This window comes from Chiloscyllium punctatum, chromosome 37, assembly GCF_047496795.1.
Source record: "Chiloscyllium punctatum isolate Juve2018m chromosome 37, sChiPun1.3, whole genome shotgun sequence".
Lineage (NCBI taxonomy): Eukaryota > Metazoa > Chordata > Chondrichthyes > Orectolobiformes > Hemiscylliidae > Chiloscyllium > Chiloscyllium punctatum.
Window position 1 is genome coordinate 63,648,496 of NC_092775.1, and position 72,089 is coordinate 63,720,584.

A 72,089-nucleotide genomic window follows, 5' to 3' on the forward strand; every position below is an offset into this window, starting at 1 on the left:
GACAATACCAAGGTCTAGACTGGATGTCACTTATGGCTGTAGGAGCTGATTCAGATCAATAACATTGGTTTGAGACGGACTAACCCATTTCTCTTTCTCTCCGCTGTGCTCATTTCTGCCATTTGGTCATTTCTCTTACCCTCAGCATTTTTCACTCTTCCTCACTGCGAGGATCCAGGCACTCAGGCAGTAGGAAAGACTTCCCACGCAGCGACTCTGATCCCAATCAACTCCAGGCCTTGCAGATGTTCTTGTATCATGCCAAAAGCAAGCTCACCACTGAGCATGCAAACCATGCTTTGTGAGAACAGCAGCATTAGACCTCATGTAAAATAAAATTGAAGAGGGTTTGTGCAGATTACAGAAAATCTTCTGTGTTAACAGCTATCTAATAGAAACTGCATATATCCGAAACAGGCTGTACACCAGATATAATCTAAGCAATTTAGTCTTGACACGGCACATTAATTGTTTATATGAAAGTACAAAAAAAACACAACCACCACAGACATGATTCAATAAAAGATAATTTAATTCCAAAATTGAATTCTGTAACAGCGAGTTTTTTTTTAAACATAATGGAATGTAGAAATGGTATTACATGCATGCTGTCCAAATCCTCCAATTGCGACAGACTTTAATCCTTATCTTGACTTTATTTTTCTCAATTCTCTCATTGTTAAACCATGACTATCAATGCATTAATATAAAATAAATATGCTGTAACATCTGACAAAATGAAGTACCCTGTAACCTAACTGGTGAAGGCTTATTAATGCATAAACATTAAGTCATACTTACTGTGTGGTCCAAGATTCACTTTTTGGCCTGTGCAAAACTAGTCGATCTCAACATAAGACCCCAACTGACTTTGGCTAAGGTACCCGGTAACAACAAAAGACATGGAAAAAAAAACAGGATTCCTATCTCCCCATGATGCCAGCTGCAAAACATGCATGTGGTCATAAGAACAAACAGGTTCATTTTGGACATGACATAGCAAAACAGCTTGCAGAAACACCGTCCAAAATCACATAAAGAACAGTCATTTAATAGCTAAAGGAGGGCAACTGCTGACCATAATATTAAACTAACTTATATCTATCCTCTTGAAAGTGTAAGAAATTTGACAATTGAATTTGCATAACACCTGGATTTTTTTTTCTTACACTGGAATGTGCAAGTGTATGCCCAAATCATCTGGTTACTGGATACATTAATTCTGGGTTCACTGCACATGGGAATAAAAGTTGGAAATTCCATGTAGACATTGCCCTTAAAATGGCATGGGAGGCACAGATATAATAACTACCTTAAAGTCAGAAAATTTATGTCTTTGATCCCAGATCATGTGTTAAAATTGAGGAAGCTCTTCTGAATTGAGTAGTTTGGGGAAGGTTCCTTCATTTATACGGAACAGCAGGTACCTGTGCTACTATGGGCCGAAGTCAGTCTCACACAAGTGCAATACATCTGAGAAATGGCAATGACTCAGCGCTCAAAGTCTGCAGCTGCTCTAGCTGCATTGAAATACTGTAAAACTGATTGGCTCCTGGTGATAACAGTTTCCGTTTATTTGGCCTTTAATGTAATAAAACATCCCAAAGTACTTCACAGGGAACATAAAACAAAAGATGATATCAAGTTACACTTGAGGTGCCTGGGCAATGACCAAAAGCACTGTAAAAGAGGTAGGTAAAAACAAAAGCTACTGAACATCTATATATAAAAAAAGAGAAACAGCTGAAGACTTAACGGGTTTACCAGTATTGAAGGCGTAGGGATGTGGAGAGAGACAGACAAAGATTTACCACTGAGCCTTGTACAATTCTTGTTTGGAACTCCAAAGAACAACAGGCCTGCTGAGTCTCTCCAGTCTGCTGTTTCTATTTTATAAAACTATTATACATAGGATTTTTTTTCTTGTACGAATGAGGAGAATTACTGGAAAAGCTTCACAGAAAATAAACATTTACAATATTACAGCTATCATCCCTTGACAAATGAGACAATACATTAGTAAATACATGCTAAAAATGCTGAGGTAGGTTAATTGGCAATTAGCCATCTCAGTCACAACTTGCTTTTGCTAGTTGCTGGCTTCACATAAAATACTCCCTCTTGAGCACAAGAAACCGCTAAGACTCCATTCTGCTTCCATAGGCGACCTTGTACCAGACCTCTGCAGTCACCTACAGACAAAGTAAGATCATAAGCTATACCGAAGTAACCTGGTGCAACTGTTATTAGAATGTCAAGCACCAAAAGACAAATTCATCTATCTCTTCACCATCCTATACTTTCTCAGAGGAAGCCCAGGAGGTCGCAAAGTATGGAATTTGTACATCTATTTCAATTGACATTTTTTGTTGCTATGTACCACACTATTTTATACTCTATGCCATTTTCCTTTGCAATGTGTCACTCACTATCAGAGATTAGGACAGGCCTCCATGTGAATGTCTCCATATATTTGCCCTTGGGACAAAAGCTGAAAAGCACAGCCACATCCACACTGAACGGCAAATGGGATGGGTAAACACCTATTTCCAAGGATCAATTGCTAGTAGAAGCTTAGCTTTCAATCTGCGTGGCAAAGGAAGCATCTGGCCTCTGTCTAGCACTTGTCTCAGCTAGATAACCTCCTACCACTGCACTGCAACAAAAAGTTGCCATCACTAATGTCATTGCTGAGCATCCATTTTTGCAGCCTCACTCCTTCCCACCATTGCTACACTCACTGCCACCCCTTAATGCCTATCTTGACACTTCATTCAGGTCATAGGTCAGAGACTCAAGGACCGGATGCAAGACAGTGAGATGCAATGCAAATGGGGTGGCGAGCAAAACACCATGTGAGGCAGAATGTGGTAGCAATCAATCAGCATACAAAGCAAATTCAAAACCTCACATTGATGGCAACAATTCAAATAGTTTTTTTTTTAAAAATGGATGTTGATAGAACTGTAGGTGAGATTACAAACTAGTAATGTGGGTAATTGAAGCAGTTTTTGTCAAATAGACATTCCTGCCGCACATTCAGTGGGCATGCCCTCAAAGGTTGAAATGTCAGTAAATCCAGCCTTTCTTCATGGCATGGTTAAAGCTGACGAAATAGTAATCCTGTAAAGGAACTGAGTGTGCAAAGCTGGTTCCAACACAGTAAAGTTGGTAATTTCTTGCAAATGTAAAGTGCATTCCCTGATATTTTCCACCCACCCCCAGATTATTTTGATACACTTTAAATAGTTAACGAATTATTCCTGTTCAGTTCTGTGAAAATAAAATGATAAAATAAAATGTGTAAACTCACCAGACCAAGGACTCTCACATTCGTATAACATCCACTCATCAGACCGGAATGGGGTATGAAACCACATGGAATGGTCCAGGGATGCCATGAACTTTACCCTGTAGTTCATGTGAGGCAGTAATGCAGTTGCCAGGAAGGAATAGTCAGAAATGTAGGCAGCAACACAACAATGCAACTTCATGTTCCCATCACCTGTTAAACATTTAAAACAACTATGTACTTTTGTATCAGCAAGTTAGCTTCTTAGAAAGCATACAAAGTATGAACAGTTTGCAGAAAATCTTATACACCCCCACAGTACAGAACAACCAATTTTTTTTTCAAATGCTTGTTTTGTTGGCAAATATGGAAGTCAATTTGCATAGCCCAATTCAACAATCAAGAAAAATGATCATTAAGTTGTTATCCTGGTTTTAGTTGAGGGAAGAAAGTTGGCCAGAAGAAAACTCTTGTGCTGTTTTACAAATGGATCTTTAGCATTCACCTGAGCACCCTGATGATCAAGTGTAAACAGATGGGAGTGGTACATAGCCAGGTTGGATCGATCCTGCCTTTTGGGTACAAGGCATACAGGGACAATATTATTAAGTAGATGGCAGTGTTGTGGTTGTACTGGAACACCTTAGCTAAGGGGACAGCAAATTCTGGTACCGAAGATCTATTGTCAGCATGTTACCACAGTCCACTGCTTTTGCAGCGTCCAGTGCATCCAACCCTTTCTTGAAATCATATGGAGTAAATCAGAATTGATTGAAGACTGCCATTTACAATGCTGGGGACTACAGGAGAAAACAGAAGTGCACCACTCACTTGGCACTTTTGGCTGAAGATTGCTACAAATGTTTATCTTTCGCACTTATGTACTGGGCTCTCCATCACTGAGGACTGGGATATTTGTGAAGCCATGTCCTGTGGTTAGTTAATTGTCTATCACTATCCACGATTGGTTTGGTAGGACTGTTGGAACTGTCCGCTCTATCTGACTGCTCATGCTGTTTGGCAGGCTAATAGACTTGCACTGTAGCCTTACCAGGTTGAATCGATTATTTTTAATAAAATGATTCGTTTCTTCTACATGTGTTTGACTCTAATAGAGATTTTGCAGAAGTTTATTGGTTTCATTTTGAGTTCTGTTCATAGTGGATATTGGGCGATAGGCTCCCACAGTAGTTATGAGCAAGCACAAAAGCAACTTTGAGGGTTAATGGATTATAGACCTGACATTTATCATTAAAACATGACCCGTTGTCGCAGTCAACAGAGGGTGATGCTGCAGTCTGCTAGCATCCCACTTTGTCCATTTCTGTTGCTACTTCAGGGCTGTCTCTGAAGTGTATGGTCAGGATCTCTCCCTCACCCCTCTGCTCTCTTTAAAATACAAAACTATAGCCACAGGCATTTTTTTTTGGAAGGAGGTGAGCCTGTGGGATCCCAACCCAATCTCTCACAACATCATTATAAATGTCCAGCTCCAAGTCTCGAATCTCATTTAAAAAGGAAGTAGCTCCATCAATGTACCACCCCTTCACTATCTCAGTGACCAACCTGAATCTCTGGTTTGGGATTTGAGAAATGCTGTGTGCATGAGGTGAGACAATATGATTCCAACAAGGCAACAACAAATCTGATACAGTCACTGTAACTGTGCATCACGGAGGAATGCAAATTGATAGTTTCAACCTAATCATTAAAAGAAGAGATCATTTGATCCATGGCACCTATTCTAACTCTAAGGTGGAACTACTGCCACTCCTGTGGTATTTCCCCACAGCCCATTTTTTGTGCCGTTAAAGCTTTAATCCAATTCTCTTTTCAAAGCTATTGATACAGGGTCTGCATCCACATACCTTACGGGGAGTACAAGTGTTTGAAACCATCTCAAAGTAAACCTGCTGAGAGCACTTCACATGCAAGACAGTGTGCAAATCACCAGTGTGCTTTTCTGGCAATGAAAATAAAACCAGAAGCATTGATGCCTTGCCCATCTGATAGGATTTCTGGGAGCATCAATGTCTTCAATGTTTAACATATTCCAGACATCTGTCACAAAACTGCCTGGAGCTAACTGTTCCCAACATCACAACACAATGCATATTCTGGTTGGACAATTTTGTCTCAAAGGGAAAGAGGACCTTTATCCCTTCCCCTTTTCTACTTATATTTTGTTTTTTCATGCAACAGACTTGTTTATATTTAAAACCGCTTCAGTGTAATTTCAAACCCAAAAGAAAAAGGTTTCACAAATACTGTTTTGTTTTCTGTTCACTTATAAGACATGGCTATGCCAGCATGTGTGCTGAGATTTAAGAAACAGTGTTTTTCAACTTGTAGAGGTTTTTACAGATACAAATCTCCAGGTTTCTGCTGCTATCCGCCGCTATCTGCCCTTTAAAATTGTACAATTTAGTTTGTGTTGCCTCTCCAAATGCTTTCTATCAAAATCACTTTGCAATCTCTGCAAAAGTCTGTGTCATCCTGTCGTCTAGTATGGATTTTCAATGTTCTATTCCATTTTACAACGTTTGAAATTATCTCCAAGCTCATGTTATTAATAGAGATCAAAATGAACAATGATTCTTGTACCAACTCTGGGTGAGCATTACAATGTACTTCCTTTGAAGCTGAAAAATAACCTATTGCAATTGCAAAGATGTTGCTGGGATTGGATGGCTTGAGCTATAGGAACAGGCTGAATGGGCTGGGCCTATCTTCCCTGGAGCATTGGAGGCTGAAGGGTGACCTTCATACAGGTTTATAAAATTATCAGGGGCATGGATAGGGTGAATAGCCAAGATATTTTCCTCAGGATAGGAGAGTTCAAAACTAGAGGGAATAGGTTTAAGGTGAGAGAGAAAAGATTTAAAAGGGACCTAAGGGGCAACATTTTCACACAGAGGGTGCTGCATGTATGGAATGAGTGCCAGAGGAAATAGTGGAGGCTGATACAACTACAACATTTAAAATGCATCTGGATAGGTATATGAATGGGGAAGGTTTAGAGCGATCTCAATCAAAAGCTGGCGTTGGAGGCGGAGGGGTGTAAAATTATGAGGGGCAAGAATAGGGTGAATAGTAAGGTCTTTTTTCCAGGGTAAGGGTGTCCAAAACTAGATGACACAGGTTTAAAATTGGAAAGTGTCCCAAGGGGTCACTTTTTGCATGCAGAGGGTGTTGCACGTATGGAGCAAGCTACCACAGGAAGTGGTGGAGGCTGGTACAACATTCAAAAAGCATCTGGATGGGTACATGAAAAGGAAGGGTTTAGATAGAAAGGGACCAAATGCTGGTAAATGGGACTAGATCAATTTAGGACATCTGGTCAGCAGGGGGGAGTTGGACCAACAGGTCTAATTTCTTGCTGTACTACTCTATAACCTGCATTTTGTTTCCTAATCAATTCTGCATCCATTCCTTGAATATTTCTTTAATTGCATGAGTGTTCTTTTGTCAATACCATGCGATTATTTATTGCATTAATCAAAACAAAACTGGCTAAGTTCATAAACTTACATCAAGCTGTTCTATCCAGTGCACTAGAGTTACAGTACTTTCTTTGCACAAGCATTCACCAGTAAGACAATAGCACCCCCTCTTGGCAAAATCCTTCCTGAAATTATCTCTCAGCATTGTACAGTATAACTTCAGATTGTCACAAGATTTCATCGCACAAACAAGGAAGTCAAATATCTTTTGATAAAGTCCCCCACAAGGGACTGGTTAAAAAACAACTAAAGGCTCACGGGATAGGAGATAATACACCGGCATAGATTAACAATGGGCTAATAGATGGAGGGGTGGAAGAATAGTAGAAATAAATGGAGCACTCTCCCATTGGATGCCTGTGACAGGGGTTACTGCAAGGATGAGTACTTGGGCCCTGATAGTTCACAACATATTTCAATTGCTTGGAGTTGGGGACTAGACATATTGTGAACATGATACAAAACAATTCAGGAGAATTTGGGCAGGCTTAGAAACTTGGGAAGAACATGGCTAGTGGAATATAATGCACAAAAAAAATGAGATCATCCAGTTTAATGTGAGAGAAACAATGGTAAAAAGTTGTAAAATGTAGATATGTCAAGGAACCCAAGTTTCCTCATCAATAAAGTTAATGAAAGCGAACATGGAAGTGCAGCAGGCTATTAGGAAGGCAATGGAATATTAGCTCTTATTGAAAGAGGATATGAGTACTGTATTTAATCTTGCCTTAATTTTATAATAGCTTGGTTAACCCACATCTGGAGTACTATGTGCAGTTTTAGTTTCCTTATCTCAAATAAGTTATCATTGCCATTGAGGGAGTGCATGAAGGTTACCAAACTCATTCCTGGATGGTAAGAGAGAATTTGAGCAAACTGGGCCCGTATTCTGTAGCGTTTTTGAAAAAGAAAGATCCAGGCAATGTTTCCCCTGGTTCTAGAAACCACGGACACATTATAAAAAGGGAATGCCACTGAGGTTCAAGATGAGGAGAAACGTTTTACTCAGGTTTGCGAATCTTTGCAATACTCTGGCAGAGGGAGCTGTGGAAGATCAGTTTGATTAGGTTTACAATACAGATTGATAGATTTGTGATTACCAGTGACATATAGAGGTATGGGAATGGCGTGGGTAAGAAGCATCAAAGTGTTCAATCAGGCAAGATTATGCTGACTGGTGGGCTAGACCGAATCGCTTACCCTGGTTCTTAAATAAATGGTGGTATTGCACAGATCTGAGAGACAGGTAGAGCCCAATGATAAAAATGCCTCATGAAGAAGCAATATGAATTGCCAGAGGAGCAAAAGTCTCAGAAGTAATTTGGATATTGAACTGCATAACTGCACTTTGGTTCAACAAAAATGGTCTACAGAAACAGTGGAAATAGCGAGTCAAGACAGAGAGTCGAGTCAAGACAGAGAGTCGAGTCAAGACAGAGAGTCGAGTCAAGACAGAGAGTCGAGTCAAGACAGAGAGTCGAGTCAAGACAGAGAGATGTACTGCACGGAAACAGACTCTTTGGTCCAACTCGATCATGCCGACCAGATATCCCAATCTAATCCCATTTGCCAGCATTTGCCCCATATCCCTCAAAATCCTCCTATTCATGTACCCATCCAGATGCCTTTTAAATGCTGCAATTGTACCAACCTCCACCACTTCCTCTGGCAGCTCATTCCATACACTCACCACTGTGCGTGTGAAAAAGTCCCTTTTATATCTTTCCCCTCTCACCCTGAACCTATATCCTCTAGTTCTGGACTCCCACACCCCAGGGAAAAGAACTTGTCTATTTACCCAACCCATGCCCATCATGATTTTATAAACCTCAATAAGGTCACCCCTCAGCCTCCAATTCTCCAAGGAAAACAGCTTCAGCAACATCCTTGTAAATCTTTTCTTAACCCTTTCAAGTTTCACAACATCCATCTGATAGGAAATTGCACACAATTTTCCAAAAGTGGCCGAACAAATGTCCTGTACAGGTGCAACATGACCTTCCAACTCCTACACTCAATGTTCTGACCAATAAACCATACTAAATGCCTTCTTCACTATCCTATATACCTGTGACTCTACTTTGAAGGAACTATGAACCTGCACTCAAGATCTCTCTCTTATTATATACTCCCTCGGATCTTACCATTATGTGAATAGGGCTTGCTCGGATTTGCTTTTCCAAACTGAAGCACCTCGCATTTATCTAAATTAAACTCCATATGCCACTCCTCAGCCCACTGGCCCAACTGATCAAGATTCCATTGTAATCTGAGGTAACCTTCTTCGCTATCCAGTACACCTCCAATTTTGGTGTCACCTGCTAACTTACGAAGCATACCTCCTACATTCACATCCAAATATTTTATACAAATAATGAAAAATAGTGGAACCAGCACCAATCCTTGTGGCACTCCACTGGTCACAGGCCTCCAGTCTGAATAGCAACCTTCCATTATCACACTCTATCTTCTACCTTCAAGCCAGTTCTGTAACCAAATGACTATTTCTCCCTGTATTCCATGATACCTAACCTTGCTAACCAGTCTCCCATGGGAAACTTGTCAAACGCCTTACTGAAGTCCACATAGATCACGTTCACTGCTCTGCCCTCATCAATTTTTTGTTACTTCTTCAAAAAACTCAATCAAGTTTGTGAGACATGATTTCCCAAGCACAAAGCCATGCTGACTATCCCTAAACAGTCTTTACCTTTCCAAATACATGTAATCCAGGACTCCCTCCAACTTGCCCACTACTGACATCAGGCTCACTGGTCTACAGTTCCCTGGCTTGTCCTTACCAACTTTCATAAATAGTGGCACCACATTAACCAACGTCCAGTCTTCCAGCACCTCACCTGTGACTATCAATGATAAAAATATCAGCAAAGGGCCTGGCAATCACTTTCCTGGCTTCCTATAGTGTTCTAGAGTACACCTGATCAGATCCTGGGGATTTATCCACCTTTGTGTTTCAAGACATCCAGCACTTCCTCCTCTGTAATATAGACATTTTTCAAGATGTCACCGTCCATTTCCCTACATTCTACATCTTCCATGTCCTTCTCCACAGTAAATACTGCTGCAACATACTCATTTAGTATCGCCCCCATCTCCTGCGGCACCACACAAATGTTACCTTGCTGATCTTTGAGGGAATCTATTTTCTCCCGAGTTACCCTTTTGTCCTTAATGTATTTGTAAAAACTTTTTGTATTTTCTTTAACTCTATTTGCCAAAGCTATCCCATTTTCACTTTTTGTTCTTCTAATTTCCCTCTTAATTGTACTCCTACTGCCTTTATACTCTACTCAGGATTCACTCAATGTCTCCTGTCTATACCTGACATATGCTTCCTTCTCAGTCAAGAATCCATTCCTGATGAAGGCTTTTGCCAGAAACGTCAATTTTACTGCTCTTCGGATGCTGCCTGACCTGCTTTGTTTTTCCAGCACCATTCTAATCTTGATTCCAATCTCCAGAATCTGCAGTCCTCACTTTCGCCTATATGCTTCCTTCTATACCTTAACCAAACTATCAATTTCTCTCGTCAACCAACATTCCCTACACCTACCAGCTTTTCCTTTCACCCTAACAGGAATATACTGTTTCTAGGCTCTTGTCATCTCATTTCTAAAGGTTTCCTATTTTCCAGCTGTCCCTTTACCTGTGAAAATCTGCCCTTAATCAGCTTTTGATAATGTCAAAATTAACCTTACTCCAATTTACAACTTCAATTTATAGATCCGGTTTATCCTTTTCCATCACTATTTTAAAACTAATAGAATTATGGTTGCTGGCCCCAAAGTGCTCCTCCCACTGACACCTGTCACCTGCCCTGTCTTATTTCCCAAGAGTAGGTCAAGTTTTGTACCTTCTGCCATAGGTACATCCACATGCTGAATCAGAAAAAATTATTGTACACACTTAACAAATTACTCTCCATCTCAACCCTTAACACTATGGCAGTCTATGTTTGGAAAGTTAAAACCCCTTACAATAACTACTCTATTATTCTTACAGATAGTGAGATGTCCTTGCAAATTTGTTTCTCAATTTCCCTCTTATGGGGAGGGAGGGGAGGGCTACAATAAAATCCTAATAAGGTGATCATCCCTTTCTTATTTCTCAGTTTAATCCAAATAACTTCCCTGCATGAGGTTCTGGAAATATCCTCCCTAAGTACAGCTGTAATGCTATCCCTTATCAAAAATGCCACTCGTCCTCCTCTCTTGCCTCCCTTTCTCTTCTGCCTCTAGCATTTGTATCCTGGAACATTAAGCTGCTAATCCTATCCATCCCTGAACCATATTTCTGTAATTGCTATGATATCCCAATCCCATGTTCCGAACCATGCCCTGAGTTCATCTATCTTCCCTTTTAGGCCTCTTGTATTGAAGTAAATGCAGTTTAACTTATCAATCCTACCTTATTCTCTGCTTTGTCCATGCCTGCCCTGACTGTTTGATTCGCTTCTTTTCTCAACTGTACCAGTCTCAAATTGATCTCTTTCCTCAGTATCTCCCTGGGTCCCAGCTACCCCCACCACACCTTACCAGTTTAAATCCTCCAGAGCAGCTCCAACAAATCTCCCTGCAGTATATTAGTCCCCTTCCAATTCAGGTGCAATCCATCCTTCTTGTACAGGTCAGTTCTACCCCAGAAGAGATTCCAATGATGCAAAAAAAATGTGAACCCTTCCCCCATGCACCAGTTCCTCAGCCAAGCATTCATCTGCTCTATCCTCCTATTCCTACCCTCACTAGCTGGTAGCACCAGGAGTAATCCAGATATTACTATCTTTGAGGACCTCTTTTTTTAAATTCCTGCCTAGCTCTCTATATTCTCCCTTCAGAATCTCATCCTTTTTGCCTTTCTATTTCATTGGCTCCAATGTGTGCAATGACCTCCAGCTGGTCCTTCTCCCCTCTGAGAACATTCTGCATCCTCTCTGAGACAGGCAACACATCATTCTGGATTTTTCGTTGCTGGTCACCGAAATGTCTGTTTGTGCCTAGGACTAGAGAGTCCCTAACACACTTGATCTCTTGGAACCTGATGTACTCCTCATTGCATTAGAGCCTGTCTTGATAATAGAAACCTGGCTGTCTGTGCTACATTCCCAAGAGTCCATCACCCCCTACATTTTCCAAAATAGCATACTTGTTTGAATTGGGGATAGCTACAGAAGACTCCTGCACTACCTGCCTACCTCTCCTACCCATCTATCTGACTGTACCTGTGGCTTTTCTCCCTTCCTATAATTGAAATCCAACACACCCCTTTGCCCTTGTAAATTCCTCAGTATCTCTAATTGTCACTCCAACCAATCCATTCGATCTGATAGGATTCACAACCAAAGACATTTATTGCAGATACAAACCTCAGTAACATGTAAATTCTCTCTCAACTCCCACATCCGACAAGAAGAGCATGCCACTCTACTAAAGACCATCTTTGCTCCTTCACAATCTACTTTTCCAGGCTAACTTAATACTTATGACTTACATTTTTAAAATGTAATAATGAGACAGATCTCAATAAAACATAATCAATAAAGAACACATTCCACTCAATGCTGTGGATTTACAACAAGGCTACACTTGAAATTATGCACTTATTTGTTTCTTTCCCATGATCTCTCCCAAACAAATTCCTCCAAGATCAGTTGTGAATTTCGCTGATTGGAGTGCGTCTAGACAAATTTAACAATGTCCAGAGATACATGAATTCAAACAGCAAAGGCAGTAACTGCACAGAATCACTACTGTATCAGCCTTCTTTCTCTCTCTCTCGCCTTGACTGACCATGTGCTGCCTATTGTCTGCCCTTCTCCAAAATGGTTGGAGTGCCATTTTGACTTTTTTTTTCTCCAACAGTGCAAAACAATGCAACAACAATATAAAACACCAATTGCTGCTCCTGGAATTCAAGGAAATCACCTCCAACACTAAAATACCTCAAAAAAGGAACAGCTCTTTACAGCCACAAATTTTTACCATCCTCCATCTTGGATTAACAATTAACCAAAATATTGGTTTACAAAGAAAGAAACTTCTACGTAGATGTACAGAGGTAATTCTCAAACTTGAGCAAGACATTTTCCATATAATAGTTGAAGTAGATCAGTGATGTGAAGCAGAATCATTTACAATGAGACAATAGGTTTGTCAGAGTAATAATTAAGTCACAGATTGTGACTGTATTCCATTTTTCATTGCTGTATACTTTTTATGGGAATACATATACCAATTCATACTCTGCCTCATTGTTGATGATTTTTGTCAGCTGCACCTCATGATACAATGAAAAGCATCACACAAACTCAACACGTGATTTTTGCTCAAATTTGGTGCAGATTCTTTTTACAAACAGCCTGAATATAAGCATATTTTTTAAAAAAAAAGAAGTCCATTTTACCCTTCCAACTCACGCACGCAGAAAAAAGTAAGTTTTGAATCCTACCTATGTAGCCACGTGCTCGTACCCAAAACCGCTGTACAGGCTCTGTGGGTACATGTCTATAGTAATCTGGTGGATTTATGGGTTTGATTTCAATTGGAACCTCTTCAGCTAACATTTTCGTCAGACCCATTTTATAACTCTCTGTTAAATCTGGATCTCTACAAAATAAGGAAAACAAAACAAAGTAAAATAAAAATGTGGAACAATGCAATCACAAGATATTCCTAAAATAGATCAGGAACATAATGCAAAGCCAATCAATTTGCACTGCTTTTATCAAATAAAATCTACAAAATGCCCATCTATTGACAGTAGAGCAGCACAATATTTAGCTCACCACATCAAGATTCAATGGTGCTGGCCCTGATTCAATAGTAGCATCTTCAAGTCAGAAAATGACATGATTCAAGCCTAAATCTAGAAAGATAAGCATCTAACCTATGCTAATAGTTCAGTGCAGTACTGAGTGATGTGCTGCCAGATGGAGATTTTCCTGATCAATGTGAAATCGAAGTCTACTTATGTTCTTTCAGTATCTACCAATTTTTGAAATGCAAGCCATTTCTCCTAATGGCCTGCCAAGAACCCTCGTCCCATAGCAAGAATCGAAAATCCCATCATTTATTTTATTGCTGCTTTTTGCATTGAGAAAACAGCAACTTGTCATACATTTCCAGTGTCTCAAAACACTGAGGAGTGACAGACGGAGTTTAATTTAGATAAATGCAAAGTGCTGCATTTTGGAAAAGCAAATCTGAGCAGGAAGATATTTGGTATACTTTCCTATATTGGTCAGAGTACCGAGTACAGGAGTTGGGAGGTCATGTTGCAGCTGTACAGGACATTGGTTAGGCCACTGTTGGAATATTGCGTGCAATTCTGGTCTCCTTCCTGTTGGAAAGATGTTGTGAAACTTGAAAGGGTTCAGAAAAGATTTACAAGAATGTTGCCAGGGTTGGAGGATTTGAGCTATAGGTAGAGATTGATTAGGCTGAAGCTGTTTTCCCTGGAGCACCGGAGGCTGAGGGGTGACCTTATAGAGGTTTGTAAAATCATGAGGGGCATGGATAGGATGAGTACATGAAGTCTTTTCCCTGGGGTGTGGGAGCCCAGAACTAGAGGGAATAGGTTTAGGGTGAGAGGAGAAAAATATAAAAGGGAGCTAAGGGGCAACGTTTTCACATACAGGGTGATGCGTGTATGGAATGAGCTACCAGAGGAAATGGTGGAGGCTGGTACAATTGCAACATTTAAAAGGCATTTGGATTAGGCAATAGGTATTAGGCAAGAACTTTCGAAAGCTGATTGGAGGCAGATGTTTGCAGGTAAAGGGACGGCTGGAAAATGGGAAGTCTTCAGAAATGAGATAACGAGAATGCAGAGATTCTTGTTATATTCCTGTCAGGGTGAAAGGAAAGGCTGGTAGGTATAGGGAATGCTGGATGACTAAAGAAATTGAGGGTTTGGTTAAGAAAAAGAAGGAAGCATATGTCAGGTATAGACAGGACAGATCGAGTGAATCCTTAGAAGAGTATAAAGGAAGTAGGAGTATACTTAAGAGGGAAATCAGGAGGGCGAAAAGGGGACATGAAATAGCTTTGGCAAATACAATTAAGGAGAATTCAAAGGATTTTTACAAATACATTCAGGACAAAAGGGAAACTAGGGAGAGAATAGGGCCCCTCAAAGATCAGCAAGGCGATCTATGCCTGGAGCCACAGAAAATGGGGGAGATACTAAATGAATATTTTGCATCAGTATTTACTGTGGAAAAGGATATGGAAGATATAGACTGTAGGGAAATAGATGGTGACATCTTGCAAAATGTCCAGATTACAGAGGAGGAAGTGCTGGATATCTTGAAACGTTAAAGGTGGATAAATCCCCAGGACCTGATCAGGTGTATCAGAGAACTCTGTGGGAAGCTAGAGAAGTGATTACTGGGCCTCTTGCTGAGATATTTGTATCATCGATAGTCACAGGTGAGGTGCCAGAAGACTGGAGGTTGGCAAACATGGTGCCACTGTTTAAGAAGGGTGGTAAAGACAAGCTAGGGAACGATAGACCAGTGAGCCTGACCTCAGTGGTGGGCAAGTTGTTGGAGGGAATCCTGAGGGACAGGATGTACATGTATTTGGAAAGGCAAGGACTGATTAGGGATAGTCAACACGGCTGTGTGTGTGGGAAATCATGTCTCACAAACTTGATTGAGTTTTTTGAAGTAACAAAAAAGATTGATGAGGACAGAGCAGAAGATGTGATCTGTATGAACTTCAGTAAGGCGTTTGCCAAGGTTCCCTATGGGAGACTGATTAGCAAGGTTAGATCTCATGGAATACAGGGAGAACTAGCCATTTGGATACAGAACTGGCTCAAATTTAGAAGACAGAGGGTGGTGGTGGAGAGTCGTTTTTCAGACTGGAGGCCTGTGATCAGTGGAGTGACACAAGGATCGGTGCTGGGTCCTCTACTTTTTGTCATTTACATTTTGGATGCGAGCATAACAGATACAGTTAGTAAGTTTGCAGATGACACCAAAATTGGAGGTGTAGTTGACAACGAAGAGGGTTACCTCAGATTACCACAGGATCTTGACCAGATGGGCCAATGGGCTGAGAAGTGGCAGCTGGAGTTTAATTTAGACAAATGTGAGGTGCTGCATTTTGGGAAAGCAAATCTTAGTAGGACTTATACACTTAATGGCAAGGCCGTAGGGAGTGTTGCTGAACAAAAAGACCTTGGAGTGCAGGTTCACAGCTCCATGAAAGTGGAGTCGCAGGTAGATAGGATAGTGAAGGCGGTGTTTGGTATGCTTTCCTTTATTGGTCAGAGTATTGAGTACAGGAGTTGGGAGGTCATGTTGCAGCTGTACAGGACATTGGTTAGGCCACTGTTGGAATATTGCGTGCAATTTTGGTCTCCTTCCTCTCCGAAAGATATTGTGAAACTTGAAAGGGTTCAAAAAAGATGTACAAGGATGTTGCCAGGGTTGGAGGATTTGAGCTATAGGGAGAGGCTGAACAGGCTGGGGCTGTTTTCCCTGGAGCATCAGATGCTGAGGGGTGACCTTATTTACAAAAATTATGAGGGGCATGGATAGGATAAATAGATAAAGTCTTTTCCCTGGGGTCGGGGAGTCCAGAACTACAGGGCATAAGTTTAGGGTGAGAGGGGAAAGATATAAAAGAGACCCAAAGGGCAACTTTTTCATGCAGAGGGTGGTATGTGTATGGAATGTGCTGCCAGAGGATGTGGTGGGGGCCGGTACAACTGCAACATTTAGGAGGCATTTGGATGGATATATGATTCGGAAGGGTTTAGAGGGATATGGGACGGGTGCTGGCATGTGGGACTAGATTGGGTTGGGATATCTGGTCAGCATGGACAGGTTGGATCGAAGGGTCTGTTTCCGTGCTGTACATCTATACGATGCTACGACTCGACTTTAGAACAGTTTTACATACATATTAAGGTTTGAGAAGAGCTAGTAAAATGTTGTCTACCTAATATAAATTCTCTTTAAACCACTTTGCTTTGGAACATACAGTACAAAGCATATTATACATTTGACAGGATATTGTGGAGCAATAATGCACATGTCTTATCTCAATTCTAGTTAACTACTATACCTCAAGTATTTTTCAATGAGTTCCTCTTGGGTTAATATGTTTTCAGGGGCAGGAACCACCGGCATGGTAAACTGGTGCTGAATTGGGCTCTCCATTTTCTTCTGGAAAGAAGCCTGGCAAATTAGAATTGGGTGCCCATGCTGGATGGCTTTCACTGAACGGACAGAAAAGCTTTTACCGTCTCGAGTACGATCCACTCTGTACACAACTGGCACATCGGGATCACCTACAGTGAGATCAAAACACAACACTAGGAGGTACGGCCACCATCATTTGATGCATTAAAGTAAAATACAACTTGCTCAAAAATGTCAACCTTCTTGACATAACTGATTTTCACACTTGCAGATAGATTGTTCAGCAATCTATGACCCCATTAAAAATAGTAAATGAGTGACCGTTTCAGAGAACATGTCAACTGTGAAATATTCATCGCCATCTGAAACCCTAGCCTGTTTTCCCCTTTCAGTTACCAATAGACTTGCTGTGCACTTCCAAAATTTGTTTCTATTTTAAACATGATGTTCAATATCAAAATTTTCCTTGGCAAAATAGGGTATTATTTAATCATGAGATAACATTTCGACACCAGTTACCTATGGCTGCAAAGTGGTTAAAATGGTATTTTAGACTGGGCAAACAAGGATAGGACTTTCTATACCAGCACTGAAATGCTCAAGGCTCATTGCAGTCTTTCTATACATAGGATTTACAACGAATAACAGGTTCAATATAACCAATCTAAATGCTTTGATGAAAACTAGCACTTGTTGTGGATAGCACCTTTCAGATGACTAACAACTTCAATCACTAAATAGCATAGCTATCAAATGCCGAGCAAGTGTGGAGACATTTATATTTCCCCATCCAGTGTCTTATCTTGTAGTTTATTAGATTAGATTAGATTACTTAGTATGGAAACAGGCCTTTCGGCCCAACAAGTCCACACCGACCCGCCAAAGCACAACCCACCCATACCCCTACATTTACCCCTCTTACCTAACACTACGGGCAATTTAGCATGGCCAATTCACCTGACTCACATATCTTTGGACTGTGGGAGGAAACCGGAGCACCCAGAGCAAACCCACGCAGACACGGGGAGAACGTGCAAACTCCACACAGTCAGTCGCCTGAGGTGGGAATTGAACCTGGGTTTCTGGCGCTGTGAGGCAGCAGTGCTAACTACTGTGCCACCATGCCACCTAATGCTAAACATTATTAAAAGGAAACTCAAAGTTGACACATTTCATCTTGCACGTAAGAAACACATATGAAGAAAGAGATATCATTTTATACAATATGAGCATTTTGTCTGGAAGGGTGGAAAGGAAGAAAGGAAGAGCAATAGTGCTAGGGAATTTGTTAATTAGGGAAACAGATAGACATTTGTGGCCATTTACACGACTCTCGGATGGAATGTTGCCTCTCTGGTCAAGGAAGCCACAGATTGGCTGCAGGTTATTGGGGGGGGGGCGCGGCTGCAGGATATGGGGTGGGGGGGTGGGGGGGGGGGGGGGGGTAGGGTTTGTCAGCCGGGCAGAGGAGGTAGGGTTAATTTAGTCCTCCGATCAGAATTTAGGGAGCTTGGTTGAAAATTAGCAAGGCAGACCTCAAATGTAGTCATCTCTGAACCACCCCCAATATCATATGCAAGTGAATACAGAAATAGAACAATAAGTCAGATGAATGGGTGGTTAAAGAGATCATTCAAGAGGGTGGGCTTTACACTCCTGCAATACTGGGACTGGCTCTGGGGAAGATGGCACCTCTACAAGTCAAGTTGCTATCACCAGAACAGAACTGGGACGGAGTTCCTTGTGGTTCATTTCGCTAGCGCTTTGAGAAGGCTTTAACTTAACTTGACAGGAGTGTGGAAACCAAGAAAACATATTCAAGAATACTAAAGTTCAGAAAACATTCGGAAAGTCAGATTACACCAGTAGAGAATTAATTGAAGTCAGAATAAGAACAGCACTTACAATGAGTTATCAGGTAACTTCTATAAGGAAAAACCTTTGGAACAGTCTTTTCCCCATTTCAGTCCACAATCAAAAATTTATGAGATCAAAAATATTGGAATATGAATGTCACTGTAGAAGTGAACTGAAATGCAAATCTCCCTCTTCATGGCACCTACAGCACCAACATGCTCAACATTATTGTAGAAGATAACGTTTGTTGAAAAGATGTACACAGTGGAAATCTATATGTCTGTTCAAAAAGAATTTTCATATGAATGCAGCCAGTTAGATGGCTGAATTTCTGACACAACATAAACTGTGACAAAAAAAATTAAGCTTAAGAGGAAACAAAACTAATCAGCGCAAATATTTACATCTTACCTGCACGAACAAAGTAACAGTGCAATGAATGAGCAAAAACATTCTCAGGTACAGACATTGCAGCAGCTACCAGTGCTTGGCCAACAATCTGCCCACCAAATAACATGCGACTCCTCGGGATCCAATGGTGTGTTCCTCTTCAAAAAAAAGTATGCTAAGTATATGATTCAATCAGAATTTTAGGTATAAAATAACAAAAGAACTATTGGCTTTTGAAAAGATCACGGCATACTCACAGCTTACATTGTTCACCACAAACACATTTTGTGGTAACAAGGGTATTTCTACAAGTTACCTTTTTTGATTAAAATCGAGCCATTCAACCATAATTCAAATTGCATGATTTGATTCTCAGCCCAGTACAAAATTAAGCATAAAAAATCTATATCAACTTCATTTGTATTTCTCTTTACCAGATTCTTCACTTTCATTCACTACTGATTTTAATTTCGCTCAGCTTCTTTGTATTTTAAAGTTAGTCTTATTTTTAATATCCATGATCATTCAAGACCTGACGACTTGTGTTTTTACTCGTTTTATTTTAGTGTTTTAGATTCCTTACAGTATGGAAACAGGGCCTTCGATTCAACAAGTCCACACCGACCCATCCCCCTACCCTGTATTTATCCCTGACTAATGCACATAACATTATGGGCAATTTAGCATGGCCAGTTCACCTAACCTACACATCTTTGGACTATCGGAAGAAACGCACGCAGACACTGGGAGAATGTGCAAACTCCACACAGATAGTCACACGAGGCTGGAATCAAACCCGGGTCCTTGAGGCAGCTGTGCTAACCACTGAGCCACCATGCTGCCCACTGTTTTGCTTTGGTCTAGAATACTGTTGGACCAAGTGACTTTTATGAATAATGGCAATTTTTAGCTGGTGTTCAACAATAATAAGCATCATAAATGTACCACCCAAAAGAGGACACTGGATGAAAATAATGTCAACCTTGAGTTGGTCTCCCATGTCAATTACAACCATCATTCTGGCAACTCCTGCATTCCTTTAAACCCAATCAGGAATGTTGATGTCAGAGGGAAAATTTGTGGACTGGCAAGGTGCTTTGAAGAGGGTTGTATATTTCATGTAGTTTATAAGAACTTCAGTAAGGCTTTTGAAATAGTCTCATATGGCAGACTGGGGCTATAAATCCAAGAACCGACAGGATCCAGTACAATTTGGCAAATTGGCTTACTGGCAGGAAACAATTTCATCCAGAGATTGATGATCAAAAGGTATTGTTATGACAGGAAGCCTGTGTGCTGTGGCACATCACAGTGTTTGGTGCTGAGTTCCTGGTGTTTGCAGTGTAGTGATCAAATTAGTGATCTAAATATGCATGTAGATGATATGATCAGCACATTCACAGATAACACAAAAATTGATGGTGTGAAAATAACAAGGAGGTAAGTCTTAGGGCTCAGTTTTATACAGACAGGCTGAATAATTGCAAATGGAATTAATCATGAAGAAAAATGAGGTGGAATGCATTTACTATGCATGTTTAATTATACAGTATCGGGAGACCTTGGTATGCACATCCATGGACCACTGAAGGCAGATCAGGTGGTTAAGGCAGCATACAGGATACTTGTCTTTACACGTCAAGGCATTGAACTCAAGGACATTTTGATGGAGCTATAGAAACAATAGTTAGGCCAGAGCTGAAAAAACTGGTCACTCAACAAGGTCAAGGATATGATTTTACCAGAGGAGATTCATCAGGCTATTGCCTGGCTGGAATGATTCAGCTGTGGAGAGACAAAATAGGCTGGATTATTTTCTGAGACCAGAAGGCTGAGGAGGGTCCTCTGGTTGAGGTGTACAAAGTTCTGTGGGGCTTAACAAGGGAGAGATCTTTCTCCTCAGCATATGTGTCAATAACCAAGGGGTGCAACCCAGGGATAAGAAGCAAGAAGTTGAGAGAGATTTGAGGATTTTCACCCAGAGGATTGTGTGTGTCTGGAATTCACTGCCTGAAAGAGTGGTAGCCATGACATGGAGCTGCTAATATTGGACTGGGGAGGACAAAGTCAGAAATCACACAACACCAAATTATTGTCCAACAGGTTTATTTGAAACCACAAGTTTTCAGAGCATAGGGCGGGGGAGAGGGGGGCAGGGGGAGGCAGGCCAGGCAGCATCAGGAGGGGGAGGGGAGGGCAGGCCATGCAGCATCAGGAGGGGGAGGGGAGGGCAGGCCATGCAGCATCGGGGGGGGGGGGGGGGGGGGGGGGGGGAATGGGGGAGGGGGGGAATGGGGGAGGGGAGGGCAGGCCAGGCAGCATCAGAGGGGGAGGAGAGGGCAGGCCATGCAGCATTGGGGGGGGGGGGGGGGGGAGGGCAGGAGGGGAGGGGGGGCAGGTCATGCAGCATCGGGGGGGGGGGGGGGCGGGGGGGGGGCGGGGGGGGGGGGGCGGGGGGGGGGGGCGGGGGGGGGGGGGGGAGGAGGGGCGGGGGGGGGGGGGGGGGGAGGAGGGGGGGGGGGGGAGGAGGGCGGGGGGGGGGGGAGGAGGGCGGGGGGGGGGGGAGGGCGGGGGGGGGGGAGGGGGCAGTGGGGGGGGGGGAGAGGGGGCAGGAGGGGGGGGGAGGGCAGGGGGGGAGGGGGAGGGCAGGGGGGGGGGAGGGCAGGGGGGGGGAGGGGGAGGGCAGAGGGGGGGAGGGGGAGGGCAGGGGGGGGAGGGGGGGGGCAGGAGGGGGGGGAGGGGGGGGGCAGGAGGGGGGGGAGGGGGAGGGAAGGGGAGGGGGGGAGGGAAGGGGAGGGCGGGAGGGAAGGGGAGGGCGGGGGGGGAGGGCAGGGGGGGGAGGGCAGGGGGGGGAGGGCAGGAGGGAGGGGGAGGGCGGGAGGGAGGGGGAGGGCGGGAGGGAGGGGGAGGGCAGGGGGGGGGAGGGGGAAGGCAGGAGGGGGGGGAAGGCAGGAGGGGGGGGAGGGCAGGAGGGCAGGAGGGGGGGTGAGGGAGAGGACAGGAGAGGACAGGAGGGGGGGAGGGGGGAGGGGGACGGCAGGAGGGGGGGGAGGGGGAGGGCAGGAGGGGGGGGAGGGGGAGGGCAGGAGGGGGGGGAGGGGGAGGGCAGGAGGGGGGGAGGGCAGGAGGGGGGGGAGGGGGTGGGAGGGGGTGGGAGGAGGGGGGGGGGAGGGGGGGGGCAGGAGGGGGGGGAGGGGGGGGGCAGGAGGGGGGGGAGGGGGAGGGCAGGAGGGGGGGGAGGGGGAGGGGGAGGGGGAGGGGGGGGAGGGGGAGGGGGAGGGGGAGGGGGGGGGAGGGGGAGGGGGAGGGGGGGGGAGGGGGAGGGGGGGGGGGGAGGGGGAGGGGGGGGGGGGGAGGGGGAGGGCAGGAGTGGGGGGGAGGGGGAGGGGGGGGAGGGCAGGAGGGGGAGGGGGAGGGGGAGGGCAACCACACCCAGCAGCAGGTCCGCTTATTGATCAACACAACACACAGCCCGGCCTACCTGTACAGGTCCACCTCCAGCCTCTCCAAATTCAGGACACTCGTGACCAACACACTTTGTAAATCCGCACTGACAGGGAGCGAACCCCTGCCACCGGCGGACACGACAACACCACTCAAAGCCTCTCGGTCGCCCCCGGCCCCGCTCTCCACTCCCCCCGGAGCCTTGGCCGCCATGACTGCCCCGCCGGTGGAGTGACCAATCAGAACACGGCGCTGCAGAGTGACGGCGCTGTAAACAAATCAGGGTGTTGTTGTCGTCACAAAGCCTTCTTGCACCACCTCGTCAGAGGCTGGTTACGGGTTGGTGGGCGGAGCTAACATGGAGCTGTGACCCCTGGCTGACCCTGACACCAGCAAATGCTGCAGAAGCTGCAAGGATGAAATAAAACCAGAAATTGCTGGAGACTCGGCAAGTTTTGCAGCATCTGTGGAGCCTTAGAGTCATGGAGGTGTACAGCATGGCAACAGACCCTTCGGTCCATGCTGACCAGATATCCCAACCCAATCTAGTCCCACCTGCTAACACCTGGACCATATCCCTCAAACCCTTCCTATTCATATACCCATCCAAATGCCTCTTAAATGTTGCAATTGTACCAGCTTCCACCACCCTCTGCATGAAAAAAGTTGCCCCTTAGGTCTCTTTTATATCTTTCCCCTCTCACCATAAACCTATGCCCTCTAGTTCTGGACTCCCCAGCCCCAGGGAAAAGACTTTGTCTATTTATCCTATCCATGCCCCACATAATTTTGTAAACCTCTATAAGGTCACCCCTCGGCCTCCGATACTCCAAGGCAAACAGTCCCAGCCTGGTCAGCCTCTCCCTATAGCTCAAATCCTCCAACCCTGGCAACATCCTTGTAAATCTTTTCTGAACCCTTTCAAGTTTCACAACATCTTTCCAACAGGAAGGAGACCAGAATTGCATGCAATATTCCAACAGTGGCCTAACCAATGTCCTTTACAGCCGCAACATGACCTCCTGACTCCTGTGTTCAATACTCTGGCCAATAAAGGAAAGTATACCAAACACAGCCTTCACTATCCTATCTACATGTGATTCCACTTTCAAGGAGCTATGAACCTGCACTCCAAGGTCTCTTTGTTCAGCAACACTCCCTAGGACCTTACCATTAAGTGTATAAATCCTGCTAAGATTTGCTTTCCCAAAATGCAGCACCTCGCATTTATCTGAATTAAACTCCATCTGCCACCTCTCAGCCCATTGGCCCATCTGGTCAAGATTCTGTTGTAATCTGAGGTAACCCTCTTCGCTGTCCACTACACCTCCAATTTTGGTGTCATCTGCAAACTTACTAACTTTACCTCTTATGTTCGCATTCAAATCATTTATGTAAATGACAAAAACTGGAGGACCCAGCACTAATCCTTGTGTCACTCCACTGATCACAGGCTTCCAGTATGAAAAACAACCCTCCACCACCACCCTCTGTCTTCTACCTTTGAGCCAGTTCTGTATCCAAATGGCTAGTTCTCTCTGTATTCCATGAGATCTAACCTTGCTTATCAGTCTCCCATGGGGGAACCTTGTTGAACGCCTTACTAAAGTCCACATAGGTCACGTCTGCCGCTCTCCCTCATCAATCCTCTTTGTTACTTCTTCAATAAACTCAATCAAGTTTGTGAGACATGATTTCCCATGCACAAAGCCATGTTGACTATCCCTAATTAGTCCTTCCCTTTCCAAATACAAGTACATCCTGTCCCTCAGGATTCCCTCCAACAACTTGCCCACCACTGAGGTCAGGCTCACCGGTCTACAGTCCCCTGGCCTGTCCTTACTGCCCTTCTTAAACAGTGGCACCACGTTTGCCAACCTCCAGTCTTCCATCATCTCACCTGTGACTATCGATGATACAAATATCTCAGCAAGAGGCCCAGCAATCACTTCTCTAGCTTCCCACAGAGTTCTCGGGTACACCTGATCAGATTCTAGGGATTTATCCACCTTTACCTATTTCAAGGCATCCAGCACTTCCTCCTCTGTAATCTCAACATTTTGCAAGATGTCACCAACTATTTCCCTACAGTCTATATCTTCCATATCCTTTTCCACAGAAAATACTGATGCAAATACTCGTTTAGTATCTCCCCCATTTTCTCTGGCTTCCCACAGAGGTCAGATAGAGAGTTAGCGTTTCAAATTTAGTATAACTCCACTTTGGAAGTGGGCTTGACCAATACTCAATCTTAATTGGATAATCACTTTTTCTGTATTGGAATTAGGGGCAGAAGTACACCATTCAGTCTTTCAGCCTCTGAATTGACTGCATCTGTGCTCTCAGACCCAACCCTGGCTTTATTATCCAGACTGTTGACAAGGCTGGTGCTGTTCTTGTCTGGTGTACAGACCTCTACATTGCAGAGACGAAGCACCAGCTGTCAGACATCATCTCCTGGACTATGACTCTGCCATCAAGCATCAGGTCATTGTGTCCACAATGATCACCAAACTCATGTCCTCTGGGGAACTTACCCCAACAGCCTCCCAGCTCCTAGTCTCCCAGCACTGTACAGAGTCAAAACGTGTGGTTCTGGAAGAGTACAGCCAGACGGACAGCATCCGAGGAGCAGGAGAGTCAAAGTTTCAAGCATAAGCTCTTCATCAGGAATCAGTTGCCTTCTCTTCAACATGGCATGCAATCACTTTTATACGTAACTCCCCTACAGGATGGTCTCAGGGGTCTCTGCTTCTTCTTGGAAAAAATGGCCTGAACTGTCCCCATTCACCACTGCCCTACTCTGCCTGGCTGATTTTGTCCTCACTTTGAACCACTTGCTTTTTAACACCTCTCACTTTCATTAGGTCAAAAGTATGACCATGGATACATACAGGGACCCCGGTTATTCCTCTCTGTGGGATACATGGAAAATTCCTTTTTCCAGTTCTACTGGGGCGCCTTCCCACAACTCTTTCTCTGCTACATCAATGATGTAATTGGTGCTGCTTCCCTCTCTCATTCTAAACTGGAAAAATTATTAAATTTGCTTCCAATTTCCATTCTACTCTCACATTCTCTTGATCTATCTCTGAGCCCTCCCTTCATCTCCTCGATTTTGCCATTTCCATTTCTGGGGATAGGCTGGCTTTTGATATCCATGACAAATCCCTGAATTCACTCAGTTACCTGGACTATACATCCTCACACCCTGCTTCCAGTAAGAACTATATTCCATTCTCCCAGTTTCTTCATCTCCATTGCATCAAAGGCATCCAGATGGGTATATAAATAGGAAGGGTTCAGACAGACATGGGCCAAGTGCTGGCAAATGGGGCTAGATGAGTTTAGGATGTCTGGTTGGTAAGGACAAGTTAAACTTAAAAGTCTACTTCTCTACTCTATGATTCTGTTCTGACAATGCTACCTTCAGAGGGGAGTCTCAGAATTGTTCACCTTTTCCCTACTACCATTGTTGACAGGGTCCCAAGCCATGTCCAGCCCATTGCTCACACTTCTGCCCTTCCTTTTCCTCTCACAACAAAAATAGAGTCCCCCTGACCCTCACTTATCCCCCCACCAGCTTCATCGTAAGCTGCCACTTCCATCACCTCCAACTAGATGCCACTACCAGACAAATTTTTCCCTTCCCTCCTTTGTCAGCATTCCCCAGGGACTGTTTCTTAAGGGAACATTTCCCCACATCCCAGGGCACCTTCCCCTGTATCGCTGAAGGTATAACATTTTCTCCCTCCTCACTATCCAAGGTCCCAGGCACACCTTCCAGGTGAAGGAGTGATTTACCTGGTCTTCGCTCAATCTAGTCTACTGCATTCGCTGTTCCCAATGTGGTTTCTTCTACTTCAGAGTAATGAAATGCAGACTGGGTGACCATTTTGCAGAACACCTATGTTCTGTCTGCAAGAATAACCCAGAGTTTCCATTTGCCTGACGCGTCAATACACCATCATTTCCCATGCCAACATTTCTATTGCAGGCCAACTGCAGTGTTTCAGTAAGCCTCAGCACAAACAAATGAGAATAACATCTCATTTTCTACTTGGGGAATGAAGCCTCCAGGGCTCAGCATTGTGTGTTAGAGTCACAGAGATGTACAGCATGGAAACAGACCCTTCAGTCCAACTTGTCAATGCCGACCAGATAACCGAACTAAATCTAGTCCCATTTGCCAACATTTGGCCCATACCTTTTGAAACTCTTCCTATTCATATGCATATCAAGATTTTTTTAAAATGTTGTAGTTGTACCAGCTTTCACCACATCCTCTGACAACTCATTCCATACACGCGCAACTCATTGCCTGAAAAGTTGCCCCTTCGGTCCCTTTTAAATTTCTTCCCTCTTACATAAACCTATGCCTTCTAGTTCTGGACTCCTCGACCCCAGGCAAAGACCTTGTTTATTTACCCTATCCATGCCCCTCATGATTTTATAAACCGCTAAGGTCATCCCTCAGCCTCTAATACTGCAGGTAAAACAGTCCCAGCCTTTCTCGTCTCTTCCTATAGCTTAAACCCTCCAACTCTGGCAACATTCTTGTAAATCCTTTCTGAACACTTTCAATTTTTACACCATCCTTCCAATAAGAGTGAGACCAGAATTGTACACAATATTCCAGAAGTGGCCTAACCAATGTCCTGTATCACTGCAAAATGACATTCCAACTCCTATACTCAATCCTCTGACCACTACAAGAAATCATATGAAATGCCTTCTTCACTATCCTGCCTACCTGCAACTCCACCTTCAAGGAAGTATGAACCTGCCCTCCAAGGTCTCTTTGTTCAGCCACACTCCCTGGGACCTTACCATTAAATGTCTGAGTCCAATAACTTTAGAACCACATTCCATTCTTCCTTGTTTTTTTACCCAGCCCTACACCCAGTCATGCTATGTTTTTAGCACAATCAACCCACTTTCACTCACTGTCAGGCCTATTATTGCATTTCATGTTTTCCTTTGCATAAAACCATCAGATATGTTGTGTCATTCGATCTTGGCTTTTATGTTTCTCAACTCTGTTCTCCTTCCAGCACAGACTACCTATTCTCTGCTACCTTCAGCTCTCATTGTCACTTCTTCACCTTCTCTTCTATCCTAGCCTATCATCCATCATACTTTCAATTACCTCCCCTTTTGATATCTCTCTCTCTCTTTCTCTCTCTCTTTCTTGCTCGCTATCTCTCTTTTCTCTTTCTCTCTCTCCCTCTCTTTTTCTCTCTGTGGGTACTACATCCACCTCTCTGCTCACCCCCACTACCCTGTCATCTTCAGCATAAATATCAGTTTTTTTTTCTGGTTGCTATTAGTTCTGAAGAAGAGTCACCAGATGCAAAGCATTCACTCTGCTTTCTCTCCATAGATGCAAAGAATTCACAGACTGCTACAAAACTCAAAGTAAACCTAAGACCAAAAGTCTCCCTCTCTTAAGTTATGCTGCTCATGACAGTGATGCCCACATACCATTTAACAATAAATAAAGAGCATGCTGTGTGCACAATTGTACTTTTATATTCCCGTGGTTGATTGGTGGCTGAAGTGCCATTTACTATGATTGATGGAAGATCATGAGTTTATAAATCTTTTGCAATGTGTCATATTCTTTAAAATATTGAAGTTTTGCAAACTGACAGTTGCTGATTTACTATTGATCTTAAAGATAATCTTAAAAATGTGTAGCCTGTGCAATGTAGCCTGATACTGCTGATGTTGAACAACATGGTCTACTTATGTTCAGATCCACTGTTGATGTACAGTGTGATGTATGTCTGTGAGCAGTCCAAGCTGCCAAAGTAAGCTGTGGCGAGAGTGAACCATGTTCTTTGATTTATGTGGCACAGGTCTGGCCCATCCCCACTTGTAGTCACCTGAGCCATCTTCCTTTTAAATGGAAGTCGAAAATGGACTGTGCTCATAGAGAAACACTATACAAAGCTTTAGCCGAAAGGTGAGAAATGAAAAAGCATTACTCTCATCATGAAGGCTTTTTTGCCTGAAGCTGCAACAAGTGCAATTCCTCTGTACGCAAGCATTGAGTGGCATTACTGAGATTCATTCAGTGATGCAAAGGATGGGTCTGGCCACATTTCATAGCATACTCCACTCAGTTCGACTTGCCTTATCACCAATTACTTTTGAATGAGTTTATGGCAAAGCAAGTTTTGAGAAGATTTGTAGCCCAGGTTGAAGTTCTGGAAGTAGGTTTGCTCGCTGAGCTGGAAGATTCGTTTTCACAGATTTCATTACCACACTAGGTAACATCGTCAGTGAGCCTCCAGATGAAGCACTGGTCATATGGCCTGCTTTCTATTTATGTGTTTAGGTTTTCTTGGGTCAGCGATGTCATTTCCTGTGGTGGTGTCACTTCCTGTTCTTTTTCTCAGGGGGTGGTAAATGGGATCCAAGTCAATATGTTTGTTGATAGCGTTCCAGTTGGAATGCCATACTTCCAGGAATGTCTCTGTTTGGCTCGTCCTAAGGTGGATGTCTTGTCCCAGTTGAAGTGGGGTCTTTATTCATCTATAAGTAAAGATACTAGTGAGAGTGTGTCATGTCTTTTTGTGGCTAGTTGATGTTCATGTATCCTGGTGACTAGGTTTCTGCCTATTTATCCAATGTAGTGTTTGTTACATGCAAAAGAACTTTTAACGATAGGTCTATCATTTCCTGATGAAGGGCTTTTGCCCGAAACATCGATTTTCATGCTCCTCAAATGCTGCCTGACCAGCTGTGCTTTTCCAGCACCACTCTAATCATGACTCTATCAACTAGTGGTCAACACATAATGTTATTCAGGCCCTGAAAGAAAAAGGGACGATATATCCTGTTGGATGTTTCCCTGAACCACTTTGAAATTATTTGCAGAATACCTCTTCACCAGAGCTTTCAAACAAACACTAAGATGGAACTTGACAAGTAGTGAGAAAGACCAGCAGGTCCTTCCTCATCCCCGGAGAGTTACGTCCTCCATACATTATCCTCAATTTGTCCTCAACTGCATATTGCAGACTGCCAAATTCCATGCTGATGGACTTACTGGAGACAGTGAGGTCTGCAGATGCTGGAGATCAGAGTTGAGAGTGTTTTGCTGGAAAAGCATAGCAGGTGTGGCAGCGTCCAAGGAGCAGGAAAATCATCATTTCGGGCCAGAGCCCTTCATCAGGAATGAGGCTGGGAGCCTCAGGGTGGAGAGATAAAAGAGATGGGGGTGGGGGTGGGGAGAAGTTAGCTGAGAGTACAAAAGGTGGATGGAGTTGGGGGTAAAGGTGATAGGTCAGAGAGAAGGTTGGAGTGGAGAAGTGGGAAGGAAGATTGACCGGTGGTACAGGTCATGAGGGTGGTGCTGAGCTGGAAGGTTGGAACTGGAGTAAGGTGGGGGGAGGGGAAATTAGGAAACTGGTGAAGTCCACATTGATACCCTAGGGTTGAAGGGTTCCGAGATAGAAGATAAGGAGTTCTTCCTCCAGGCATTGGGTGGTGAGGGAGTGGGATAGAGAAGGTCCAGGACCTGCATGTCCTTGGCACAGTGGGAGGGTTAAAATGTTCAGCCATGGGATAGTGGGGTTGGTTGGTGTGGGTGTCCCGGAGATGTTCTCTGAAGCACTCTGCAAGAAGGTGTCCAGTCTCCCCAAAGTAGAGGAGACCACATCAGAAGCAATGAATGCAATAAATGATATGTGTGGAAGTGCAGGTGAAACATTGATGGATGCGCAATGCTCCTTTTGGGCCTTGGATGGAGGTAAGGAGGGAGGTCTTTGCGGAAAACGGATAACGGTGGAGAGGAAATATATGCGGGACATGGATGAGATGCATTGCAGGGCATCTTCAAACACGTGGGAGGGGAAATTTTGGTCTTTAAAGAAGGTTTAGGTCTAGGAAGGGAAGGAAGGTGTCAGAGATGGTCCAGGTGAATTTAAGGTCAGGGTGGAATATATTGGTGAAGCTGACAAACTGTTCGACCTCCTTGTGGGAAGTGGCGCCAATGCAGTCATCAATGTTGCAGAGGAAGAGGTGGGGAGTGGTGCCAGTGTAATTTCTTTAAAGATCAAAATCTCCCACATGGTTGAAGATGCCCTTCCAACACAGCTCATCCACAAACTTCACCTCAGCCCTCAAGCCCCACTCCTCCAACCACAACAAGGATAGAACCCCTCTGGTCTTCACCTTCACCCCCACCAACCTCCACATAAATCACATCATCTGCCAACATTTCCGCCATCTACAATTGGACCCCACACCAGGGATATATTTCCCTCCCCATCCCTATCCGCTTTCCGCAAAGACCATTCCCTCCATAACCCCCTGGTCAGGTCCACACACCCTAACAAGCTAACCTCCCCTCCTGGCACCTTCCTCTGCCACCACAGGAATTGCAAAACCTGCACCCACACCTTCCCCCTCACCTCCATCCAAGACCCCAAAGGAGACTTCCATATCCATCAAAGTTTCACCTGCACTTCCACACGTCATTTATTATATCTGTTACTCCAGATGCTGTCTCCTCTACATTGGGGAGACTGGACGCCTTCTCGCAGTGTGCTTTAGAAAGCATCTCCAGGACACCCGCACAAATCAACCCCACCGCCCTGTGGCTGAACATTTCAACCCTCCCTCCCACTCTGCCGAGGACATGCAGGTCCTGGGCCTCCTCCAGCATTACTACCTCACCACCTGACGCCTGGAGGAAGAACACCTTATCTTCCACCTCAGAATCTTTCACCAGTTTCCTCATTTCCCTTCCCCCCCCACCTTACCCCAGTTCCAAACTGTCAGCTCAGCACCATCCTCATGACCTGTCATACCTGCCAATCTTCCTTCCCACCTATCCGCTCCACCCTCCTCTCCAACCTAACACCTTGACCCCCCCCACCTCCATCCACCTATTACACTCTCAGCTACCTTCTCTCCAACACCAGTGCCCTCCCATTTATCTCTCCACCCCTGAGGCGTCCAGCCTTTTTCTTGATGAAGGGCTCCCGCCCAAAACATCGATTTTCCTGCTCCTCGGATGCTGCCATACCTGCTGTGCTTTTCCAGCAACACAGTGTCATCCTAAAGCTCGGAGCAGCTGCCACTGAGTCTCAATGGGGAAAGATCACAGTCTAAGGCTTTATATATTGAGGGTCCAGAAACTGGATAAAATCCGTATAGCTCTATGTTTGACCTGAAATAAATAGTGCAAATATTTACTGTATTTGTAAATGTAATGAGTAACAAACAGCACTGGAAGAAATGGATTAAGGTTTGCATCTTATTTAATGTCAACATTGAACAATCATTTAATGTGCTTTTATAAGTGGTATGAATAAAGTACATTTTGGTGATGGTGGTAGTGGTGGTGGTGGGGGGGAGGAGGGTTGTAAGTCTCTTATTAAAAAGACATTGCCTTTTAAAAACTGCTCTCCTGGCAGGCACATGGAGTCACTGTTGGATTATAAAATGGTATGTTGCATAGGGATCCTGACCCAAACCTTTTCTGTGACTTTTGGACCCCATTTATATCTGGACAAGGCTGCAAGCTTAGGAAATATCTGCCAATGAACGTTGTTTCCCCCCCACAAGAGGCTACCTGATTAAAGTATTTCCTGTTTATGTTTCAGATTTCCGGCACCTGTTGCATTTTGCTTTTTTTTCTATACTTTTTGTAGTTCATTTAGAAACATCTTGCTAAAGAGCAGGGTTAGTATGTAGGCTTCAGTTACATCAGCTTCTCCATACCAGCTGTCAGCCTCTGACCCAATACGTATCACAAATTCCTACTGTGGTTAAAAATAGCAGAAGCAATAAGGATCACAGAAATGGCTGCAGTGTCAGATTCGTATATACGCTTCCACAATATCCATGGAACCAACGTGAGACTGAATGCTTCTCAGACCGAAGCGACAAGAACAGACAGCTTTGGGAATGGGGTTTGTTTCAGTAAAGAGCCTCTAGATCCTGATAAGATTTTCCTTATAGAAATTGCAGAGAAAGAATTAGGGTGGTGTGGGAATGTAAGGATTGGTTTGACAGCGCACAATCCAAAAAACTTAGAATCAGTTCCTGAATATTCTCTTCCTGATTTAGTAAACTTGGGAAGCAGTTGGGTTTTTGCAATAACCAGGAATCACAATAAGGTCTCCACTGATGATCAGGAATCCAATCCTGCTCCACAGCCACTCTGTTCTACAGAGGCCTATCTGCAAATTGGAAAATGTAGGATCCCCAAGGACAAGTTGGTCGGAAGAAGCAGGCCAGGAAGGTACAGTCACCTCTTGGATGAATTGTATAAGACGAATATTCTTCCTGCAACTGCCAGAGGAAGCAGAGTTGGGGTCTTGTACACCACGCAAGCTAATATGGGTGAAATGCACATTGTCATCAATGGGGAAGACATGGGTCCCTGTGCCAGAGGAATTCCCATTAACCAGCCTCTCTACGCTGTTGTAGATGTGTTTGCTTCCACTAAGACTGTGAGGATTATACAAGTGGACTATGGTTGTAAGTATCATCTAATCATTTTTATTACATTAATATAATCTTTCAAATAGAATTGTTTAATGGTTAATGTTTTGGCTGCACTCCTGACTGACTGCATAAAACATTTTGCATCTTTACTTCTTAGACACACTGGAATAGAAACTAGGTTGATTTATTGAAATTCTGAAGAAGTACTACTTCTTATTTTACAAACCAAACTTAGTGAAGTCATGTTAGCATCTAAACTATATTCAGTGAATCTAAAGCAAGGTTTACTCAAAACCTTTATACATTGTAGTCGATTATTTCATCATTCACTTCATGTCTGTTATATAAATAGGGAATCTATGTTGATAATGCACATTTTCTAATATTTTAACTACAATATAAAATTAATGTATAACATATCATACAAAGAACATGCTGTATAATTCCAGTGTATTCTGTTCACTTCATATTTCCAGATTTCAGTTTTTTTATCTATGCTGCAGCAGTACTTTTTAATCAATCAAATTATTAATAACATCATCAACAACTGGTCTGTCAGTGTTTTGCTGTATTATAAATTGAATTAATAGCTGAGTTGAATTGGCTCACAGCACGACTGCACAGTTATGTTTAAATTTAGAGAAATTGATCGATTGATTATTGTTACATCCACCGAGATACAGTGAAAAGTGTTGTTTTGATAGACTTAGAATCGAACTTTAGAAGAGCAGAATGATTATTAGATATGTAAGAATAAGATTTGTTGCAGACAGCCTGCAAAATGTTGCTATGCTCTGGCAGCATATTGAATGGAGAAATAGCTACTTGTGTACACTGTACTGGAACAAAACCTGACAGCTATAATAAAACAAAGGTAATTTGCAATAGCAATACATAAAGTCAAGAAGTGTGTGAATTCAGATTTAAATTCTCCCTTCCAACCCTTTAGAATGACAAGCAATTTTCATAAGAGATCAAGTGACTGTCTTCCAATCAAGTCACTGTTTGGATTTGTGGCCCTTGTCAATTGTTAGTGTGTCTGTTTCAAACATTCATGAAATACAGATAAATACATAGCTCCTGACTGAGAGTTATATATCAAATGAATTGATACTTCTAGAACATATCACTTAATAATGCCATTTTCTATTTTCTGTTTTTATTTCTGCAGTTCCATCTCTACAGACACTGTGTCGTCAGCTTGTTCAGAAATGTATAATGCATAGACTGGCGATCGACTGGCTAGATCTACCTGACCCTTTAAAGAATTACTGCAAATATGAATGATTGTTGTTGATAAGTATTGTTTGAAAAAATTGTTTGATCTTGATTCATGATGAAGAGAGTAAATCCATTTTATATTCGCATCCATGTTAGGAAAATCTCTAATTTTATGATTCAACGCAAAAGTAAAACTTTTAACTTGGGATTAAAGGTTTTTGAGAAAAATAAAATATTGCAATTGGTTTGGGGAGAATAGACTTTGGGGGAATTACAATTCCAAAATGAAGTTCTGTTGTGTTGCTGGGGATGGTGGTAAAAATATATTTACACCTATGATTTTTATGGCTACTTTGGTTTCTTGACTCTTGGAAAATGTTTTGAAGTTGTAATGTTATCCAGTGGGGGTATTGTCATGTAGATGCTACAGTAGAACACCCACATAAAAGGAGCAGAAAGTAACTTGTAAACATGGGTTTTCTTTCTGAAATCAGTAAATCCACTATGAGTGGTATTATTTCAATAAAGATAAATTATTTGTATGGGTATCATAATCAGGAGGTTATTTTAAAAATAAAAAATCATTGGTTTTAAATCTCCATCTAGGATAGTGGTCCAGCTGTGATATTGCCATGGGGATCAATTTCAGCAAAGTACCCTTTCAGGTGGGTTTTATCCATGTTTTTCATTTGAAACAAAGAGTCATCTTGGAATGCTGTGAACAGGCAAATTTGTATCTGCCACGAGCCAGAACAAGGGGCACAGTAGCTGTTAGGAATCAAAGATGTTCCTGGGCTGGAGTCATGAAGCAGAATTCTGAGGGTGACCCACATTTGAAAGTACTTGACAAATTAAAATTGTTGAATCTGTTGAGCAAGGCCAGTGAAGAGATGTGCCAGTAGAAGAGAGATTGACTGTCACAGTCACAGACAGAGGGAGAGAGAGAATTCAGAAAATCTAACTGCCAGACTGGAAAAGTAGAGATTTAAAATCAGTTCCTAACAGCTGTGACATACATTGGTTGGGACTCATGAAAAGTAAAGGAACCCACAAAATGTTACAGAATTTTGAGGAATTCGGAGGTAGAATAAAAACAAACCAGGACATAGTCTGTTGAGATTATCAGGCTTAAAACAATTGCAAAATATAATGCTAAAGTAGTAGTTCTTGCTTTACAGATTTTTGCACAGTAAAAGCTTTTATTTTAAACATTAATTCTTTTGGGGGAATTTTCACTGTATGACTAGAACTTCAGTTTCTTTTGTTAAAAGTTAATAGTCTCCCTTAAGATCATAGCATCCATGTTACTTATTTCTTCATCAGTTTCTTCTTCTACTCTTAGAATGTGTTCTCACAAATAGAATGTAAAAAAAACTTTGAAATAATAGCTTATTTATTCACCAAAGTTAAAATGTCAAAATCCATTTTCACTTGACTTCCGACATTGTTTTTATAAATTATCTCACCAATTAAACGTGTTTTATTCCATGCACCTTCAGTCTCTCTCTCTCTCTCTCCATTTCCTTCCCATCTTTTACAGTGCCTCACACACTTGATTATAATTATCTTTAATTAATAGTATTTCATTTTCTGAAAATTACCACATCTCATTATTATTCCTAATAGCTAATTTGTTCTTGCTTCACAGATTTTAATTCCATGTGTTTCAATTTAACTGCATGATTGGTGATTTATGGATTACCCTTTATGTGTAACTGTTAGTTAAAGGTGAAATTATGATTCTGGAGCTCTTGGTCTCAGTCATCACTTAGTTTCTTCACAGTTGTGGCTTACTGTGTAACTACAAAACCTAGAATAATCTTATTACTGTGGTAGAAACCACAGATAGAAACCACTAGTCAAATGCTGGTACTGAAAACTTGAAGGACAAGAGATTCAATAATCCATAGGTTATTAAAGAATCCAGAGAGCCCAATGCCACTTTATTGAAGTGACCTGTTGATGTGCAACAATGAAAAAACAGCTTTTCTTGTGAACCCCACACTGGAAAACAAGTAATAATGAAACTCCTGTGGAAGTAAACATATGTTGGGAATCAGAAAAAGGAATCTCAGGTTTTATCAACTCAATTACTGGGAAGGCCAGCAAAATAGACAGATTATGCCATTATCTAATTTATAACTCTTACCTGAAACTCAAAGATAAAATACTGTCTCAGATTCACCCAGATCGAGTTCATGAAAATGTCTTTCTTCAATGCTGAGTAATAGAACATAGAACATAGAAGAATACAACGCAGTACAGGCCCTTTGGCCCTCGATGTTGTGATGATCTAAGCCCACCTAACCTACACTAGCCCACTATCCTCCATATGCCTATCCAATGCCCGTTTAAATGCCCATAAAGAGGGAGAGTCCACCACTGCTACTGGCAGGGCATTCCATGAACTCACGACTCGCTGAATAAAGAATCTACCCTTAACATCTGTCCTATACCTACCACCCCTTAATTTAAAGCTATGCCCGCTCGTAATAGCTAACTCCATACGTGGAAAAAGGTTCTCATGGTCACCCCTATCTAAACCCCTAATCATCTTGTACACCTCTATCAAGTCACCCCTAAGCCTTCTTTTCTCCAATGAAAACAGCCCCAAGTGCCTCAGCCTTTCCTCATACGATCTTCCTACCATACCAGGCAACATCCTGGTAAATCTCCTCTGCACCCGTTCCAATGCCTCCACATCCTTCCGAGAGTATGGCGACCAAAACTGCACACAATACTCCAGATGCGGCCGCACCAGAGTCTTATACAACTGTAACATGACCTCAGGACTCAATTCCTCTACCAATAAAAGCCAGTACGCCATATGCCTTCTTCACCGCACTATTAACCTGGGTGGCAACTTTCAAAGATCTGTGTACATGGACACCAAGATCCCTCTGCTCATCCACACTACCAAGTATCTGACCATTAGCCCAGTACCCCATCTTTTTGTTACTCTTACCAAAGTGAATCACCTCACACTTAGCGACATTGAACTCCATTTGCCACCTTTCTGCCCAGCTCTGCAGCTTATCTATATCCCGCTGTAACCTGACACATCCTTCCTCACTGTCAACAACTCCACCGACTTTTGTATCATCCGCAAACTTGCTCATCCAATCTTTGAGCCCCTCCTCCAGGTCATTTATAAAAATGACAAACAGCAATGGTCCCAAAACAGATCCTTGCGGAACACCGCTCGTAACTGCACTCCAAGATGAACCTTTACCATCAACTACTACCCTCTGTCTCCTTCCAGCCAGCCAATTCCTAATCTAAACCTCCAACTCACCCTCAATTCCATACCTCCATATTTTTTGCAGTAACCTACCATGGGGGACCTTATCAAACGCCTTACTAAAATCCATATACACCACATCTACCGCTTTACCCTCGTCCACCTCCTTAGTCACCTTCTCGAAGAATTCAATAAGCTTTGTGAGGCACGACCTGCCCTTCACAAAATCATGCTGACTATCCCTGATCACATTATTCCTATCCAGATGTTCATAAATCCTTTCCCTTGCAATTCTCTCTAAGACTTTGCCCCCAACAGAAGTGAGACTCACTGGCCTATAGTTACTAGGGTTATCCCTACTCCCCTTCTTGAACAAGGGGACCACATTTGCTATCCTCCAGTCTTCTGGCACTATTCCTGTAGACAACGAGGACATAACAATCAAGGCCAATGGCTCTGCAATCTCCTCCCTTGCTTCCCAGAGAATCCTGGGATAAATGCCATCAGGCCCAGGGGACTTATCTATTTTCACCCTTTCCACAATTTCCAACACCTCTTCCCTACATACCTCAAAGCCATCCATTCTAATTAATTGTGATTCAGTATTCACATTGGCAACAATGTCCTGTTCCTGAGTGAATACTGATGAAAAGTATTCATTCAGTATCTCCCCAATCTCTTCAGCCTCCACACACAACTTCCCACTACTAACCTTGACTGGACCTATTCCTACCCTAGTCATTCTTTTATTCCTGACATACCTATAGAAAGCCTTAGGGTTTTCCCTAATCCTACCAACCAAGGACTTTTCATGTCCCCTCCTTGCTGCTCTTAGCTCTCTCTTCAGAACCTTCCTGGCTACCTTATAACACTCAATCACCCCAATTGAACCTTCACGCCTCATCTTTACATAGGCCGCCCTCTTCCCTTTAACAAGGGATTCCAATTCCTTATTAAACCATGGCTCCCTCACACGACCCTTTCCTCCCTGCCTGACTGGTACATACTTATCAAGGACACTCAATAGTTGCTCCTTGAACAAGCTCCACATATCAATTACGCCCTTGCCTTGAAGCCTACTTTTCCAAGCCACACATCCTAAGTCATGCCTCACCGCATCATAATTTCCCTGCCCCCAGCTTTAACTCTTGCCCTGCAGTGCACACTTATCCCTCTCCATCACTAGATTAAAAGTCACCAAATTGTGGTCACTGTCCCCAAAGTGCTCACCTACCTCTAATTCGTTACCCAGAACCAAATCCAGTATGGCCTCATCTCTTGTTGGCCTGTCTACATATTGTGTCAGGAAACCCTCCTGCATACATTGGACAAACACTGACCCATCTAACGAACTCGAGCTATAGCTTTCCTAATCAATATCAGGAAAGTTAAAGACCCTAAAACAACCACCTTATTACTTTCACTCTTCTCCTGAATCATCCTCGCAATCCTTTCTTCTACGTTTCTAGGACTATTAGTTGGCCTGTTAAAATCTCCTAACAGGGTGCCTTCACCTTTCCTATTTCTAACCTCAGCCCAAACTACCTCAGATGGCGAGTCTTCATCCATCGTCCTTTCCACCGCTGTAATACTATCTTTGACAAGCAATGCCACATCTCCCCTTCTTTTACCCCCACCTCTGACCCTACTAAAACATTTAAACCCTGGAACCTGCAACAGCCAATCCTGTCCCTGTTCTACCCATGTCTCTGTAATAGCCACAACATCGAAATCCCAGGTACCAACCCACGCTGCAGGTTCACCTACCTTATTTCGCATACTTCTTACATTGAAGTATACACACTTCAAGCCATTTTCCTGTTTACAGGCACCCTCCTTTGAGATTGATGCCATGTTCCTAACCTCCCTACTCTCCAGGTCCTGCAACCTAAAGCTACAGTCTAGGTTCCCATGCCCATGCAGAGTTAGTTTAAACCGCCCCCCCCTCCCCCCCCGCCCCCCCAAGAGCACTAGCAAACCTCCCGCCAAGGATACTGGTGCCCCTCAGGTTCAGGTGTAGACCATCCTGTTTATAGAGGTCCCACTTTCCCCAGAAAGAACCCCAGTTATCCAGATACCGGAATCCCGCCCTCCTGCACCATCCCTGTAGCCACGCATTTAACTGCTCTCTCTCCCTATTCATCGACTCTCTATCACGTGGCACGGGTAACAAACCAGAGACAACAACTCTGTTTGTTCTAACTCTGAGCTTCCAACCTAGCTCCCTGAAAGCCTGCCTAACATCCTCAGCCCTCCTCCCACCTATGTCGTTGGTGCCAATGTGGACCACGACTTCGGGCTGCTCCCCCTCCCCCTTAAGGACCCGGAAAACATGATCAGAGACATCACGTACTCTTGCACCTGGGAGGCAACATACCAAACGTCAGTCTCTCTCGCCCCCACAAAACCGCCTATCTGTGCCCCGAACTATCGAGTCCCCAATTACTTTTGCTCTGCTTTTCTCCACCCTTCCCTTCTGAGCAACGGGGACAGGCTCTGTGCCAGAGGCCTGAGCCCCATTGCTTACCCCTGGTAAGTCGTGCCCCCCACAAGTATCCAAAACGGTATACTTGTTCTTGAGGGGAACGGCCGCAGGGGGTCCCTGCACTGGCTGCTTCCTCCCAGAACCCCTCACTGTCACCCATCTGTCTGCAATCTTTGGAGTTACTACTTCCCTAAAGCTCCGATCTATGATCCCCTCTGCTGCATGCTTTTATAGGAAAAAAGAACCTACCCAGGTAAGCTTACACTACACCTGCTTCCGGGTCCCGGCTGCCCCTCTGGTCTTCGTCACTTCCCCCTTCTGCTCCCGCTCTTTCTGTGAAGAGAAATAAAAACACCGCTGCCCGTTACCGGTAAGTAATTTTAAAACAAACTGTCTTACCTTAGCTGCTGCTCGCACTCAAAATGACCGTTCGTGTCAAAGGGTGAGTATTTATACTCACTGCTTTCCTTCCCGGCTGCCCCTTGGTCTTCGTCACTTCCCCCTTCTGCTCCCGCTCTTTCTGTGAAGAGAAAAAAAACACCGCTGCCCGCTACCGGTAATATTTTGTGACAATCATTTAACTGATGACGAAGCTGCTAGACTTGGATGGAAACGTCTTGGAAACTTGATATATAATTACTTGTTCGTACCCTTATGTTTTAGTAGCTACCTTAATTAGGTAGACAGGCAATTACTTACTCCTTAGGTTTTGAAACTCAAGTTGTTTTAAAGGATAAAGTGTGTATCTCTGATGAATGATGATGATGGTTATGGTAAATAAATCTATTATGAAATATGATGGGTTTATGCCTCCTGACTCAGTCCTTGTTTCTGTGAATGTCTCTTTATTATTTTTTGAAATCATCAATGAAACTACAGACCAAATTAGATCAAATTAAACCACACTAAAATTTGACAGTCTACATACAAACACTGTAGAAAAAACCAAAAGCAAATTTAAATTGGAGTATGATGATGAGTAGAAATGATGCACCCAATTCTTGCACTACCCAAAGATCACTGCATCTCTTTAAGGACAGCTAGGTGCAATCATAAACACACAAAGGGAGCAGGCAGGCGTATAACAACCTTCTTCTTGGTCTCATGCTTGGACCCGTTGATAGCTGCTTAGACCAATGGCAATATCCTCCAATCTGCTCAATCCCTCCACATCATTTGTTGGAAGATTAGGAGCATAAGGCTGAACTCGTAGAGTCATAGAGTCACAGAGATGTACAGCACAGAAACATCCATGCCAACCAGATATCCAACCCAATCTAGTCCCAATCTAGTCCCACCTGCCAGCACCCAGGCCATATCCCTTCCTATTCATATACCCATCCTTGACATACCCTTTCTTATTTCCCAATTCAACACTGAACTGCAACCAGAAATGAAACAGCATCCCTCTCCAAATTGAATGGTAATTTTCAAGTTTAAATAATCCATGTATGCAGGAACACAGTATCCTCAAGGACACAAAAAGCACAAATGGCCTGGGAGATTATGAGCCATCTGAGATTCCTTTTGCATGGGACTGCTGCATGTATCGCTCTCCATGTCCATTCCATGTTTAAGAGTCTCTTTGTACGTGTTCATAGTTCTTGCCTAACCAACCTGTTCAAATGTGTTTCTGCACACCTCCCACATCAGGTTCCTGGGAGCAGATGGGACCTGAACCCAGGCCTCTTGGCTCAGTGATAGGGATATTGCCAGTGAACCACAAGAGCCCCCCATATATGCTCATAGATAATCAATCTAATCAGACATATTATTGCAGGAATCTGGAGCAGATGGGACTTAAATTTGGATCTCCTAACTCAGAGATAGGGATACTACCACTGCACCAACATTTGTGCTCATATATCTATCCAATCAATGGCGTCCATCAGTTTTTTCCACACTTTTATTAATTGACTAAAAGTGAAACTGGTATTCTTTGTAACAGAGGAAGAATAACCTTAAGTGTTTCTGGTCAATCTGATTAGCTGGGACCTCCATCACTCTCAGTAACATGAGAGATTAATACGGGCACTGCTGGCAATGTAGCAAGAAGGCTAAGGAAGATCATGACTGCTCAAGAAGATGCATTGCGGAGTTTTTGTAAAGTGAGAGATTGTCGAGCCCGAAAGCAGATGTGGGGAGAGGGCTTTGAGTGACAGGTTCTGTCAGGCAGACAGCGTGAATGGAAAGGTGATACCTTCAATGTGCACAGGCCATTCCTTGAAACAAATGTCTACTTTATTTCTGGCTTTGTTCATGCGGACTGTTCATGTCTGTCCACTTCTGCCCACATTAGTTCTATTATTCAGGTCAATAAATTTGCTTAACAATATTAGATGTTTATTTGTTAATTTAAGTATGGCAGACAGACATTAAAATTAATAGTGCACCTATCTATCATATTATGTGGATAAGGAGTTGGTGGGCTATCACTCTTTGATCTAATTTAACTGGCCCCCACCAGAAACATGTCTAGTGGGGAAATATAAAATCCATCTCCTGCATGTATATAGTGCATTTCATTATGATTTGTATATCAATTGAGTACTTTAGAAAGGTAGGCATTGCTGTATTGTAGGAAACAGCCAATTTGTTCACAGCAAGTTCCCACAAACAGCAATATGATCATAAGAAATAACCTGTTTTTATGATAGTTGAGCGATTGAAGAGTAATTGGCCAGACATTGGAGTTAACTTTCCAAACACTTATGAGGTATCGCTGATACCAGTTATCCCCTAGCAAGAACTCAAGACCATGCTTTTCAGTTGTCTAATAACTAATTAACTATAACCTTCAGAAAAGCTAAAGGTACTGTTTTCAGGACAATGTTAAATCCAAATCAGAATTATAAACTCAGAATGAAGTAGTCAAACCAAATGGATCTTCATTGAGGCTTTCAAGAATCCAGAAGCAGTTGACAATGGCTCATCCAGTGTGTCATTTCTATGACCAGGGAAATGATTTCTGTAACTAGGGGCTATGACTTTCTCCTAATAATTAGGATGACCCTAACTAGACAAGTTGCAAAAATTACAAGTATTTTGTGCTGATACATTGTGCAGCTCTAGATTGCATAATTCAGAAGTGCAGTTACATACATATTAAGATTCCAAAGCCTTTCCTTTGAGTTTAGATATAATGCGATCTAATGAGAAGAAAGTATGTATTCTTCATCAGACAAATGGAAATACCTGACAGTTAACACGAAGGCTTTTAAACAGATTTACATGATTTCATAGATGTCAGATATTCAAGTGACCAAATAAACATTTTTAATGTAGATGTTTCTGTTTATTGGCTGATCAGTGAAAATGTAAGTATTTCCCATTATATTTGCAGGAAGTAAATCTGATCACATTTCAAAGTTCACATCACAAATTGGCTGTTTCCTATAATGCCTACCTTTCTAAAGTACTCAATTGATATACAATAATATCATGTTCCACTAAATGTTCTGTAGAGCATCACTTTTAGAGATAGAAAATAAATAGTCAAATATTTCAAATTTCCTGAAGTAATTTTCACACTCATCAAGGAAAAGAGTTGGAATTATTTAAGAAACAAATGTATTTCTTCATCCTTAAAGTTCTTCACAGAAAGATAAAACTGATTTGCGACATTCAGGAAAGGATTTTCAGGAGAGGATTTCTTCCCTTTTCTTCCTATGGTAAAATTTGAAAACTGCTCAAAAACAAATTGGAACATTCTTTTGAGTGATAGACATTTGCCAGTTGGTGTATGGAATTTCTGTAGAGGATAGTTAATCTTTTCACATGACATGTTTGAATGCACGAGGGTACAATTTTATGTGCTGCAGTTGTCAACCATATGCTCTGTTAGAATCAATTTTCCTATCAAAAAACATTTTATGTCACTGGGAGTATTCCACAACATGGTCTTGCAATTGTATAGCACCTTTATCAATGTAAAATGTTCCAAACAAATAAATTACAGCCAAAAAGCATTTCTATAATTGGAGGTCTTCTTTGATGACCACTTCAGTTTTCTTAAATCTGTAGCCTCATAACTTGTAATGTTGTGGCTCCTGGGTTTTTGCCTTAATACAAGAAATAATTTGTATTTAAATAGCACTTTTCACTGTCATAGTATCCTAAAATAAAAAAAAAATTGGCTGTAAAACTCAGAAGAACTGTCAGCTGCAAAACAGCAAACTAGCCACACTGCACTTTCCCAGCTATGGCCTCATCTTTTATGAAAACTCAGTTGCTGATCAAACTACTTTTAAAAAATGTAGCAAGGATTTCTGCCTGAAATATTTTGTAACACAGTGAGTTACAAATTTCCACTAACTCTAGGGGAAAAAAATTTTTGACACCCCTCTAATTCTAAAATTGCAATGCTAACAGGAGACAAGAAGGTGAAGTTCACCATCTTGCACTCATCAGAACATACGCAAAAATCGGACTTGAACACAGGGTCACCATTTTATACAGCATGAGGAGAGGATTCTTATTGATTGAGCATCATCAGCATGGAGAAACAGCAAGAAGGACAGGGGCAACGAATACATGGGAACACCATCACCTCTCTTAGCCACTGACCATCCCTACATGGAAATATATCACCATTTTATCATTGTCAAAATCCTCCCTCCGTTATTGTGGATCTAGAACAACGAACAAAGAAAATTTACTGCCCAGGAACAGGCCCTTTGACCCTCTAAGCCTGGGCCGATCCAAATGTACTGTCTAAAACTGTCGGTCAATTCCTAAGCATCTGTATCCCTCTGCTTCCCACCTACTCATGCATCTGTCCAGATGCATCTTAAATGAATCTACCCAGCCTGCCTCTACCACCTCTGCTGGCAACGCGTTCCAAACACCCACCACCCTCTGTGTGAAGTACTTGCCACGTGTATCCCCCTTAAACTTTCCACCTCTCACTTTGAAAGCATGACCTCTCGTTATTGAATCCTTCACCCTGGGAAAAAGCTTGTCTCTATCTACCCTGTCTATACCCTTCATGATTTTGTAAAGCTCAATCAGATCCCCCCTCATCTTCTTTTTCCTAGTGAAAATACACCTAACGTACTCAACCTCTCTTCATAGCTAGCACCTTCCATACCAGGCAACATCCTCGTAAACCTTCCCTGCACAGCCGTTTGGTAATGTGGCGACCAGAACTGTACGCAGTATTCTAAACGCAGCCGAACCAATGTCTTGTACAATTTTAACATGACTTGCCAGCTCTTATACTCAATACCCTGTCCTATGAAGGCAAGCATACTATATGCCTTCTTGACTATTCTATCCACCTGTGCAGCAACCTTCAGGGTACAATGGACCTGTACTCCCAGATCTCTCTGCTCATTTACTTTTCCTAAGGCTCTTCCAATCATTGTATAATTCGCTCTAGAATTCGACTTGCCTAAATGCATCACCTCACATTTGTCTGGATTGAAAGCCATCTGCCACTTTTCAACCCAACTTTCCAGTCTATGTATATCCTCCTGTATGCTCTGACAGTCCCTTATGCTTTCTACTTACCAAATGGATTGCAATGGTCAGGAAGGCAGCTCACCACCATGTTTGCAAAGGCAACTAGGCATAGGCAATTAATGTCAATTCAGCCAATGAAGCCCACATTGCATGAATAGATTAAAAAAAAGTATAAGTAAGGAGGAGCAGCAGGTATTCATCCCCTAGAACCTGCTCTGTCATTCAATATAATCATGTTACATCTGATTGTAACCGCAAATTTGCATTCCTGCCTATCCCCAATAACCTTTCACTTCCGTGCCTAACAGGTATCTATCTACCTCTGCCTGAAAAATACATAAGGTTTCTTAGGAAAGTTCCAAAAGCACAAAACTCTTCCTGAGGAAGGAAATACACGTATTCTCTATTAAATAGTTGACCCTCATTTTTAATTGTGATCTCTTCTATCATACCCACCCTGGCAATACCTTTCAGGATCTTACATGTTTCAATCAAGTTGCCCCTTATTCTTGTAAACTCCAGTGGATGCAAGCCCAACCTTTTGAGCCTTTCACCATAATACAATGCTTTCATTAGACTGGTAAACCTGCTCTGAACTGATTCCAATGTATTTGCATCCCTAAATCAGGTGAAAGGACTGCACGTGGTCTCAACAGCTTCCTGCATATTCGAAGCGTAACCTCCTGAGTTTTATATTCAAAACCTCCCACAAAAAATGATCAAATTCCATTAGCTTTGCTAATTACTTGTTGCATCAGCATGCTAACATTTTGTGATTCATGCATGAGGACACCTGGTCTATCTGCATCTTGGAGCTCTGCAACCCTTCACCATTTAAATAATTGTTCTTTATTCTTCCTGCATGGACAATTTCACAGTTTCCCATATTATAACCGATTTGCCAGATTTTTGCCAGCTCTCCTAACTTATCTATATTTGAAGCCTCCAAATATCATCCTTACAACTTATTTTATATCCCACAATAAAAATAATTGTCAGGAATGAAGCTTAGCAGTTTGATCATCACTGTCTATCATGATTTAACACCTTGTAAGTGCTCTTCCGTCCCCCTCTTTTGTAATACCCCAAATACACTGAATGTCCTGAGTGTTCTTATCAGATGTACAAAATTGAAACTTTAAGAACTGATAGTTTTCAGAAAACATATTTAACCAATTAATAAGAGTTTATATGCAGAGAATATGGCTACTGACAGAGAATTGTGAGTGTGAATGATACTGACAGAAGCCTTTCGACTGCTAACACAGTAGATAGTGTCTCTTTCTCTCCAGTAAAATGCTCAAGGCCTGAAGAAAACTAGTTTATTTTTTCCACTTGCTGTAAGCTGCTACTTTTAACCCAAAACGTCAGAAACTATTTAATTTATGAACCAGTCACACTGTGCCGTCAGGACAGAACCTGAAGGGAAAGATCAGAGAACTGAAGAACATGGAAAACACTCCATCAAATCCTGAGGACAGGTGCTATTGCTTGGGCCGGTTCCCCAATATTTAGTGATTGCTTATCTGTATTTGTGTATTGGTGAGTTTTAGAGGCATGCTTAGAGTTTTAACTATTAGAGTTATATATTGACAGTCTATAGTTGTTTACCTGTGGTCAGAATCTACTTATTTGTAATAAATAGTAGTTCTTTCTATGGACAGGAACCTGTTCAGAGTTTTCTGTTAACTTGGATCTATCTGACAAGTAAATTGTGAATTTTGCATAGTTTCCTAACTTTTTTTTAACATTTATGATGACTGCGGAAATAGTGTGGCTTGTGACTTGCAGCGCACTACCCCAATGCGGTGCAACTCCTTTCTTACTTACCCATCCTGTTACCTTCAGGAATCTGTGAATTTTTAAACCAAAATGCGTTAGTTCCTCTCCACTTCTCAATATTATATGTTTTATTCTGTGCTCCCTTGTCTTGCTTGTGATTGCCAAATGCCTTACTTTACACTTCTTCATCCTGAATCCTATTTGATATCTTCCTGCAATGTACTGCTTTCTTGTGTACTGTCCATCACATCGCCAATTTCTGTATCAACTACAAATTTCTTATCCAATGCCCCTAAATGTAACCACTCTCAAGGCCGGGGTAAATACATGGCAGCAAATTGACATGCACCGAGGTTTCCTGATCGTGATATGGTTGATCTAATTTGAGTGAGGGATAAATGCGGGCAGAACATTAGCACTTTGTTCATTGAGTATCTGCGGCATAACCGCATTTTACCTTCAAAAGCAAATGCTGTCAGCTGGAAAGCTGGTTTATGATGCAGTGACGTCAACAACATTGTTTCAATTCCAACACCAGCCGAGGTTACCCTGAAGGACTCCTTTTGTCAACCTCGCCTCTGGCCTGAGGCACAGTTACCCTCAGGAAAAACCACCACCAGTCTCTCTATCGCTAATGAGAGAACAGCGCTCCCGTCTGTTAAGACGATGGGAACCTTTTATTTTATTTCCCAGAATGAAATTCAGCTGCCACTCTACCTAACAATTCTTTTGCTACCTATTTTGCTTTGTAAAGTAGATGAAATACAATACCCAAAAGTATCCACGACACAACACAGAATTTGTCCTGTCTAGTCACCCACAACAACTGGCACAGATAGTGCCTTTAAAGTAGCAAAATCTCCTTCAGGCTGTGCAACATACTAAGAGAGCAATACTCTCGGTAACAGAACTCTGTCAGTACTTTGACTCTTCTTCACTCCTAGTTTCCTCTTGTCTTGTTCAGCTTTGTTTTTGTAAATGTCTTTGTACACGTATGCAGGAAACACGGACAAGAATTTGACACTGTGATAAAACGAGATTTATTGAGAATCTTCAAGGCTCGCCCAACCGCCCCCACCCCCGGATGGTGTGAAGAGCAAGAGTTCCTTCTGCGTTGACCACAAGTTGCCCAAACGTGTGGAAACGACCATTTCATAGGTGCGGGCTCTGGTCGATGGTGCCAGGCTCAGATCTCTCGCCCCCTTTTCACTCCATACATGTGGTCGCGAAGCAACACTCTGACCCCGAGGCTTTGGTGGCGCAGGGCTCCTCGCCGAGTTTCTGCTTCCTGTGGGGGCAACGTGGGCCGTGGTAACGGGTGAGTTTGGGCAGCTCATCGGGCGGGCTCTGGGGGCAGCACTGCGCTGGCTGGGGCGGTGGGCACTTGTTGGAGCTGCCAGCGAAGAGGCTGGGCTTCTTGCTTTGGATTTTCAGAACCTGGTTGTTGCAGACGGTGAAGGTCAACGAGTCGGTGCAGAGACCCGCAGGGAGGTTGATCTCATTAGAGAAGCCCCGCAGGCTCAAGTTCATCGCTCCTGTCGCGTCCTGGGACCTCTCCACGTGTTCTCCATAAACGCACATCCTCCCGTCTTTGATCTTGACGGCCAGCTCTTCGGGGGGGACCCCGCTCAGGTTGACAGTGCAGCAGAACTCGGGAGGGTTGACCCCGGTTTGCATGGCCCACTCGTTGCTGTCTGTTTAACGCGCCCGCCGCTCAAATCCTGGGGGCCCCCCCACTCGGATTGTTATGTGTCAACAGCTCTGGTAACTTTCAGGGAAAGAGCGAGTCCTGGACTTTATCATTACGCCACTGGTCTGTTAGTGTGATCTCACACACCGCCTGCACACCTCAGTGATGCAAATCAGTCAAACACATTTCGGGTATTGTCTATTTGGTAAGAATCTCGGTAAATGTGTTCATTTCCCGAAGGAAGGGAGCCCAGAATTTCTGTTTGGGTAAAAATATCACAGACTCAACCTCTTTGCAGTCTCTCAAGGAGAATTCGAAGTCAGGCGTGACGTTTGTGTGTTTACATTTCGCTTTGATCAAAGCTAGAGTAAATGTTGTGGACTTGTTTTCAAATCGATCCCGGGCCTGTTGAGCATCGGAAAAAATGGGAAAAATATTCAGGATCGAATTTAAAAACAACGGTGTCTGTAAATTTCTAAAATCTAGTTAACTGTTCGTTCAGGTTCCATAAGTTGAGACGTTACGAATTATAAAACAAAAGTTTTGTTTATGGACGAGTTAGACCGAGGGGTCTGTTTCCGTGCTGTACATCTCTATGACTCTACATATATTTTTAAAAATCTGGAATGAGTCTAATAATGACAAGGTGACCATTGTTGATTTTTAGGGGAACAAATTTGATTCACTCATCTCTTTTAGGGAAAGAAATTGATGTCCTTACATGGTCTGGTCTACAAGTGACTTCAGAGCTGCAACGTGATTGGTTTTAAATCTCCCTTTGGCCAGTAGATGCTGGCACCGCTAGTGATGCCCACATCCTGTGACTGAACAAAATTTTTAAAAAAATAGAAAAAATAGTCTGGGAGGAATAAAATGCTCCATTTGTGACAAGTTAACAAGTGCTCATGTCATCTTTCTTTTAATTGTTGTAGGCAATGGCTTTGTCCTGTTTACCACGTCAGTGACATCACATTGGTTTGGTTGCTGCATCACACAGATGTGTGAGTCACAAACATCCATCTGGACAGTGTGTGTGTTGCCATTCCTTTCTCTGGATTAGGAAAGGAGTGAAGATGCAAAGTTTTGTCAATTTATCAGGTGAGACTAACTTTAAATATATAAATATATGAGGGAGTTGATTCTAGTGATTATAGCACTGACAACTAGTCTATCACTAAAATATCTGATGAGTTTCTGTTAATTTTTGCTTCAAAATATATGTTTTGTCATAACTCACTGGGTTTGAATGGCTGAGTATTTTCAATATGGCTGTCAAATAGTGGCTCAACCCATAAGAACATAAAATATTGGAACATATTTGACTGGAAATTAAGCTTCACTGTTCCCAGAGTCATCACAAAGCGAAAGTATTCAGTCAAACTATTGAATTTCACCAATTTACCTGACTAATGATGTCAGGTTAAAAGAAAACACTCGCCAGCTTTCTGTACTTAACAAGAAATTTATCTTTAATCAATTATGAATTATGAATTGCTAACTTATAACTTTACAATTTAAGCTCTATCCTTTCTTAAATGTCTCCCCCATAAAGACAGAGGAGACATAGATATTGAGGGTGGAAGAATGGAGAAAAGATCATGGAAAGACAATTTGATAGCTCCAGTCTGGAACACAGAAATTAATGAGTTTTTTTTCACTTTCTTCCTATTTGCTTTAGTTGTTTGCTGTTGGTACCCTGATCTTCCCTTTCACTCACTGGCTGGTACTGAAGATTTTTTAGAAGCTGCTTCCAAGAGATAGTGATGCATAAAAAGAGACATTTCAATGGTTCCTGTTTGTAACTTAGGTTGTTCTCCACTCCACTGCTGCCACACAAACCATGCTCACCTGATCAGGAGCATTCAGAACGTTGCTGCTAAACAGTATTTTTGTTCATTCAAGAGCTTTGATTAATTGCAGATATTATTTTCAGAAATCATACAATTTGAAGCCAATTAAAAGGCATCCTTGGTTGTCTGCCCGTATTTTGCACACCATAAATTTAGCATCGTCAAAAACCCTTCTGTCTTTGTCGTAATTCACACCAAGTTCTATTCACTCATCAACCCTGTGCTCACTGACTTAAGTTTACTTTTGGTTGAGTAAAGCATCAACTTTTAGAATTCTCAATATTATTCACAAATACCTCGACAATCTCAGTCCTCTCAATGCCTGTACTCATCATCAACCTTATAACCTTTGGAGATATGCATGCTCCTTCAATTGAGCCTCACTGATTCTAATTTTAAAACATTGGAATTCATGCCTTCACCTGCCTGAATGCCCTTCCAAAGCCTCTCTGCTCCTCTACTTCACATTTCTATTTTAAGATTCTTTACAACTTACCTTTTGGCTAAGCACTTGGTTATCTACCCTAACATATCCCTTTGCAGTTTAGTTGTCATACTAAGTTTAGATGTTCCAGTGAAGCACCTTGGAATATTTTACTACATTAAAGGTGCTATATAAATACAATTTATACAGTGTTCCACAGCTATAATTCACATTTGAAATATCATTGTTACAGCGAAAATAGACTAAATAACTGCAAAGGGTTTTGTGCAGCTTATAAGGTAATACATGGCAGCATTCAGAAACGATGTAGGCTTTCATAGAGTCATAGAGATGTACAGCATGGAAACAGACCCTTCGGTCCAACCCATCCATGCCAACCAGATATCCCAACCCAATCTAGTCCCACCTGCTAGCACCCGGCCATATCCCTCCAAACCCTTCCTATTCATATACCCATCCAAATGCCTCTTAAGTGTTGCAATTGTACCAGCCTCCACCACTTCTTCATACACGAACCACCCTCTGTGTGAAAAAGCTGCCCCTTAGGTCTCTTTTATATCTTTCCCCTCTCACCCTAAACCTATGCCCTCTCGTTCTGGACTCCCCGACCCCAGGGAAAAGACTTTGCCTATTTACCCTATCCATGCCCTTCATCATTTTGTAAACCTCTATAAGGTCACTCCTCAGCCTCCGACACTCCAGGGAAAACAGCCCCAGCCTGTTCTCGAAACATTTTTTTTCATGTAACTGTCCCAACAAGGTGTCAGTTTCACCTTAGCATTTACTTTCTATCTCTCTGATCATGGATCCATTGTTCACCTCTTGAGATAGTTGTGGCTATTAGCTCATATGTAAATAGAACATTTTGATACAAGCAACAATACTACAAATGCTGAAGGTCTGAAATAAAAACTGGAGAAACCCAGCAGGACTGGCAGGATTCATGGATAGAAAAAGAGAATATATTTTGAGTTGTAGAGTCCTACAGCATGGAGACAGGCCCTTTGGCCCAAACTGGTCCATACTGACCAAAATGTCCATCCACACTAACACCATTTCCCTGCACTTGGCCCATATCCTTCTAATTCTTTCCTATTCAGGACCCTCAAGGTGTTGATATGTTGCCTTTGTTATTAGTTCAGTTTCAGGGAGAGAACATCTCTGCTCTCCTTGCCTTGCTGTATTTGCAGTGTCATGCAGTTATCAGGGTAAAATTCCATGAGTGTGACGTTAGTTTTGTTCACTGGATGTTTCTCGAACTGTGGCCAACATAATGTGATGTAGAACAGGCTCATTTCAAAACTAACCAAGAAAGTATAGTATTTCCTTAACAATTTATGATCCCTTTCATGTTATATCAACATGACCACAGTATTCTATTTCGAACATAGAACAGTACAACACAGGAACAGGTCCTTTTGCCCATCATGTCTATGCCAACCATGATGCCATATCTAAACTAATCCCGTCTGCCTGCACATGGTCTGTGTCCCTCTATTCCCTCCCTGCTTACATGTCTGTCTGAATGCCTCTTAAATGTTGCTATTGTGTCTATCGTATCACACTCCCTGGCCACTTATCCCAAGCACCTACAACCCTCTACACAAAAACAAATTGCTTTGCACATCTCCTTTAGACTTTCCCCCTCACACTTTAAACCTATTCCATCTAGTAGTTGACATTTTCATCCTGAGAAAAAGACTCAGACTATCCACCCCCACCATGCCTCTCAAACATCTTGATAAAGATAATTCATAAAAATTATGAAATGGAAGTTCAGTTGGAAGGACCTGGAGCTGCAGTAACAATGAATCATGCTAAGGTAGTCTGCATTTTGGCATAATATGTATAAAGATGTCAATGAAGAGATCCTCAAAAGTTGTAATCTCCAGATTGCTTCCAGTGCCATGTACTACTAAGCAAAGGAATAGGCAGATGAATTTGTGGCTGAAGAGTTGATGCAGGAGGGAAAGCTTTAGATTCTTGAATCACTGGTTATGTTTTTTTGGGGATGGTGGACTTGTAAAACTCAAGATTAGAGTGGTGTTGGAAAAGCACAGCAGGAGTCCTGATGAAGGGCTTTTGCCTGAAACATTGATTTTCCTGCTCCTTGGATGCTGCTTGACCTGCTGTGCTTTTCCAGCACCTCTCTAATCTTGACTCTAATCTCCAGAATCTGCAGTCCTTACTTTCGGCTTGTAAAAGTCAAACAGGTTAGACCTGAATTGTAATGGGACTGCATGGGGATTTGTAAGTACTGTTTTGGGAGTTTAAACTCAGTTAGCAGGGGATGGGAAACAACTGGAAGTGAAAGAGATGATAAAGTACAGATAAATGTAGAAAAATCAAGTTAGTGTGGAAGGCAGTGCATGTAATAGTCAAGTTAAAGTGCTAGCGAGCATGTCTGGATGCCATGTACATTAATGCAAAGAGTGTTGTGTCAGGCAGATGAGTTAAGGGTACTGATCTAGCCTATGATATTATTACTATCATGGAGACATGGTTGAGGGAGGGTCAATATATCAGGAAATGGAATCTTCAGGCAAGACAGTAAGGGATGTAAAAGAGGAAGTGGTATCACAATATTGATTAAGATGACATTTACTACAATAGGGAAGAACGATTCTTAAAAGGATCCTCAACTGAAGCTATATTGGTCAAAAACAATTAAAAACAAAAAGTCATGTTATTTGGGTGTACAATAGACCAGAAATGGGCAGGGAGATATAGAAGGTGGATATGTGGGCAAATCTCAGAGAAGTGTAAACATTATAGGGTAATAGGACTAGGAGATTTCAACTGCTTGTCCAATATTAATTGGGATAGACAAAACATGAAAAACATAGAAAGGGCAGAATTGTAGAAACATGTACAGCAGAGATTTATAAGCCAGCAACTCCTGCAAGGGAAGGACCTAATTTTGGAGAACAAATTTGGCAAGTAGTCGAAGTGTCATTGGGGGAGCATTTTGGTCATAATGTAAGATTTAGGAGAGTTAAGGTACTTAATGAAAAGTCAAATATTGGACAGGAAATCCAAATTTTGAATTGTGGAAAAGCCCGTTTCAATGTGATAAAACACGATCTGGTCAAAGTGGACCAGGAACAGAAACTTGCAGGAAAATTTACATCTGAGCAGTGGGAGTCATTTTGAAAGGCAATAGTGAGACAACAGGTTCCTCTAAAATTAAAAGTGTGAAGTGTTGCATTTTAGAGGACTGACGATACAAAGCAGTACATGTAATATAGTAGTACCCTAGGTTGTAATGAGAATCAGTGTGAACTTGGTGTGCATGTGCATAGATCCATGAAAGCAACAGGGCGGGTGGATAAATCTTGTCAAGAAGGCATATGGGATACTTATTTTTCTTAGTCATGACATAGGAAACAAGAGCTGGGAAGCTATGGTGAAGCTGTACAGGATGTTGCTTAGCCCTCAGCTGGACTGCTGTGTTGTTTTGATTGCCACACTATAGGAAGGATGTGATCGCATTAGACAGGGTGCAGATGAGATTCACCAGAATGTTGCCTGGGAATGAACGCTTCAGATATCAGGAAAGTCAAGGTAGACTGGGAGTGTTTTCCTTGGAGCGGAGATGATTCTGAGGCAGGACCTTGTTGAATGTAGAAGATAAGGAGGGGCATAGATAGGGGCAATGGGAAGAATCATTTACCATGGGGCATAGATTTAAGGCATGAGGCAAGAATTATAGAGATGATTCAAGGAGAATTATTTTTACCCAGATGGTGGTGGACATATGGAACCCACAACATTTAAGAAATATTTAGACAAACATGTGAAATGCCATCACATACAAAGCCCTAGCCCAAATTCTGGGAAAGGGGATTAGAATGGATAGAGACTTGATGTCTTGTGTGAACATAAACATCTGTAGGTCCTCTTTCTGTGTTGTAATATACTATGACTCTATTACATATACTAACTTGTTAAAACCACGGTAAAAAGAAAGACCTGCATTTATATAGTTCTTTTCATGACCAGCTGATTCCTCAAAGTGCTTTACAGTCAATTAAGTATGTTTTTTGAAATATCAATGCTGTTAGAATGTAGGAATGTAGGAAGGAATAGAATAGGTAAATATTTGATTGTCATTTTCTCCAAATATTTGATTGTGACCTAATTATATATGGAGCTTATTATAACTCTATCCTGTCCTGTCACCATTCATCATTTTAACTATTAACAAATTTGTAGATGAAACAAAAATGGGCAGGGGTTAGTTATATTGAACAAATTGGTGACTGATTTAAACACTATATGGAAAATGCTCTTTTACTAAACAAATTTGATATCATATACAAGAAATTAGGAAACTCTTGGTAGATATAATAAAGTGTAACAGTTTCAAGGTGATTGAAGAAAGAATCAAAGGAATCATAGAAAAATATTTTTATGTGATAAATTATTGGGATTTACAATGCAATGTTTGATAAGCTAATGGATTCAATATTGGTCTTCAGAAAATAATTGGATAAATACAGTACCTGAAGAAGAGAATAATTATACATATTGAGGAAAAAGCAGTCAAACTTACTGTACTAATGTTCGAAAGTGTTGATATAGAGTTTATGGGCTGAATAGCTTCTCTCTGCGCTGTACTGTTCACTGTACTCTTCAGCTGTACTGTGCTGTAAATTCGTTTCTTAAGAGTATCCATTAAAAATGGATCTGAAAAGAAACCTGGAGAAAGTGGATAATCACATATTATAAGAGCATATGCTGTGTTTTTATTTATTCATGGAATGTGGCTATTGCTGGTAAGGCATTTCTTGCCTATTCCTAATACACTAAAACTGAATGGCTTGTGGGGCTATTTCAACGGGCAATTAACAATTAAGAATCAACTTCATTGCTGTGAATCTAGTCATATGTAGGCCAAACCAGTTAAAGATGATAGATTTACATTTGTAAACGTAGGTTTTTAAAATGGAGAACAGTATTTGCGGTTGGAAATTGTTGAACTCCGTGTTGACTCGCTGAAGTCTGTAAAGTGCCAAATTGGAGCTTGATTGAGGTACTGATGCTTTTGTCTTGCATTTGGCTTCACTGGAGCATTGCAACAGGCTTGCAACAGAAAGTTAGCATGAGAGCAAGTTGGTGCATTGAACGGACAAGAAACTGGAAGACGAGGTTCAGTCTTACATTCAGAGTAGAAGCATACCGCAAGGTGGTCACCAATTCTCCATTTTGTCTCACTGGTATAGAGCAGAATGGTCCCTGATTTCCAATTATTTGCAACTTCAAATTTGCTTCACTGGCTGGGCCAGCATTTATTGCCTGTTTCTTGTTTCTATTGAGCAGGTGGCAGTGTGCTGCCATTTTGAAAGGTTGCAATCTGTTTGGAGTAGGAAGCTCTGTCATACCATTAGGGAAGCAATTCCAGGGTTTTGACACAGTGATACTGATGTAATGCAATATATAGCCGAGTGAGAAGGGAACTTACAGTCAGTGATGTCCCAACGTATCTGCTGCTCTTGTCCTTCTAGATAACAATAGTTATTGGTTTGGAAAATGCTGTCCAATAAGCTTTGATGACTTTTTACATTATATTGTGCACGGTCTGCTCCTATTGAGCGATGGTGGTGGTGAAAAGGATACTTGTGGACGTGGTGCCTATCAAGTGGGTTGCTTGTCCTACATCAAGCTTCTTGAGTGTTGTTAGAATTACATTCATCCATCACACTCCTGACCTGTTCCTTATGGATGGTGGACAGGCTTTGGGAGTTACTCACCGAGATATTCCGAGTCTGTGACCTGCTCTTGTACTGACAATCATCGCATGGCGGGTCCAGTTCAGTTTCTGATCAATAGTATCCTGCATGAAGTTGAAAGTGGATCATTCAGTGCGGGTAATACCATTCAAAGTCAAGAGTCATTGATTTGATTCACTCTTGTTGGAAATGGTCATTGCCTGGAATTTGTGCGTTGTCAGCATCACTTTCCACTTTCAGTCCAAGCCTGGATATTGTCAGGGTTTTACTATAATTGATAATTAACTGCTGCAGTATCCAAAGAGTTGTAAATGATGAAATATCATGTAATTATCAGCGAACATCCCCACTGCTAATGATGGAGGGAGAGTCATAGATGAAGTATCTTAAGGTGTTTGCACTTTGAATACTTACCCTGATGACACTACCCTGAGGAACTCCTGCTGAGATGGCCTAGAGCTGAGATGACTAACCTCCAATAATCATAACTATCTTCCTTTATGCCAGATATAACTCAAACCAATATATCAAAAGTCACATGACATCAGGTTATAGTCCAACAGGTTTATTTGAAATCACAAGCTTTTAACATAGTATGTATAAGAGTTACACAAGATCCCTCTTCCTTAATTAGTTTGTACAGTTTTGGATTAGTTGTTGCTTTGGCTAGAGCCTTGACATGCAACTCTTATACCTATCATGTTATTCCAGCACCACCTTTTTTTTGTAATTATCTCTTTGCCTCTTTTAGTCAGATTATAGGTCATCTATTTGCTTGTTATTCAGCTTTTGACACTTTACTGCCTGACACTCTTGATCACCTGCAGAGACCTATTATTTGGCCATTTGACACTCCACTCGCACCATTTGGATGATCTTTTAATCTCTCTGCCTATAAATTCAGGGCCTGTGTGCTTCTTTCTCACTTCACCAGATGAAGGAACAACACTCCATAAGCTTGTGATTTCAAATAAAACTGTTGGACTATAACCTGACATCATCAGACTTCTGATCTTGTCCACCCCAGTCCAACACCAGCATCTCCACATCTTAATTAATTGAGGCAGTGAGAAAATTACAAAATATTAAAAATAAGGTGGTGTTGGAGACAAGCCAAATGACTGGAATAACATGCTAGATATAAGAATCACATGCCGATGGTCTAAACAAAGTTAACAAATAATCCAAAACTGTACAAATTAATTAAGGTAGAGAGATCATAACAAGTTATTAAGGTGATGGTGTCAAACAGGACAGTAAGGAAGATTTTACAGAACAATATGGTGGGGTTATATGGAGCACAACATGAACCCATGATCATGGTTGAGGCCATCTTCATGGGTTCAGTGCTTGGCTATCAGTTTTTGATCAGTGATTCTGCATAGTTGTGTATCTTGAAGGCCACCCTGGAGTACACTTACCTAACGGTTGGAGGCTGAATGTTCCTGACATCCATCCAGTAGAGCATTTTCCCTCTGATTCGCATTGACTCCAGTTTTTCTTGGGTCTTTTGTGCCACACTCAGTCAATTGTAGTCTTGATGTCAAGGGTATTCACTTCTGGAGTTCTTTCATATATATTTGAACCATGGCTGTAGTAAAGTAGAGCTCTGAGTAGCCCTGGTGGAACCCAAGGTGTCAGTGAGCAGGCTATTGTGAAGTAAGTGCTCCTTGAGTGCACTGTTGATGACATGTTCTGTTATTTAACTGAGATCAGATTGATAAAAGATTAGATTTAAAGATTCTTGTGGTAGTGTCCTTACCTCTGAGCCAAAATGCCTGACATGCCCCAGACATGTGTCTAAACAGATTGACTTTGTCCAAAATGGTCACCCACTTCTGCTTCATCAATCTGCTCAGCAGCATTTCCTAAGACTAAATATAGAATTATTGCTTCTCTTATTGACCTTGTTACTTTCTGTCTTAAAAAAAAATTTCTTGAATGCAGTTCAAGAATTTTTTTTTCCCTGAACTTGCCTTGACTTTGCAACTTAGCAAAACGCTCAGAAGAATTGCAAACTGAGAGGAAGACATTGTGGAATTCCGAAAGGACAAATTGATGGTGTGTGTGAATGGCTGACAATGAGGTTCTGTGCAGTGAAGTGTGAGGTGATGCACTTTGGTAGGAAGATTTTGAAAGACAATAGCAAACATAGGGTGCAATTTTAGAGGGTGTTTAGGAGCAGGGGGAGCTTTGCGTGTCTGTGTGTGGATTATACAAGGTGGCAGGACCGATGGAGAGAGCAATTAATAAAACAGTGTCCTGGCTTTATTAATAGGGGCAGAGAGGTGATGCTGAGCTTGTTTAAGATATTTGTCAGTTCTCAACTGGTGTATTGTATATAATTGTGGGTGCCACATTACAGAAAATGTGAATGCATTGAAGAGTGCAGAAGAGATTTATAAAAATAGTTCCAGGAATAAGCAACTTCATTATGAGGATAGATTGAAGATGATGGGACTGTTCTCCTTGAAGAGAAGGCTAAGAGGAGATAGGATGAAGATTTTCAAGATCGTGAGTGGGCTAATAGAGTAGATAGGGCCAAGCAGCACCCACTGGTAAAAGAAACATAAACAAAAAAAACTCTTTCACAAAGCAAGTAGTCAATGCAAGTAATATACTGCATAGAAAAAGGATTGAGGCAGATTTTGATTGAGGTATTCAAGAGGGCATTAGATGAATATTTGGTTAGAAATGGTATGCAAGAGAATGGGAATAAAGCAAGAGATTTGCACTAGGTAATGCCGCTTGTATGAAGAGTCACTGCAGACCCAGTGAGCCAAATGGCCTGCTTCTGCACTGTAACAGTTCAGTAAAGTAATAAGCATTGGTGTCATTGTGCATTGTTGATGGAAGGACTGAATATTTAATCTAGTGCCAATGAAGGGAGCTGCTTTGTATGTATGCTACATGCTTTTCCAACCAGTGGAGAAATTTCACCTTTTTAAGAGAATAAAATTGGACATTAAAAGCTGATCTTTCCAAGCATGTCCACAAAGCTTTTGGACTTGGTATGCTTTCCTTTATTGGCCAGAGTATTGAGTACAGGAGTTGGAAGGTCATGTTGTGGCTGTAAGGGACATTGGTTAGACCACTGTTGCGTGCAACTCTGGTCTCCTTCCTATCGGAAAGGTGTTGTGAAACCTGAAAGGGTTGAGAAAAGATTTATAAGGATGTTGCCAGGATTGGTAGATTTGAGCTATAGGGAGAGGTTGACTCGGCTAGGGCTGTTTTCCCTGGAGTGTTGGAAGCTGAGGGGTGACCTTATAGAGGTTTATAAAATCATGAGGGGCATGGATAGGGTAAATAGGCAAAGTCTTTTCCCTGGGGTCAGGGAGTCCAGAACTAGAGGGTATAGGTTTAGGATGAGAGGGGAAAGATATAAAAGAGACCTAAGGGGCAACTTTTTCACACAGAGGGTGGTACGTGTATGGATTGAGCTGTCAGAGGAAGTGGTGAAGGCTGGTATAATTGCAACATTTAAGAGGCATTTGGATGGGTATGTGAATAGGAAGGGTTTGGAGGGATATGGGCCAGGTGCTGGCAGGTGGGACTAGATTGGGTTGGGATATCTGGTCGGCATGGACGGATTGGACCGAAGGGTCTGTTTCCATGCTGTACATCTCTATGACTCTATGACTGGAAACATTTAAATGTTAGATTAATTTAGATGTTGGTCTAAATTATCCCCATTCACAGGTTCTGCTTATGTATTAATGATAATAAACATCATATTTGAACTAAAATCATGCATGAGGAAGAGATAATAACTTAACTTCAGTGTTTTATTTGTTTTCCATGGCTCTCTTTAGTGAATTATAACCTGTAAAGGTTCTGCACCTCTGTTGTCCCCCTTGGTTACAAATGTTACCACTTAAGTATATTTTCTTTTTTATTGAAACCTACCATTTGAATTATATGTGCTACTGATTAGCCAAATCTGCTTAGTCTCGTGAAGATTTTGGTTATCTCCTTCAGCTTACTGTGTCTGCTTTTGATCAATACAACAAACATCAATGCCAGTAATTTCTGTGCGTATCAAAATAAGTTCCATAACAGAAACAAAAGAGGTCACCATAGAACCCAGTGGCCCACATCAGTAAAATTTCAAAATCTCATTAAAATATTCTCAAAAATCCAATTATCCATACTCACTGCATTCTGTCCCTGAACAATACTGGCCATATGGTTACATCTTCTTTAACATGAAGTAATTCACTTTGAACCCAAAACTGACAGACAAAGTACAGGTACATGCTAAAGAGCAAAAAGCTAGAAACAGCAGAGGTCTTCAGAGATTTGAAATTCAGTTACATAGATCATTAAACTATCAAGTGCAGGCACAGAATATAATCAAAAAGTTAGTGGAATGATGGCATTATAGTTGGAGGAATAGAATCCAAGATATAGAGCTGGAGAACTGTGAGCTGTTCTGGTCTTCAGGAAGTGAAGGGAGTATAGTGCACATCTAATAGAATGAGACCTTAGCTTCAATGTGTGTTAAATTTCAGAAGGAAAGACTGCACAATGTAGATTTCCAGAGTTATGTTCATTGGAATTTGGAAGGTTAATAATAAGGTTGAAGTTTTCAAGATATTGATCTGAACAAATATGGTAGTTGGAGAGAAACTATTTCCTTTTTTTTGGTATTCTACTTCTAGGTTGCTGCATAAATGTTACAGCCTGATCTTTCAGAAGTGAAATTTGGCAACACTTCTACACTCAAAGAATGGGTAGAATCTTGGACCTATCCTTTGCAAACTACAAACTCTGGAAAGGTTCAGAGGGATATGGGCCAAATACTGGCAAATGGGACTAGATTTATCTCCAATATCTGGTCAGCATGGACAAATTGGACTGAAGGGTCTGTTTCCATCCTGTACATCTCTATGACTATTTCTGACCTAAAAGGATGATTCCTAATTTTGAAGCAATGTTCCTCAGCTCTGGAATAACCCACAAGAGTAAACATCCTTTCCATATTTACCCTGACAATACTGTTCAGAGTCATATATACTTCAGTCAAAGCCTTCCCTTACCTTTCTAAATCCCAGTGAAAAAATAAAGCTAGCCTATTCAACCTATCCTGACAAGGCAACCCATTAATTCCCAGTATCAATCTCATAAAGCTCCCCTCAACAGCCTCTAATGTATTCTTCAAGTAAGGCAACCTAAGCTAGTAGTATTGAAGTTAGGTCTCACCAACATCCTGTTTAACAATATATAGCATTCTTGTTCTTATATTCAATTTCTTTCTCTATAAATAGTTGCAAAAAATAAATTACTTGCTGTACAGACACACTGATATTTTGTGACTCATGCATTGTTGATACCTATGCACCTCAGGGAATTCTGCATTAAGTCTTGTTGACTGTTTTGAATTCTTCCTGGCAAAATGAACAACTTCACACTTTATATTATGCACATTATCGTCCATCTCTCAGGTAGACCCCCCACTTACTCAATCTTCCTATCCATCTGCATTCTCTGTGTCTTTTTCACAACATATTTTCCTGCCTAACCCCTGTGTTAACTGCAACTTTAATTAATACCATGCCTTCGCTTCCCTTATCTAAGTTGCTGTGGTCTGCTATGTTAATATCACTCATTAATCTCCCCTTATATTCATGTCATATGCCACGTTTGCAAGTTAGTTACATCTGTTATACTTCTTTCTCAAAATCAATAAGTACAACTCTCACATCATCCCTTTATGCATGCCCGTTGATTTCCTCCAAAGTTCATAACACACTTTTGACATAACCTGCCTGGTTACACCATGCATCTCCAATAATTAATATTGATTGTGAATTTGGAATTGGGACATTCTAGGTGATACCTAATTAGCCAAGAGTAAAAAAAGCTGCTGGAGTTTGTACTTCATTTCTACAGAGGACAATTAATGCCAGGTCAGTGGTTCATTTTAAAACTGCGATTGAGTGACATCTGTTAATGGGGTGAGATGACAAGACATCGAGAGTAATGAAGGTAGACTTGCCACAAATCAGCCATGATTGAATGGCGGACATAACAAACTCCAAGGGCTTAAATGGCTTAGTCCAGTGTTTGTACTGGTTAGTTCAAAGACCGTATGTATCAAAAAGTGACAGTATCTGTTTACCATCTTCGGACATGCTTGGCACTTCAGCGAGGTGCTCCAGTTTAGAAATGTATATTCTTAAAACTGGTTCCATCAGTTGCGGCTTAGTTCACCCTTTTCTTAACATTAACCACATTTCAAACTTAGGGCGCTGTCCCTGTTCCCAGGCATTAGGTCAAGCACACCGAATGACCATGATTTACCGTATCTACAGTGTCATTTATCTTTACTGGACTTTGATGAGCACGGTTCACCATCACCGATGAGGAAAGATGTTTGGGTCAACATTTCTGTAACTGCGATGAAATGCGAGCTGACTCTAACTTGTTCAAAATACGTTGCCTCCCTGTTGCTTTTTACAAGTAGCACAATTCCTATGAATGAACAATGGACCAAATATTAATTCAGAATTTTATTAAAGTTTCGCTTTAGAGACTTGTAAATCCAAAAGGATCTCCTGCTTTGACTAACTATAGTTAGTGTAAGAATTTTTTTTTCAAAAAAAGAAATTAAATGCCTTGTTTTTGCAAAATGAGGGTTTTTTTTTCTTCTGGACTGGGTCGATCTGTAGCTGTCATCGAGTGTCGGGCCTATAATACAGGGACAGTGGATTTTCTCGCTTGGCGTGCGGTCCAGAAGATTTAGAATAACCGAGGGCAACAACAGAATGGAAAACTAGCAAACCGAATTTTATGTCCCTTTTTGGAAGTTCTCGGGTAGTGTTTGCTGCGTTTCCAGTGAGCGGAGGAGGGGACTGGCCCTGGCCGGGCTGACTGTGACCGCTGCTTGTATTGGCACGCCTGGCCGGGAGTGGTCGAGGGTCTCCGGGCCGCTTCAGTGGTGGACGCTTGGTGGTCGATGTCGGAGGTCGAGATGGACGCGGTGCTTGTGGCTTTATCGAACACGGTGTGCTTGCTGGTGTCCGTGGATGAGATCTCGCTGGAGAAAGCGGGGCTTTCGCTGTCCTCGCTGCTGGACTCTGGCGTCGGGTTCGAGACTCTGAGGGATCTGTGGGAGGAGTATGCGGGCGCGGTGAGAGAAGATTTCCTGTCAATGTGGGAAGATCTCTGGAGATCCTCTGCATTGTGGATGGACCTTTTGCTCTCGCCCTGGCGGTCCCTCGAGCCCCTTCTCTCGGATTCCCTCCTGTCTGAGCCTCTCCTGTCACCGTGAATTCTGGAGTCTTTCTCCAGGGAGGACCTCCTGCTCACGTCAGCGCTGGACCTGACATTCCTGTGAAGTGAAGAGGGCGCGGTGTGGAGCGATTGATAGGGAGAGCTGTCGTACAAAGAATCGTCACCCAGATCCTCCCAAGAGTCTCGGATCCGCGATAACTTTAAATCCTGCCGCTCTGGCTCCGAGGCGTTCATCTTGTGGAAGGATTTCAGGCGGCTGTGCCGGGGCACCATCTGACCCGAGGGTGACCGGGGCACATATTCTTCCAGAACCGCAGCGTCCTCCAGGTACTCGGCCTCCACCAGCAGCGTGTGCTGTTCGCAGATGGTCAGGTTCAGTGTGTCAATGTCCACCTCGGGCGGGATGTTGAAGGTGTTGGAGAAACCCTGGTAGTTCCGCCTGATCATGCCGTCGGTCTCCTCGATGAGTTCCACCCGCTCCCCGTTGATGTTGACCGTCCGGCCGGTGATGGTCGCGTTGACCTTCTCCGGTGGGACGTCGCCCAGGTTGATGCAGATGGAGAAGTACGGCGGCTCCTCATGGTTTGCAGAGTGCCTGCGTCGTCTCTCTGGAAGTTTTAACTTTACCCCGCTTCTGGCCAATTCCGCGGAGGGGTTGTATGCATCGCCGCCCTCCGTTGACCGCCGACGTTGCATAATTCACAGGCTTGTAACTTTCTGAAACCGGTAGTGCATTTGTTTACGCAGCCGATTTGCAAGCGTTTGTCCACCTCTGTGATGAAAATGACTGTACACAAAGAGTATTAATAAACTTGATGAGGAGATGCCGGTGTTGGACTGGGGTGGACAAAGTTAAAAATCACACAACACCAGGTTATAGTCCAACAGGTTTACTTGGAAGTACTTCCAAATGTTGGGACTATTAACTGGCAAGGGAAAATCAAATTGCTGATTTTATCAAGGCAATGCTGCTTAATTATTTTCCCCGCACACTACCGCCAAACAGCGGTAGTGCTTCTACTTTCCCCAGCACCCACATTGTGTGTGTACAGGTGTCGGCCACAGTGAAATACAAGTGTGTAAATCTTTATTCATTTACCACCACCAGGAAGAAAGAAAACACCCGAGTGGCCAGTGACAAGCATCAAAGGGCAATGCTGCGTGATCAAAAAAAAAGGTGAGGCGAGGGCAGGGATTAAATCAAAATGGAGTTGGAGGGGGAAATAAAACACTCCAATCCCTGCGGTGCCCACCTCTCCCTGAACAGCACAAAGGTGTTGGTGGACACCACATGCTCCTTTTTCAGGGATACTCAGACTCAAACGTAACCACAGAAGAGGGGCAGGCAGTTTGGCCCTAAGATCCCCTCCATGTCCGCTGCCTGGACCTGTTTATGGCCAGTTTGGCCAGGCCCAGGAGCAGACCCAGAGGAGATCCTCTGATCTACCCTCCCCGCTCCGCATCGGGTGTCCAAAGATCAGGAGTGTGGGACTGAAGTGCAATTAAAAGCAGACAAAAGGGTCCACTGGAAAACTAAAAAGGGAGTTGCAAACGCCCACATCCCATATACTGTGTACATGGTCCACAGACTCCATAGCATGACAGAACAAGCAGTTGGGCTGGGAGGCAATGCTGCTTAATTGAAACAATGGGGGTGGGGTGGGGCAGGGGGCACTGGCAACAAGATTTATTAAGCATATAAAATTGCATGCAGCAGGAATTCATTTTAATGTAAAGAACTGATGGTAAAAAATCATGTATGTATGACCAAAATTGTCTCCTACCTGGAATGAGGATGGTTGTTTTCCACGCACCCTTTGCATTAAGTTGAGAATCCAGACCAAAAGGACTGAGACAAGAAGCTCAGTCTGAATACCTTGATAATTAAAAGCGATGTGAAGGATCTTTCCCTAATTCTGAACTTATTCATTCTTGATTCCTCTGCACAGTATTATCTTTGCTTAGACTCGCATTGACCATCATGGATTGGGGCATTCACCAGGCACTTTGATTTGTTCTAACTATTGCCTAATTCTATCTGACGGCTTGTGGCAAGATTTGAGTACATTAATTCAGGCTGACATTTCAACATAGTAAAAACAATGACTGCAAGATGCTGGACACCAGATTCTGGATTAGTGGTGCTGGAAGAGCACAGCAGTTCAGGCAGCATCCAAGTAGCTTCGAAATCGACGTTTCGGGCAAAAGGGCTGTTGCCCGAAATGTTGATTTCGAAGCTACTTGGATGCTGCCTGAACTGCTGTGCTCTTCCAGCACCACTAATCCAGATTTCAACATAGTGCTAAGCATGCACTGTGGGCGGCACGGTGGCACAGTGGTTAGCACTGCTGCCTCACAGCGCCAGAGACCCGGGTTCAATTCCTGCCTCAGGTGACTAACTGTGTGGAGTTTGCACATCCTCCCCGTGTCTGCGTGGGTTTCCTCCGGGTGCTCCGGTTTTCTCCCACAGTCCAAAGCTGTGCAGGTCAGGTGAATTGGCCATGCTAAATTGCCCGTAGTGTTAGGTAAGGGGTATGGGTGGGTTGCGCTTCGGCGGGGCGGTGTGGACTTGTTGGGCCGAAGGGCCTGTTTCCACACTGTAAGTAATTTAATCTAATCTAATTTCATTGTCAGAAGTACTGCCATTTTGATGAGCAGGTAGATCCCAAAGGCACTACTGAAAAAGAAGGGACCACTCCCAGTTGCTCGGTTAATATTCTTCTCTCAAACAGCATTACCAGATTACATTTATTTCTTTTGTTGTTGAGGGAATTTTACAAAAAAGGCAAGGTGGTTGCTTCAATCCCATGACAACTGGGATCCCACTTCATTGTGAAGACTTTGGAGCAACTTGAGAATTGAGGAAGCCCAATATAAATGACATTCTTGCTTTATAATCATAAAATACATTTTATTTTAAATAGTGCAAAAAGTGGGCAATGACTACAGGGATTGCAGTAATCATTGAACTTTCCACTGAATTTTCTCCTCATTTGTTTATTTTCCCAATCTGGAAAACATTATAATAAAACTGAAGCGCAAATGAATGTGTATGTTGTAATCTAGTTTTAGCTATTTTAATGCCTCAGCAATGAAGAGGTTAAATGACCTTTTTTAAAATCTTGATTGTAGAACTAAATTGGAGGAAAAATGCACTGACATCCTTATCATCACAATTTTTTGCCTCATTTGTATGCAGTTTCCCATTTTCCCACCTGCTGAATAGAAACTAGATGGTGACAATTCCTGACATAAACATCAGAGAGGTAACCTGGTAGCTGCAGGTCACTATTTGCTCCTTTGACTCTTGCTTTTTGTGTGCCTGTCATTAATACTCAAATGGTAGCAACTACATGCATCTTCTGGTCACCAGGACCTTTAGGGCCCCCTCACCAAAAGGGAGTGGTCTCTTGTCCAACATATCTGGGGAAATTGAAAGAAACTGTGTAGACTGCTGCAGATTTACAGCACTTAATTGGGTGCATAGCTGGACTTTAAAGATGGTGTTGGCTCAGAAATTCCAAGAGCTCCCGGGAACAGCTTGTGGCAAGCGAGAGAAAATGATGAGCAGGGTGCCATAGAGGCCTAGTGCACGTAATAAGGTGGATTTGGGAAGATAGCATGAGAAAACTCACTCGGGTTCATGAAGGAAAAGTCTCCCTGAAATGCACCATCGTTGATTCTTAATCGTTGATGTATATAGGTCTACCATCTACAAGACACAAGTCAGAAATATGACAAAATATTGTGTGCTTGCCTGGATGTGTTTGGTTCCAACAACACTCAAGATGTTCAACTCCATCCAGGATAAGTTCATGCACTTAACCAGGGTACCATCTGCCTACTTAAGCATTCAGTCATTCCACCATGCTGCACAGCAGTGGCAGTGTGTACATTAACCAAAATGCACTGCTTGGACTTGCCAAGGTTGTTTTCACATCAGCTTCAAACTCATGACCTTTATTACCTAGAAGGAGAAAGACAACAGTCAAATGTGAACACCCATCACCTACCATTTCCTATCCAAGCCCCAAACTGTCCCAACTTGTAACTCAAACACTGTTCCTACACTGTTGCTGGGTAAAAAGACCCAGAACTGCCTTCCAAGCAGCACTTTTGGTATACCTACACCAGATAGACCGCAGCTGTGAAGATGTTGTCTCCTTGCCACCTTCTCAAGGACAATTAGGGATGAGCACTTATGCAGGTAAAAACTGAGAAGTAGTGTTTCACAGACAAGGGACTTGTTCCTGTTCCCATACACTCCTTTAAAGAATGTTTGACCATCTGCTGTAGTGTGGAAATCATAATCTTGAAATTAATTAATTGCGATGTGCTGCATTTTGGAAAGGCAAATCAGAGCAGGACTTATACACTTAAAGGTAAGGTCTTGGGGTGTGTTGCTGAACAAAGAGACCTTGGAGTCCAGGTTCATAGCTTCTTGAAAGTGGAGTTGCAGGTAGGTAGGATAGTGAACACAGTGTTTGTCTTTATCATCAGTGCACTGAGTATAGGAATTGGGAGGTTATGTTCTGGCTGTACAGGACATTGGCTAGGGCACTTTTGGAATACTGTGTGCAATATAGGAAGGATATTGTTAAACCTGACAGGGTTCAGAAAAGATTTATAAGGATGATGTGAGAGTTGGATGGTTTGAGCTATAGGGAGAGGCTGAATAGGCTGCATGGGGTGGCAGGGTGGCTCAGTGGTTAGCACTGCTGCCTCACAGCACCAGGGAACCAAGTTCAATTCCAGCCTCAGGTGACTGACTGCATGGAGTTTGCACAATCTCAATGTGTCTGCATGGGTTTCCTTCAAGTGCTTTGGTTTCCTCCCAAAGTCTAAAGATGTGCAGATTAGGTGAATTGACCGTACTAAATTGCCCATAGTATTCAGGGTTGCATAGGTTAGGTGCATTAGATTACAGTGTGGAAACAGGCCTTTCGGCCCAACAAGTCCACACCGACCCGCCGAAGCGCAACCCACCCATACCCCTACATTTACCCCTTACCTAACATTACGGGCAATTTAGCATGGCCAATTCACCTGACCTGCACATCTTTGGACTGTGGAAGGAAACCGGAGCATCCGGAGGAAACCCACGCAGACACGGATAGAACGTGCAAACTCCACACAGTCAGTCACCTGAAGCGGGAAGCATTAGTCAGGGTAAATATAGAGTAGGGGGGATGGGTCTGGATGGGTCTGGGTGGGTTATTCATCGGCGGGTTGGTGTGGACTTGGGACAAAGATTCAATGATTTAAAGCTGGGGCTATTTTCCCTGAAGCATCGGAAGCTGAAGGCTGACCTTATAGAGATTTATAAAATCATGAAGGGCATGGATAGGGTAAATAGACAAGGGGTGGGAGAGTCAAAAGCTAGATGGCATAGGTTGAAGGTGAGAGAAGAAATTGACTTACGGGGCAACTTTTTCATGCAAAGGGTGGTGCATTCATAGAATGAGTTGCCAGTGGAAGTGGTGAAGGCTGGTACAGTTACAACATTTAAAAAGCATCTGGATAGGTATATGAATAGGAAAGATTTAGAAGGATATGAGCCAAATGCTGGCAAATGGGTCTAGATTTATTTAGAATATCTGGTCAGCATGGACAAGTTGGACTGAAGGGTTTGTTTCCACGCTGTGTAGCTCTCTGACTCTATGTTAAGAATTAGTCTAGCTCAGTAAGTTGTGGGTATTACCATACCCAGAGTACATTATATGCCTCTCTACCTTTAGTTGTGTTCAATATGGGGGAATACTGATTCATCAGTTAAGAGAAGGCAGCATGTGAGAATGAACAAGAGGTTACCTTTTCAATCTCACTGGGGACCTGGAGTCAAATTTGAGGACTCATCGGCCAATGACCACTGACTGTCGGCCATTATGCTTACACCTCTGGTGAATTGGCCCTTCCTTTAGGATAGGACATACCCAGTGAAAGCGATTGAGGAAGTAGAAATAGATTGTGTTGGAAGTACTTAGCAGGCTTCCAGTATCTCTGAGTAAAGAAACAGAACTAACATTTTGGATCAAGGATTTTTTTTTTCAGAACTGAAAGACATCTCCAATATTTGCAATTTTTTGCATTTGTTATGGTAACGGATAAGTCTAGGACATTTGTATAAGGTATGATTCAGTCAAAATAACCAGGTCACGCTGTTGCTTGACGAGAACTGTGGGGCATCACTCCCAATTTTGGCTCAAAACCCCAACTGTAGGGTGGAGAACGTAACAAGGTCAATTGACAAGGTGTACCTTTACAATTTCTGGAGACACCCATGTTTCATCCAGTTGCATTCTTAGTTTGACTTTTCTGTTGGGATTTGACATTGAGTGTATTGCTGCACTACAACAATGTGAGAAATAGGAGCAGGAGCACATTATTTGACCCTTTGAATCGGCTCTGCTATTCAATAATATCATAGCTCATCTGATCATGGCCTTAATTCTATTCCTTTGTACAATAAAAAACGCATTAAACTCAGCCTTCAATATATTCAATGATCCAGGCTACACTGCTGTTTAAAGTAGAGAATTCCAAAGAAGAGCAACTCTCCAAGAGGAGAAATTCCTCCTAAACTGTTAGATGACTCCTAATTCTGAAACTGTACTCCCAAGTTTTACATTCCAAATGCTACAAAGGGAAAAAATCGCTGAGCACCCAACCCATAAAAAAACTTTCATATTCTTATGTGCTTCGTTAAGTTACTGAGAGAAGTAAAGAGAAAGTCATATTCTGGAGGCATATGTTGGGCATACTGGGTATATCTAGCAGATTTCTTTCTCTGAAGGCAATCCAGCTACTTTATAATCATCATTATTGAGATCAACTTTTCAAAACCAGATTCATTAATTACATTAATTAGAATTCATTGACAAGATGGGGTTTGAATTCATGTCTCCAGAATATTAGTCTGGGCACCTGGATCACTAGTTCAATACCATCACTGCTATGCTACCATTCAACTGTGATTTTGGCTTGTGAGTTATAAAGCTTGGGATGTCAGTATCTTTTCTAGTAATCTAAATGACTTTCCTTACCAATGATTTGTATATGTGAACCCTGAGTTTTTCTTTTACATTTGTATTATTTGCATTATTTTACCTCTCTTCCATATTCTTCCTTTACAAACTGCATCACTTCGCACTTCCCTGTATTGTTTCATTCAATATCTTTCTGCCCTCTTCATCAGTCTGTCTGTATTTGTGAGGATAGCTACGGAAGCCTAACTACTTGCAGACACATTGAAGTTTGAATTATATCAAATTTCTTTTTTAAAAAGGACTTAGACCCAGCAGATGACTGTGGATGTGCATTAAGTGGCTGCTGGTAAGAAAGATTCTGGAATGCCAGACTTGACCAGGTGTGACGAAAGCTATAAAGGGAGGGATCTAAAAGGGAGAAAATGTAATGCAAACTGAGCTGTAATCTTGATATGTATATGCTGGGAGAAAAGGCAGCAGTCTGGGAAAGAGACATTTTGAGAGTTTCCTTTTCAAGGGCAGGGGTTAAAGCCAGGTCAACCATGGTCTATGTATACTGGTGGAAGAAAGTGTACTAGTAAGTCGAGGGACTCATTTGTACTGGTCTGGGTTTGATAACCAGTGTGTTGTCAAGGTCATAATTGAAGACCTACTCTCCAGTCATCCCTTCATTGCAGTAAAGGATCCTCTCGCTCTGAGGGCTGCCTGCCAACCACCATGAAAAGGAACCAGGACAAAAAAATTTAATCAGCCTGCCATCCCAAAAATCCCAAAAACAGCTGCTTAACTATAAACATTCCATTATCCACTTTTCAGGAACAACCCAGAGAGACA

The 72,089-nt window shown here is 42.4% G+C and overlaps 2 protein-coding genes across 2 annotated transcripts; one reads left to right on the forward strand and one right to left on the reverse strand.

The window, feature by feature from the left end:
* Window positions 1-514: 514 nt before the first annotated feature.
* acot8 (acyl-CoA thioesterase 8) lies at window positions 515-22,888 on the reverse strand. Its single transcript, XM_072556930.1, has 6 exons — window positions 22,695-22,888; window positions 19,235-19,371; window positions 16,890-17,115; window positions 13,261-13,418; window positions 3,314-3,505; window positions 515-2,192 (listed from the first exon to the last, which is right to left on the reverse strand). Exons 1-6 carry the CDS (start codon window positions 22,868-22,870, stop codon window positions 2,074-2,076), a joined length of 1,008 nt encoding a protein of 335 aa, XP_072413031.1. The 5' UTR covers window positions 22,871-22,888; the 3' UTR covers window positions 515-2,073.
* Window positions 22,889-32,448: 9,560 nt separating this feature from the next.
* neurl2 (neuralized E3 ubiquitin protein ligase 2) lies at window positions 32,449-35,830 on the forward strand. Its single transcript, XM_072556932.1, has 2 exons — window positions 32,449-33,157; window positions 34,296-35,830. The coding sequence occupies exons 1-2, from the start codon at window positions 32,476-32,478 to the stop codon at window positions 34,409-34,411; spliced, it is 798 nt and encodes a 265-aa protein (XP_072413033.1). The 5' UTR covers window positions 32,449-32,475; the 3' UTR covers window positions 34,412-35,830.
* Window positions 35,831-72,089: the final 36,259 nt, after the last annotated feature.

Coding starts and splice junctions, on each gene's coding strand:
- neurl2 (XM_072556932.1), top strand. CDS start 32,476: ATGGCTGCAGTGTCAGATTCGTATATACGCTTCCACAATATCCATGGA. Junction 33,158..34,295: donor TATACAAGTGGACTATGGTT/GTAAGTATCATC, acceptor TTATTTCTGCAG/TTCCATCTCTACAGACACTG.
- acot8 (XM_072556930.1), bottom strand. CDS start 22,870: ATGGCGGCCAAGGCTCCGGGGGGAGTGGAGAGCGGGGCCGGGGGCGAC. Junction 17,116..19,234: donor CTGTTACTTTGTTCGTGCAG/GTAAGATGTAAA, acceptor ATCTCACTGTAG/GTGATCCCGATGTGCCAGTT. Junction 2,193..3,313: donor ATGTGAGAGTCCTTGGTCTG/GTGAGTTTACAC, acceptor CTTTGTCTGTAG/GTGACTGCAGAGGTCTGGTA.